Source organism: Mytilus trossulus, chromosome 2 (genome assembly GCF_036588685.1).
Source record: "Mytilus trossulus isolate FHL-02 chromosome 2, PNRI_Mtr1.1.1.hap1, whole genome shotgun sequence".
NCBI lineage: Eukaryota > Metazoa > Mollusca > Bivalvia > Mytilida > Mytilidae > Mytilus > Mytilus trossulus.
The window spans coordinates 71,347,441-71,398,767 of NC_086374.1; the positions used below are offsets into that span (position 1 = coordinate 71,347,441).

A 51,327-nucleotide genomic window follows, 5' to 3' on the forward strand; every position below is an offset into this window, starting at 1 on the left:
ATACAAAATAACCAAAAAAGAAAAATGCGTAAGGGTTCGGCGGAACCCAGTGACTCTTGTGCAAGCTGGACAAAAAAGTGAAAAAAAATATTCAAAATTTACCTATAAATACTGTCTTTTGATTGTAAGACACTTTTGTTCAATTTTGGTAAAAATCCAGGATGGTTTATTATGAATGTAATAAATGTTTTAAAAAATTTAACAGGTCGAGACCACTACCTTATATGGAAATGCATGAATTAGCATACTTATGTCCTCGCACATGTTATTGTTTATTTACGTGTGAAGCAATTTATTTTTACCTGAGTTTTTGACCAATCCACTAAATGAATAACAATGCATGGTGGACTACTACGTGCATGTTTACTAGTCTATCAACCAAACACGCGTGTTATTTACTGTAATACAACACTTTTTTTTTGCAATGCGGGCTTAACAATTTCGGTTAGTTTTTAATTTTTTGTATCCACATTTATAGTTCGTAATATAAAGTATTCGTTCCATGCTCAGATTAACTTAGAGTTGTTTCTAAGCGAAAAAATAAGTGTTTGAATTACCCGATATACAGCCATTAATATATTTGATGAAGACACGGAGATTTCAGAAATTCGTCCACTAGACTGCAGCGAAACAACAGTGGAAAACACAAAGACCCACCAAACAAACTGGTTTAGAGAAAGTCGTCGATAATAGCCGGTGCTAATATTCATGAGTGCAGCAACTTTTGAATACTGGTAGCTAGTTAAAGAAAAATATATGATCCTTGAATTTTGTGTTCGTTAAAAGGCGAAAACTTACAGTTAGTCAAATATCTGATTAGATCACTAAACTTTCTCAAAAATTGAAAACAACACATTTAATAATTTCTTGCGTCCGAAGCGCTTTTCTGGATTGACCTTCACCTTCACTCAAAGCAAAACATTTGAAATACGAAGATGTATAAGTACCGAAAACGTTGAAGAGCTTTCAACGCCGATCGCTGGTGAAAATGTTCCGCTTTGAAATGTATGTTTACATACATTGCATTCAGTCATATTTGCTTATGTGATCTTATTGGGTAGAACTTTGACTGAGGATCCTTTAAACAAATCAACTATAAGCAGCTCTTACATCTATTTTCTAATTAATTAGCATATTTAAAAGTTGGATAACAGCAATCCACGTATTAAAGCAATTGAACTCCGATATTAAGGAGTCATCAAATGATGTTTGTCATCAAACATATTTTAAGATCTTGTTTATCTGACCTTTTTTGCAGTGGACAGATTCTACCTATCTATTATAGTTCGTAAAAACAAATTGCAAAAAACAGGATTTATACAAAATTCGTCGTTTTAAGGGATTACTCCTTACGGAATCGTCTTCGTATCCATTAGCATGCTAGTGGCTCTTAACGTATTGTTTATTTACTGATTTATAGTTTATTCTTATCTCAGACTATATAGTCTTCGAGATTCAAAAATTTGCCAGAAATAGTTATTTCGAGATAATTGAAAAAAAAATAATATTTTGTTTCAAATCTCTCGAAAACAATATTTGATATATAGAAACTTCACACCGTTAAATAGATCATCGATACAAAATCTATATAAAAAACAGGGTCCTAAATAACGATTTCTGGCAAATTTTGAATCTCGAAGACTATATAGTAAGGAGTAATCCCTTAAAACGACGAATTTTGTATAATTCCTGTTTTTTGCAATTTGTTTTGACAAACTATAATAGATAGGTAGAATCTGTCCACTGCAAAAAAGGTCAGATAAACAAGATCTTAAAATATATTTGTTGAAAAACACCATTTGATGACTCCTTAATATCGGAGTTCGATTGCTTTAATATGTTGATTGCTGTTATCCAACTTTTAAATATGCCAATGATCGTCATTTAGCAGTTCAAGGTGGCTTCCCGTTATTTCAGCAATAAGAAATTTTTGTAGATGTTGCTTTCTTTATTTACATGTAAAATTTCTATTCATCTTAAATCATTTGTGAGATCAATGGCAAAATCAGAAAAAAATAATAAAACCTCGTCATGCAGGGCTAACTACTCCTATAAGGAGGCGTTCTATAATTGTTATTGAAAAAAGAAAGCAAAAAGATCTTCAAATTCTGATATACAATATGAGTACCAATGAGACAAACCTCAATCTAAATAACATTTTTTTTTAAGTTAACCCTTATAGGTCAAAGTACGGCCTTCATCTCGGGGTTTGACTCACACACAAAAGCATGTAATAAAGGGCACAGATTTTGAGGATATTTTTCAAAAACGATTTTTAATATCTATCATAGAGTCAATTAATGCATATAAATGTAGAGTCAGTTAAAGCATTCTATTTGTATGTTCTCTTTTGAGTCAACGCAGCCATATGTGTTGCGTTACTGGAATGAAATCACAAACGTTATACTAGATACCATACGATTATTTTTTTTATGTAAACCATTATATCTAACACATCAGCTTTTTTGCAAAGCATGGTCACATCTAGAATGGTAAAAGATGGTATTGAAAATTAACAAATAACGCCTTACAACTGTTTTGTTCTATGACTTATTTACATGTTTATAATAACTTTAGGATATATTTGTATGTTTTTGTCGAGTGTTGTTTTATTTTTTCTTCTTCCGTAACTTGTTTCAACTATAGCGGAAGAGCAGTACTTAAATAAAGAAAACAACAGTCATACTTTTTTGCATGACGTGCCGGATACTTATACATCCAGGTACATTTAAGGAATTTCTGAACAAAGGAGAGTTGTTTTGATGGCAGTTATTTTTCTTGATCTTTACATACACATTTATTTAAAGGTAAAAATCGTTTGTTATCTTTTATATTTACAAATCGATGCGTAAGCATAATGTCTTTTATTTAGGGCGAAGGCAGATCTGGTTAATTCTATACTGGGTAATATTGACACCGTAAAATACACATATATTGGTTTATTCGATTTTATGTGCAAATCTATATATGCGAGGGTTTATTTTACATTATTATTCATATTGTTTTACAGCGTTCAAACACAATTGGGATGGACTATCCACATTGTTCATTGAGTACATAATTTAAGAAGAAACACGGAATGTAAATGTTACTTTAAACACCCGAGTATATGTATTGACCTTGTGAAAAAAGGAGGATTGCTCTGATATCATTTAGTTGTCGTGTTATGTTGACATACATATTTAAAGGTAAAAATTGCTTATTATCTTTTATGTTTGGAAATTGATGTGTACGCATGACAAATTTTATTGGTTTCAATGCATTGTTACTGCTAAGGAAACACCTTGGAATATAAATGTATTAAGTTATAAATAGATTTTGTTTGCATACATATAACACATAAAGATGAAGTTTCTTTCATTTACATATATTTTGTATTATTATATGTAGTGATACAACATACCTATGCAGTTGGAAGTAAGCTTTCCTCGAAGGTTCATTGGGTACATTTTAAACATAAACACGGAATTATAATACATAAAACTAGAATTCAACAAAGTTATTTACTTTGGAAATCAATGTAAATAAACTCATCCTAGATACCAGGATTAAATGTTTTAGCACAGACGCGCGTTTCGTCTACAAAAGACTCATACATTGCAACCAACATAAAAAATATATGTTATCATTAATGACATTCTTTCATGTTGAATATGATCGTTTATTTAAATCGTCACAAAACTATATAAGGTTTATTGATCACGCTCCTGTACCGCGATGGATATTGTAATGGTCTCAATTCCTATGTCTGACCATCTGTCCAAAACACATCAAAAACCCAGAGACCGTTTGACAGAAGGTTGCATACTTGGTAGAATCAATTGTCATCATATCTTTCAACAATATTTTATCGTAATTTTGATTGTCCATTTCGTTTAAATAAAATAATTTTTAAATGAATTCTTGTATACATAATAAATGCAACTTCTCAAAACGATATCTTACGTTTGTTTGTCATCCTGTGTAGTTGACAATGTTGTATCACTATTCTTATCTTACCACTTTTACAGGAGTTATAAACTTTGACAAATTTGGAATACACAGGTATGATGACAGCTCGTAAAAGCAACTCAGCAGACTCCCTTTGACAGAGAGCTCTCATAATTGTCAAAATTGTTTGCTGCATTGAGTGATTTACCATATTATACTGTCTTTTTAATATGATCATTTCTACAATTGTTATTGGACCTTTTCTATAATAACATTTTGTGCAGGCAACTTCCCAGAGGTCATTCAGCAAAATCGTTTGCCCCAATAAGTTATTGACCATATATGACGCCAAATTGGTCTGACAAACTTTTATGGGAATATTGAAACTTACAGTAAGGTTTCTACAACACCTTCTGCTAACCATGTGATAATTGGTTTTATAGTTTGCAATTTGTAATGAATCAAAGAGGGTGTGTTCTGATTTATCTTATATAGATATAAATGCAGTACCCAAGTATAGCCAATGATAAAATTGAACTGCACAGGCGACTAAGACTTGTTCTTTTTATATATACATTTTGGTGTCACGATATCACAGTAGCATGGGTTCGAATCCCGGCGAGGGAGGAACCAAAAATTTGCGAAAGCAAATTTACAGATCTAACATTGTTGGGTTGATGTTTAGACGATTAAAGCAAATTTACAGATCTAACATTGTTGTGTTGATGTTTAGACGAGTTGTACATTTATATATATATATATGTAGTACGCCGCTAGATTAAAACTGACGTGGAAAGGTAACATATGGCCACCGAAAGCTCTTTTGTTGAGAGCCCAGGTGGTCGTGTGGTCTAGCGGGACGGCTGCAGTGCAGGCGATTTGGTGTCACGATATCACAGTAGCATGGGTTCGAATCCCGGCCAGGGAAGAACCAAAAATTTGCGAAAGCAAATTTACAGATCTAACATTGTTAGGTTGATGTTTAGACGAGTTGTATATATATATATATATATATGAGAGGCTTGCAGCTAAAAGATGGTTTCGAAATACTAAAGACTGTCTTCCCCAGGACTAGATTATCGCATCTTTTCTTGATAACATCGACAATTATGCTCAGGTTGTGTTCCATCAGTCGAAGTCCCCGTCCCGGCCTCTCGATTTACTGTCATCGTTCATAAAAAAATAATAGCCTATAGCTCTTTTTAAATTCAATATGACATACTTATAAATATTATTACAGATAAGAATGACTTCAGCCAGTGGACCATTATGTGATGTATGTGAAACCCAGGATGTGGTTATAAACGCCATTTGCTGGTGCCCTGAATGCGATGAAGGTCTATGCACATCATGCGAAAAGTACCATCGGGCTTCTAAATCCTCAAAAAATCACGAAGTAACTTCAGTGGGTGATTATCAACAATTACCGTCATCCATAGCAAATATCAAACAATACTGTTCTGACCATGAGGAAAAATATCAGCACTACTGTTCCCAACATGAGACCCTTTGTTGTCCGCTTTGTCTCACGTCAAATCACAGGAAATGTGATTTTTTAGCGATTGGTGAAATCATCAAAACGTCAAAGACCTCCGCACTTTTCGACATTATGGAACAAAATATCAAGGATATGAAAAGCAATCTAGAAAAAATAACAGACGATCGCAGGAAAAATTTGGAAGATATTCATCAACAACGACAGCAGTTCCTGACAGATATAAAAGAGATACGAGAAAAAATGAACAAACATCTAGATAAACTTGAACAAGAAGTGGAACAGAATATCCAAACTGCGGAACAAAAAGCCAAATCACAAATAGAAACACTTCTTTCAAACATCTCCGGCCATTGTAAAACAATAGATAAGCTACAGCAGAATATATCTGCGACTAAACATCTTGCCACTGATCTTCAGACATTTTTGGGCGGAAAAATGTTTGAAGCTGAGATTCAAAAGGAAGAGAAGGTCATGCAGTCTTTAATAGAAAAGGGAGATTTGCAACAAATAAACCTACAATGCAAAATTGATGATAAGTTGTCCAAAATACTGTCCTTGGCAAATATGGCAGAGATATCTATTATAACAAATCAACCCAGTATTACAATGACGACGGTTGGATATAAACAAGCTCAACAAATTGTACCGAAGATTTCAAAAACAATCAAAGACATCAATCCTACTTTACTAGCGAGATTTGAAATACCTAAACAGGGGAAAGCACCTGCAATCACAGGCTGCACTATCATGCCTACACAAAAAATTATCTTTGTAGATCAAGCCAATGATCGTCTTGTAATCCACAATGAAAATAATTCATTTCATAGTGAAATACCTGTATCACATTGGCCCATAGATGTAACTTGTATTGATAAAAATACCGTCGCTGTCACTCATAATGCAGAGCCTTATCATATAGAAATCATCAACATCGCCGATAGAAAGATTGTTAAAAGGATTAAAACGTCCAATATGTGCTACGGCATTTCACATATACAAGGTAGACTGATATATTATGAAACAGGAAGTGGTATTATAACAGCAGATATCACTGATGAAAGTACTGTCACCACAGTAGTTAAAGTCGATGGCGAGCAAACCTGGAACTATATTACAACATCAAAAGACAAGATATACCGTACAAACCAAATCAGAAAATCCGTCACATGCTACACAATCACAGGGAAGAAGCTTTGGAAATACAAAGACAAATCAATTCTTAAAGGGATTCATGACTTAACTGTTGATAATGATTCTAACGTGTATGTGGCATCCAAAGAGAATAGCAGTGTCGTCGTACTTTCACCAGATGGAAAGCACACTCGTCGATTTTTAGTAAAAGTAAATGGGATTAAAGACCCACTTGCAATATATTTTGACACAAGGAGAAATATTCTACTTGTTACTAACCTTAGAGGACCAGCATTTTTATACAAAATTAAATGACATATTTTTCTGTTTTTGTTGGTTGGAATATCAACAAAAACACTTAGTATTCTAAACGTGAGAAGGTGACATTACTTGAGAATTTGAAACGCACCGTGTTTACTCTGTTATTGTCGGTTTTGACGGTAGTATACTCTAACCAATAGCATGAATTGAATTTTGACTTGTTAACGACTTCATGCATGACTTTCTGTATATTTGATGTTGCATAAATTTTAACAAGTATGACATAACTTTGAACAGCGGTATACAACTGTTGCCTTTATGGGATCATTAAATATTCTCATTTAGACAACTTGTTTATACTTGAAGTAAATAAAAATGAAATCCAACAAATCTATACTAAAAAAAAAACTCGCCAAACTGTCAAATGTTTGTCTTTTCTTTTTCTATTGTCTGATTTAGAAGTACGGTCATGTCAGCATTATCATAATTGCACTTCGTTTATTTTTCTATTTTGATTAGCTGTTCGTTGATATCCAGTAAGCCAAAAAAGAAAAATTTGTAAGGGTTCCGCGGAACCCAATGTCTCGCCTATTTTTGCTGTAAATCGCAGGCTCAACAACAATGAGGAAAAAAATCAATAAAAATATTCCTCTTGTTACTATTTTATGATTGTAAGAAAATATAAGTCCATTTAAAGGTAAATTACAGAAAAAAACGGAGTAATCTTTTTACAAACTTTACTTCTGAATACAATCTTATGATCAAAAATAAGCTTCTGTCCAAGTTTGGTACAAACCCAGGATAGTTTAAGAAAGTTATAAAAATTTTAAAAACTTTAACCACAGAGTGAATGTAATGGTTCCATGAAGAAAAACTAAGTCCATTTAAAAGTAAAATATGGAAAAAATGGATTTATTTATTTACAAAATTTACTTCTGGATACTATCTTATGATCACAAACAAGCTTCTGTCATAGTTTGGTACAAACCCAGGATAGTTTAAGAAAGTTATTAAAATTCTAAAAACTTTAACCACAGAGTGAATGTTTTGTTTCCCCGCAGAAAAAACTAAGTCCATTTATAGTAAAATACGGAAAAAATAGAATTTAATTTTTACAAAATTTACTTCTGGATACTATCTTATGATCATAAACAAGCTTCTGTCAAAGTTTGGTAGAAATACAGTATAGTTTAAGAAAGTTATTAAAATTTCAAAAACTTTAACCACAGAGTGAATATTTGTTGACGCGGCCGACGACGACGGAATGTAGGATTGCTTAGTCTCGCTTTTTCGACTAAAGTCGAAGGCTCAACAAAAATCACAACAATACTAAACTCAGAGGAAAATCTAATCGGAAAGTCCATAAGCACATAGCAAAATCAAATGACAAAACACATGAAAAACGAATGGACAAAAACTGTCATACTCCTGACTAGGTACAGGCATTTTTAAATGTAGAAAATTGTGGATTAAACCTGGTTTTATAGTAAATGGAACCGTAAGTTGGCAGGAATTTTCCCATTATCTTAATCACAGCGCTTATATGTGGTTAGAAGCTATTTAGAAGTAAACACAAGTAAAAATTCAAACCAAACAAACCAAAACTGTTGTATATAGTTATCAAAAGTACCAGGATTATAATTTTATACGCCAGACGCGCGTTTCGTCTACATAAGACTCATCAGTGACGCTCAGATCAAAATTTGTATGTCATTCTTGCCATAGACGTAATTTATTCTTCCGCAAACAATATATGTCTCCAACAAAACATATTTAACCAAACATAAAATCTCCTAATACTTTTGAGTGAAATCATACATTACATCTAAATTTGAGAAAAGCCATATACAAGAGATTAATACTTTTGAGTGAAATCATACATTACATCTAAATTTGAGAAAAGCCATATACAAGAGATTGATTAGTCACTTGAAAGTTTTTTCTATGTGCGGTGGACTGTTAAATTGGGGGTCAAACCTCTTATTTCATAATAGAATAAGAAAGATCATAATATCATAAGGAACATGTGAACAAAATACCAAATTCCAATCCTTGTGTCTACTATGAATTTATTCGCTTACAGTACTTGAAAAACAGACAAAAACACAATAATCTGTTAACACAAAGATATGTCTCTCCTTTTTGTAATTTTGATAATGCAAATGTTGAAACTAAAATAGAAAAACTTTTAACATGTAAGTTATGCAAATATTCAAAGTCAATGAAACACCACTGAAAGTACATGGCTGAACAAACTCAATGGAAATGAAATGTGCCAATGCGAATACAACTGCATACCAAATACAATTTACTTATCTTAAGTTATTCCCTTTAAACAAACCTAAACAAAAACATTAACTTGTTATTTATGTAAAAGTTTCAAGGTCAATGAAAAATGATGAGGGTGTGTGGCTTCATAATCTCCATGGGAATACTAAAATTGAGAATGGAAATGGGGAATGTGTCAAAGCGACGACAACAACCCGACCATGGAACGTACAACAGCAGAAGGTAACCATGTGGCTTAAATGTAGCAAGAAACTCCCGCACCCGGAGGCGTCCTTTAGCAGGCCCCTTAAAATATATGGGAATAAGACTTGCAAAGGCCAATAAATTAGCATACCAAATATAATTCACTTAACATAAGCAGTTCATCTTAAACTGATTTTATCACATACTAATACATAGAAACTCAGCAAAATGTTTCAAAGTCAATAGCCATTGACTGAGAGGGTGTGGCCAAATTATCTCCATGGAAATGAGATATGCTAATGGTTATACAACTGCATACCAATTAACATTGCCCTTACACTTATGGTTCTCCTTGAACTGACATAATGACAAACTTAAAACATATAAACTTAGCAAAATTTTCAATTCAATAGACCATGACTAAGGGGATGGAGTCAAATAATCTCCATGGAAATAAGATATTCCAATGCTAAATTTCTTTATACACTAAATATAGATATGCAATCTGTTTCTCTAATGAATCTACTATTGAAATCAAATAAGCAACATCATTTATTTTTAAAAAACCTCCTGATTCTTGTAAATACTTCTAAACAACTAGAAAAAAGTTCTCATATTTTCATCAGCTACATAAACTGTAATTTTTTCCTTCATACGGAACACCTCAACATGACTTTTATCAAGTTATGAAATTAAATATTAGAATTTAATATAATTCTGATTAACTGATCATGATATGTTTTTGTTGTAGCTATAGTTGTTTATTGTCTTGTCGGATTGCTCTGTAGAGTAAAAGATTCTACTGTTTCAACCATCATCCCAGTTTTATTTCTAAAAAAAATTAAAAATAAAATGAATAACTAAAGAACTTTATCCATATCCATTTATTATGATCATACACATGGATTTAATGTTATTACAAGAATATCAATCTTATTAATATTTTAAACAATATGAAAAACTGTGTCCTAGCTTGCCCAACATGGAGAAGTATAGCAGGATCAAGTTTGTCTGTTTAAATCCCTTTCATTTTAAAGTCCTCCTCTGCTCTTAAATCATAGAAAGAAACTGAAATTATCAAGGATATCGCCAACCAATTAGTCAGAAATTCTGTGTTGAAATGAATCTACACAGATTTTGTCATAATTTAAAATTTAATGTAATACAAAAGTTTTTTTCTAAACGCTAAGGATTTTCTATCCCAGGAATAGGTTAGTTTAGCTGTATTTGACAAAAATCTTTATTGGTTGCTCTACAACTTAATATTCAATTTTGCAATTTTAACTTTTCAGAATCACCAATGAGACGAAATGCATGGCTGTCGTAAAAACTTTTATTCAAAATGGCATTAGAATGGCACCTGTAAATGCACATGCAATGAAATAAAAGACTTTACATAGACATAGACATTAAGATAAGCATCTACATCTAAAGCCTGTTCAGGATGAAAATATTGGTTGGTCACAGTGACCTACAATCATTTTATTGCAAGCCCCCCCACTACAATGATGTAAATGTCAATCAACATGATCTACACAGAGCATATGTTCATGGACAGCTGGGGTAAAGCAAAATGGTAAACTGGACAACTTCTTTAACAATAACATTAATGGCTACTCAGAATCCAGTGGCAAATATTAAATGCATATTCAGATATCGACAATTAAATGAAAATGAACAAATTAATAATTAATTTTGAAATACATTACATACAAACCTTCATTTGAATCATATATTAGGTTTAAACTACTGTAGCTGGTCAATGTTGTAACAATCAACATGCTGGAGATCCAAAACTGTGAAATCTTGAAAGAATACATCCAAAGTATGGCGATACTTTTCTCTGCGCCTTAACCGCACAAGAAACTTTTTTCCTGAAACAAAACAATCATTTCTGCATTTTTCAAATAGAATGTGCCATTAAAATTTTTTTTCCTTCCTAAGAGCTTGCAGTAAACTATGAACACTTGAGGAAGTTTTCATTATCGAAGTGAACTTGTTAGGTTCTGTGTCATTGTGGTCTCTTGTGGTAAGTTGTCTCATTGGCAATTATACCACATCTTCATGAGTGCAACAAAAAGCAATAAGTATTTTAAAATTACTCTTTCTTTCTACCACAATTGGAAAATTAATGCTGATATTTAAGTAAGAAAGTGCTAGGATAATAATAAGGTCACATATTGGTTCAGTCAAACCATGGCACAATTTATCATGTGATTAAAAAATGATTGTAAAAATGAAGGAACTATAAAAAAAATCTTATAATTAACTTAGGTGCTCTGAAAGGGGAAGAAATTACCGATCCACTATTTGCACTTGCCTTGTTGGCATGAAAAATAAAAATCTGGTTATATATTAAACTTGGATCATGTCTTTCTATGTAAGATTTTTTTTCTGTAGGTATTTTCACTTACCTTTCAATGTCTGTATTTTCTTTATAATCAAGACTAGCATGATACTGCTGTACAAGGTCTTTTCTGAAATGTCCTCTACTCTACAATTCTACTGGTATACTGCAAGTTCCATACAGTCTGTAATGAAACATTTAACATACTATAAATGTTTTAAATATAGCTTGTTATAGGTCGGACTCAGAAAATACATTTTTATTCTTTTTTTTATATTTCAAATTATAAATAGAGATTTTTTAAAGGGGAAAGTGTCATGAGTATTGTAACACATATAAAACTATAAAAAAAATGTATATTTAAGGCAGTATGTCCATGGCTTTTAATTCCCCCCTCTCCAAAACTGCTCAGTTCTTAGTGTGATTTTGTACTGGTGTGCAAATGGAACAATGATGTATTAAAACATTTGTTTTATCATTCATATCCTTGTAATGAGTATCTATGTATTTGAGATTATAAGATTTCTGAAGTAGCTACTAAAATAAATAACAATATGTATTGATGGATAAACAATGTTTCAATCTGACAAAAGGTAGATTTTTATGATAAGGTTTTAGTAATGGGTATATTGACAGACTTATAAAAACACTTTTCTTAGAAATTAAGGACCAATAAAAAAGCAAACTTATGTCCTTATAAGTTATGTTGCACAGTCTCAGCCTAGTCCTATATGACATTTTGGTCAATCAGAACATTAAAACCACCTTCCCACAATGCAACACAACTTCTAAATCAGTAAGTTTCAACATTTCAGAAGTAGTAATACTTCATAAATCTAACACATGCTGACATTTGTAAGATATATGTTCTATAATATAAAAATAACATTTACTAAATTATAGTAAACACATACCAACCAGGTTCTTTTTCTTGTAAACTGTTTTCTTTTTTACTCTAGAAATGGTATTTCATACATTAAATGATCATAAAAATGATACTTCCAGGATTTTCCAAATATCTTTGAAATCTCATCAAAACAAAACTGTTCTTTGAAACTGTTCTCTTTAACTGCCTACAATTTACATCTTTTCTGATGACTGGTTCAGTTGTCCTTTTTCTGTTCTGTTAGCTATTCAGATGACAAGGGAGAAAACTTTACCAAAATAATTGGTTACAGCTTTTACACTCTGGATGTTTTTTCTTTGTTCAATATCTTGTCAATCTGTTTTTCTGCTTTCTTTCAGGTCTTGATGAGGTCATAATATCAATGAATTTCTTTCTTAAATCTTATTAATAAACAAATTATCCTTCCCCAGCAACCATTAGCTGGATGAGGCAAATGAGAACTAAACAAGCTAAAGCTTTCAATACCAAATTTTATTCTGCTATTTGGCCATTTTTTCACACATGCTAAAATTTGTCTATATTGAGTTGCAGTTCAATAACAAAAAACTCACTGAATGTCCAAACATATTATTTGATGACAATGCTATCAAAAAAGTATTACAGATGATGGAGCATATAAAATCATTTGGAAAATAGAAGACATAGAAATTTCAACAAGAACAAGAACCAAGAGTATCAATATTTTTTATTAATGTTTTTTTCTATGAACTTTGTGATTGGTATTCTTTTTGGTATCTCTAAGGCTAGCAATCAAGGTATCTTAATTACATGGTTCAGAACACATTCAAAACACCACTGGATTTTGCTTCTGAAAATCCTGACAAATAAGAGATTATGCAAGATAGTTAATAAAATACCTATCTTATTGTCTTGTTGCAATAAATATATGATAGAATTGAGAATTGAAATGGAGATTGTGTCAAAGAGACAATAACCTGAACCACCAAAGAGCAGAAAAGAGTCCCAAGTTTGCTTCATGAGTAATCTCAGTAGAGTTATAATCTGTCTCCAGAAACTATAATCATTACAGCTAAGAAACAATGAATAATGAAATAACAGGCTTTGATTTTCGAATAAAAACACATGCGACACAGCCAAAAGGCCATTGCTTTTTGAAAGCATAATTATATTGTTTATAAGAAATTGTCTAGATCTTTTTGCCATACCTTTTGATGAAAGCATTCACTATAATAGAGCTGAGTATGGCTTCATTTACTGTCCTCTCTGTCACAAGAACAATCTTTCAATCTGGCAAAATTGATCATCAAAAGTCAACAAGATTTTATACATCATTTAAGAAATATTAAACAAATTTGAAGATATTTGTTCACAAACACACTGAACAGTGTCAGTTAAATTAAGGATGAAATACCATAACACCAGCAGAAGAATCCTTCTTTGATCTTGATATAATCAAACACCTGATTGTGTATTCAGAAATATTGGTAGTTTACACAATCCTTAAAAACTTCATTTACAAGATGAGCATGATCCTTAGTATTCCCAAAACTAAACTGAAATTATTTCCAAAATTATAAATGGCTGATGATACAGGTTTCAACTAACTCAGACAAATTTGACCCTAGTATTTTGCTTTTATTTTTATGTCCCTTTTGGTAATACGGCTCTTCAACTGATTTGTTGGTTCTTATTCATCCTTGGCTTTCAAATATTCAGCTTTTAGCGTTCCTGATGACCATAAATCTAGAATAGCATTTAGCCTTTGGAGGCATGAAATTGATAAAGTGTTGCTTTGATATTTTTTTTTATCTAGTTATACTAAGTTATACTAATACTTATTTTCTATGCAAACAAATATGCAATTTGACTATCACAAGAAATGACCAATAGATTGATTGAAGACTGCATAGCATCCAGCATTGAGCAGTAAATATTACATGCCTATTCAGGAAAACAATTTAGTAGAGAGACAATTTAACCCTTCTTTTTACTAGACCTACACATTCAGTCTCAGATTAAACTCCTAGTTACAATGTACCGTATAGCGGGTTATTTTCGCGGGTGTAAAATTTCGCGATTTTCATTGAACAAGGTATACGAAATATTTTGGCGGTTATTATTTTGGCGGATTAAAAACTTGTATTCATACCTTTGTATGCACACCTTTAATTTGGCGGAACTTATTTTGGCGATTTTGTTGTATCCGCGAAAATAAGCGAAAATTTGCACCCCGCGAAAATAACCCGCTATACGGTATATACTAGGTCAATAGGTGTCAGCCCTGGTCATTTAGAAGCAACTATCAATTCTAAAGTATATGATTTGATCCATATTGGGATAAACATGCTACCATGAGATCAAAGAGAGTTTTCTAGAGAATGAAATATACATTATTAAACATTTAAAGTGTTATAAAATAAACTGATATATTTTGTGAATGGAACTGTTGCATCATTACAGTGTAAAAGCCATTTTCTTTACAAAGTCTGATATTTTCTGCTTACAAGCAGCAATTAATTATGATCAATAACAAATCATAATATATCAAAAACATTGATATGAGACTAAATCGTTGTATTCACACACACACACACAGGAGGTTTAATATGGTACTTTTACATCTTTCAAAGATGGTTGAGTGCTGGAAAACTTCCATTGAAATTCCAATCTCCATCTTGTTCTGCCATCAGTCATGTCAGTTGAAATTACATCACAAAAGTCTAACAACTACCGAAGAAATATTTTCCTGCATTTTTTAGAGAACATACCATTATGTTGTTGTCTGTTGTAAATCTTATATTATTCAACAAATCTGTATTCACAGATTGGAAATATGTATCTATTTAAATGTTAATGATCATAGAATAAAATTGTTTTCACACATTATCAGATTAAAGGTATATTCCTCAATCTTTTGATGCAACATATATTTTGCTATACATTAAAAGTTAGATGTAATTATTTTTTTCTTTATTCAGTCACTAAAATGCATAACTCTAGGAAAGAAATCCAGTCAATTATGAAAAATAAGAAATCTGGTGTCATCACCCCTCACTACTTCTTTCTTAATAGATAATAGAAAAGTATTAAATAGTATTTTCTAGAGAACTAACTGAAATTTTTAATGTTAAAAAAAGATTTCAGGTACCATATACACATGATACACAAATGACACAGACCAACAATATGTCTGTTACGATCTGAATTTCATGGAGAAGAAAAAATATAAGTGACCCAACACCTTGTGTGGTGATTGTGTGGTAGGGTAAAAACGAGTTGATACCGCTAGGTATTCACAGTCATCTTGAAAAAAATTAATATGTCGACAATAAAGACAACAACACTCATGTTTTTTACCGCATAGTGTCTGTTTATTGGGTCTACATGTTACGCCTAGTAGATAGGCATCATCAGGACAATTTTACAAAGAAATATGACAGTGAAGTATGAATTTTGCCGTTTAGCCGTTTAACCGGAAGTGTAAGTTTCATAATAGTAGTTATGGCGACTGAATTTCATGGTTTGAAAGAGTTCTCTGCCAGAATTCTCTACAGAACTTATCACAACACATCAAAGTTGAAAGAAAAAAACTAGAAAGTAAAACCACTTCGCATCATAAAGGTCAAGCATCACAAACAGATACTGTTACTTCTTGCATTTTCAGATTTGAAATCTGAAAGTAATTAGAAATTTTTTTGGCTGAAAAAATACAACAATGAGGAATTATTTGACGATGCTTAAATCCAGTTTTCCTAATATTTTATTCTTTTAATGAGAAAACTAAGCCCATGAGTATTAAGATCTTCTCTTAAATTACATAGCGCAGTCTCAGCCTTCTCATATTTTCTTAAATAGTGTCTACACCAATCAAAATGGGACTTTCTCACACTTGAAAATAATTTCTGACGTGGCACTTAATACTGACAGATCATCTCTTCTTCCTTGAATTTTCTGAATATTCACAGTCTGGTTTAATCTTCACAGCTTAAAATATGTACATAACTCATTGTCTCATTTAATCCTTTAAGGATAACCTCCAATTCTTTAATATCCCTAAGAAATCCATGTAAAACACTATATAAATGGTTTCAGAATATTTCTGTTTCTTTCTTCCAAAGGTGCAAGTTTAAATCCTCTCACTTTTTGTTGATTCAACCACCTTGATATGTACAAAGTTATTTTCCTGATTCAAAATTCCAACTGCGCTGCAATTGGACTAGTGGAGTTGCAAGTTGCAATTAGGAATTACCGCAAACTACATAAATCTTTTGTATTTCCATATAAAATATAAATTGAGTATAAGTAATTTACTATTCAGATTGACAGTTTTCATATATTCTTTTTTAAACAAAAGTTTTTCTACAAAATTAGGTGCAATTAGAAAATAAGGCTAACATACATGTGTCAGAATGAGGTTGACACCAGAGTTTTAGTGAATGAGATTGACATCAAAGTGTCAGAGAATGAGGTTGACACAAGTGTCAGAGAATGAAGTTGACACCAGTGTGTAAGAGAAGGAGTTTAAAAACGTCTTGTTAGAGAATGAGTTTCACACACCAAAATGACAGAATGAGTTTGATACCATTTTTATCAGAGAATGACATTGACACCAGCATGTAATAAAATGATGTTGACACCAGAGCGCAAAAGAATGAAGTTGACACCAGTGTGTCAAAGAATGAGGTTGACACCCAAGTGTCAGAGAATGAGGTTGACACCAAAGTGTCAGAGAATGATGTGGACACCAAAAATTCAGAGAATAAGGTTAAAACCAAAGTGTCCGAGAATGAGTTTGATACCATGTGTCTCAGAGAATGAGGTTGACACCAGCATTTATGAGGATGGTGTTGACACCAGAGTGTCAGAGAATGAGGTTGACACCAGAGTGTCAGAGAATGAGGTTGACACCAGCATTTATGAGGATGGTGTTGACACCAGAGTGTCAGAGAATGAGGTTGACACCAGCATTTATGAGGATGGTGTTGACACCAGAGTGTCAGAGAATGAGGTTGACACCAGCATTTAGGAGGATGGTGTTGACACCAGAGTGTCAGAGAATGAGGTTGACACCAGCATTTATGAGGATGGTGTTGACACCAGAGTGTCAGAGAATGAGGTTGACACCAGCATTTATGAGGATGGTGTTGACACCAGAGTGTCAGAGAATGAAGTTGTCACCATAGTGTCTGATGAGTTTGATAGCTTTGTGTCAGAGATCTATTTTTCATTTTAAAGGTAGATAAATAATGAAAATATTTTCTTGTTTGTAGTATAAGATAACTATTTTTATTAAATGCAACAAGCAAAACACATTTAAACAAGCAAGCATAAGAAAATAGGTAAATTCAAAGGGCATGTTCAAGGTACAATGATTTTGAAAGGTTGGAATACACCTTGTAAAAATGGAGTATATTGGTCGTTAGTGTAAATTTAAATAAACAAACTTGTCAAATTTTTATCATGAATGATTGATCTTTAGAGGATGAAAGTCTTCCAACCCTTCAAATCTTAACATTTTGTTTTGAAACAAAAACCTTCAGGTGGGTGATACAATGGTTAAAGTAAATTCTGAATTTAATAATTTTAAACAGATTTCATAGGAATAACAACACATAATAAATACAAATACATAAAACTTGAACATATATGTAATATATTTGTAGACATATAAGTAAATTTTGCACCATGATAATACATCAATCATAAAGCATGAGTCTTCTATTGCATTCTTCTTTAAATTTCAAAACTAAAGAGGGAATTTCAAATAACTTAAGCTCCATAAAAATTCATTCTCTATGAAAAATTATTGAAAATATTGTGCTAAAAGAAAAGCCCTTTTACAAAAATAAAAAACAAAAATTAACATAGAAAAATCTACTGGCCTCATTTTGAAATCTAAAAAAGCTACAGTTAATCCTTTAAGGGGGATCTCATTGGGGGTTCTGATCCTAGATCCCGCTTACTGTTTTGTCAGATTCCTGTATCCCCATTATACTATGTACGTAAGCAAATCTCAATTTTTTGTAATTTCCTGTTTTCACGGCACAATAATTTGACTATCCCGTTTCACGCTTATAAAAAATTGACAATCCTGCGTCAGACTTAGAACCCAATGAGACTCACTTTAAGCACATTAACACTTTCACTACTGATTTATAATATATATTTACTAAAAGTTGATCTCTGACATGAAAATCTGATAGTGAAACATAATGTTGTATTCTATTTTGAAAATGAAATATCTATTGCTGTATGAAAAACTTTATTCATATTGATAAAAAAAACTAAAAAAAACTCAGTCTCTTGCAAAAGACTTCTAATAATTCAAACGAACATAATCAGTTTAAAAATAAGCAAAAGGAGACATTTCCATATAACATGAAACTTTTTTTCTTCAGCAAAATTATAATGAAAGAGAGCAACAAGAAAAGTTTAAACAAACATTCTCTAAAAGCTTACTGATGTCTGAAGCATAGTACATTTTGTAATAGCAAGAGAAAAGTCTACAAAATATTTCTAATCAACACGAAGATATTCTATATTTGTAAAATATGCATTATACCCAATTTAGTTTTCATGTAGTTTTATGTAAACTTTTCATTTATAAAGGGGTTTGATATAAAATATATGTACCGGTATGCATGAAGCTAATAGCAATGAATGATTTTTTTTTTATCATTTTCCTGATGTCCAAAGTGAAGATAATGAATGATCATATTTACCACAATTACAAACTAATAAATACCTATTGAATTGTATTTCAGGGAAAAGTTATATTCATGAAGAAAAAAAGTTTACTACACAGAATCATATAACAAAACAATCAATGGCATCCTATTCATGTAATAAAGCTGATAAAATAAAAATAAATAATAAACTTGGCCTTCAGCCTCAGTAAATACAAGGATTTGTATAGTCTAACTATACAAATCCTTGGTAAAAATCACATCATGAAATTTTAAGACATGTATTTCAAATTATAAGACATTAATTAAAAAGAGTGATATGTGACTTGTATGTCTAAATACTTTATGTAAGATATTTAACAACCATAGGGCTTACATTTTTGGGCCAAAAAATTTACTTCCATTCAAGGTTTCAATGAAAGAAATTCCAACAAAAAAAATTAATCTGTGTCCTGAAAAATCGGAGATTCAAATACCACTGGAAACAAATACATCATCACTATACAAAATCTATGCACATCAACTGAAATATATGAATGCCAATGGATGTTGAATTTTAACATAAAATGTCTTCATATAGCGTATGAGTTCTGGATTTCTTCTGAAGCTTGAAGACTGGAAAGATTTTTCCTGGATAAAAGCTCTGTTACAGTTCCTTCTCTTGCAAAAAAGTAAGAAAAAAATTAACACATCTAAAAAAGTATGATTTTTCCATGAGTGATTCTTATTCATTCTAACACAAGATTTAAATTGATAATAAAATATTTTTCTTGTTATAGATTCATTTGACAAGAAAATATCATGATTGTAATGTTTCAGCACAATTTTTTTAGATATCTGGGAATCTGCCTTGTTTCCATCAAATTTCTTTTTCCTTCACAGTTTCAATCATTGTTTCCAGCAAATAATATTCAATCATTTATTATATCCAAAACTCTTTCCATCTTTGTGTCCACCAAAATAACCTTTGCCATCTGACATTGATTCCATTAAAGACTTTTTCCATCAGGATTTCTGTCAAATACCTGTTTCCACCAAATAATCTTTTCCATCACTGCTTTCTTTAAAATAAATTTTTCCGTTAATGTTTCTATCAAATGGCTTTTTCCATCTCTATTTCCACCAAATTATCTTTTTTCAATCACGACTTCCGTTAATTAACCTCTTCCATCAATGAATTATTTCCATTTAATTATTTTTTTTAAACATTGTTTCCAATAAAATAACCTTTTCCATCATGGTCTCAATCATATTTACTTTTTCCAACACTGTTTCCATCAAATAACTTTTTCAATTCCTCCTTCCATCAAATAATTTCTCCGAAGTGGTTTCCACCAAATCACTTTTCAGCTGCTTTTTTCCATCGTGCTTTCCAACTAGTACATTTTCCAACACTGTTTCCATCAAATAACTTTTTCAATCCCTCTTTCCATCAAATAATTTCTTCAAAGCGGTTTCCACCAAATCACTTTTCGGCTGCTTTTTCCATCATGGTTTCCAACTAGTACATTTTCCATCACTGTTACCATCAAAATTTTTTTTTTAAGATGTTTCTACCAAATTGCTCTTTCCCCTTGCTTTTTCTATCAAACAATTTTTCAATCATTGTTTACATCAAAAAAAAAATTCAATAAATAATTATTTCCATCAAATGAATTTTTACATGATGGTTTCCACCAAATTACTTATTCCTTTGCTTTTTCCATCAGTTTTTCAAAAAAATATCATTTCATCATTGTTTTCATCTTTATATTACTTTTTCCACTCACTCTTGTCATGAAATTTTTTTTTTCCCTCAATAGTTGTTTCCATCAAATAACTTTTTCAATCCCAGTGTTTAACAAATTACTTTTTTCAATCCCAGTGTTTCCATCAAATAATTTCTCCAATATGGTTCCCACCAAATCACTTTTCTGTTCCCTTTTTCATCATTGTTACCATCAATTATTTTTTCCATTACCTGTTTCCACCAAAATAACTTTTTCCATCTCAGATCCAAAATTAGTTTTCCCTTGTTACTTTGATCAAACAATTTTTCCATCATGGTTTCCACCAAATTACTTTTTCTTTCAAACTATTTTTTGCATCTCTGTTTTCATTTAATTAATTTTGACCATCACTCTTTCCATCTAATGACTTTTCCCATCATTGTTTCCACCAAATAACTTATTCCATCACTATGAAATATGTCCAATTCTGGTAAACTATCCAATTCCTGTATGTTCTATAAAGTAATCAAAACCACATCTAGAAGAAATTCTACAACTTCTTCGACAGATTCATTTTCAAGTTAAAGTTAAATTATTTGATATGCTGACAAAGCCTAAATTCTTCATTTGAATTGATGTGTCCGATGGTTGTAGCTTGTTATTATTAGATGAACTATTTGAAAATTACCTTTCGGACTCCAATCTTATATCACGCCTTCAAATTGCATGCCAAACTGTATGTTACATCAAGTAGCAGAACATCTATAGCACTTTGCAGCTTCTTTTTCTATATCATGGTTGGAGGCGGAAATTGATGTAAGAATACAAATTGACCCCAAAATAATGTCAGTGCCAATAATCCAACGGTTGTTTTTTTTAATCTACTGCCACCAGTTCGTCATTTTTGTATCCTAAACTTTGGCACTTTAAATGTGGAAGATTTGTTTTGACCCATCAATTACTAAAATCACAAGGCAAATTGACAAAATTTCGGAAGCTTGATATAAAACTCAAATTGTATACGGTATATCAAATAATGAACCACTCTAAATTATTTCCCTCTAAAAAACTAAGAGTTAGTTATATATGTAAGTGTCTTCTTCAAACTACTATAATTGGATCCAGTTTTCTTGAATTACATGCCACCATTCTATGAAATGCATGTGTTTGAATCTGCATTACTGTAAATATTTGTAGATTCTGATGTCATGTTGACTGTCTGATTCTGGAGGAAAGGCTCTTCTATAAAAAGTTACAAAAGTACTTCTTTTTTCAGTTCATTGTTATGAGTTCCTAGATCAAACCCTTCTTCATGAATATTTTGCTTTTTTGCTTTCTGGTTTTGACTCTAAATTCCCCAAAAAATCTTTAAAAGCGTCATTTTTATAAACAGTAATCAACAACATGGGGTATCTGCCAGTTTGATGACTGTCATTCTGTAATCTTTAGATATATCTGTTATCAAATACTGGTGCTTCAACTGTTCGCTATAATAGCAAGTCTGTGTTCATTCCAACTTCCATTCCTACAGTCTGCCATCTTGGAATATAGCTTCTAATATAATAACATCCAAACAAAAAAGTATCTTTCTATTGCACTATTGCTGATGAAGTTCATTTCATATATATATATTCTTTATAGACTTCTGGCATGTTTTTATTCTTTATAGACTTCTTGCATGTTTTTATTCTTTATAGACTTCTGGCATGTTTTTATTCTTTATAGACTTCTGGCATGTTTTTATTCTTTATAGACTTCTGGCATGTTTTTATTCTTTATAGACTTCTGGCATGTTTTTATTTTTTATAGACTTCTGGCATGTTTTTTTCACTTGTTCAAATATATTAATGTGTTATAGCATACTCTGGTTCAGTTGAATCAAAGACAATCAGGTAGAAACAGCTATGCAAATTTTCTACTAGGATTTCTGACTTTAAATTTACACCTTATTTCAAATTTAGTGTATATTAAGCTTTATATATCTTTGCTTCTATTTCTGGTCTATCTAAGGAAAACATTTGAAAATGTACATAAAGGTGAAAAAATTCTAGTCTAGTGTCCAATGAGACAGCCATGTTTTACATCTTCATTAGAAATTCTGGTTTGGTCATCATTATTTTGTTCCTCTGGACAGTTCTGTTCAATGTGTTCCTCCAACCATCCACAATAGTTCCACATGGATTTAATCCATCAAGCAATTTGTCCATTCGATACTTGGTCTTGTTTTTTTCTCTCTTGCAGAGGTGGGAATGAATAAATGGTGTTAGTAACTTCTGTCGAGTGTTGACCCCAGTAATGGTATGGTTGATCTGTTTCAGCAGACGATGGAGACTGTCCTGCATTTCGGCGTAACTTTTCTCAAACCTGAGTGTGTATGTCTTTCGAAGCTTTTTATTGTTAGCATTATAATCTTTAAGACTCATGGTTGCAACCGTACCAAAAACCACATGACAATTATGAATTTTTAATGCCGCCTCTGTCTGTCTCATCTGGCTATAGAATGTATCGAACAGATTTCGATCTTCAAATATAGTTTCCTCGTAACCAGGTGATGTGAGAGTTGTCAGAAGGTCAGGTATACCTGTAATGAAGTAAACGGTCTTGTGACCTGGGATTTCTGAAGCTCTTTGACATGCTTCATTGGTCAATTGGGAAAGAATGGCGCCAGGAACCAGATGAAATTCATCACAATCAAGTCCAACGTGTAAATCTCTTCCTCCGATGCAGGCATAGATCAAAGTTGTATCTTTAAACATCTAAAATAACAAGCATTTTTTTCTTAGGATCTTATACATAGTACTGTGGATTTATTAGATACCAATTCTCAAGGATTTACAAATTTTCTATAGGCTTCAATACAAACTTTGACAAAACCAAGAAACCAAATAGCCATAAAATTTGATTTTTACCTTAATTTACAAAGAATTGGTTCCCATGTAATAATTGAATCAACAGCATATTAAAGTTTATAAAACTTCTCATATTACCATGTATTACTACAAATTATTTAAATTTCTGAAAATATATATATTAAGCATTTGTCAAATAAAGCTGCATGCATATAAGCATGTCATTCATAAAACAGATAATAAAGAGGAAATGCTCCTATTTTCCCCTGTTGAGCAATATATGTACATTGGCTCCTGCCAAAGATAAAAGAAAACTTATACATGGCATTTGTATATTTTCTATTCTAAGCATCTTCTGGAAGTAACATTTCAAACAAGTGTTAGTGTCTTATTTAGGAATAGTCAGTTTTTTATTTCCCCATCTTATAGCAAACAAACCCATATAAAATAAACGAAAGATGTGGTATGATTGCTGATGAGACATATGTCCACCAAAAAGATGTATGTTTCAAAAAATTTGCATAAAATAATGAGAGAATAACTCACACCTAAGGCTGGTGATTTTTTTAAAATAACTTTTATTTTTCATTTATTTGTTTTTAATGTTAATAAACCTGTTTAAATAAAATTCAAATTACTTAATGCACAATGAAATATGAAAGTTATATAACAAATTCCACATGCAAATTTAATATAAAAGACCAGTCCAAAAACTACAGTAGTTCATTATAAAACAGATTTGGATTAATAGTACTGCATAACAAACAGAAACACCAAACAAGATAGAAAGCAAGTGTGAATAATTATTATCTATAAAATTCAGTTATTTCATTTATGTAAAAGTTTGATAGATTGGTCCTATTTATGTAAATTTTTTTACATAACACTTTAACATGATAATCATAAATTATTCAATTAAAGAAAGGGAAAGCTATACCTATATATCAAATGATAGGATTTCCTTGAACTTTCACTATCAATTTTAAACTATCTGAGTTATATCAAAAGCTTCCATCTTTTTCTTTTTCCCAACAAACTTGAAATTAATCCTATTTTTTGTGTCCCTTTTGTAATTTAAAGGGAAGGTTTGATTTTTCTTATGAGTGTATGCTATATCTTTAATAAGATAAGAAAAGAACACTATTCCATATTTAATTTTCATGCTCAGTGAACCATAAAATCTGGGTCAAATCTAGAATTTTGCATATGCACTTTAAACAATTATTTCATATTGAACTTATGTATAAAAGTTGATGTGAACCAAGAATACCTGATACAAAAAAAATATCCTATTGGGAGGACTATTGAAGACAGAAGAATGTACAAAAGCACAGTTTAGAAAACATCTTGCACCATTTATAGTTTGCTGTGCATAAAACTCACTGTGATACATATGACATACCACATGTGTTAATATGATAAAAGGTCTCCCCAATGTTGAAGGATATACCGTATAGCGGGTTATTTTCGCGGGGTGTAAATTTTCGCTTATTTTCGCGGATAGAACAAAATCGCCAAAATAAATTCCGCCAATTTAAAAGTGTAAATGCAAAGGTAATGTTAAAAATGTTGAATCCGCCAAAATAATAACCGCCAAAATTTTTCGTATACCAATTCAATGAAAATCGCGAAATTTTACACCCGCGAAAATAACCCGCTATACGGTATGATCTTCTCTTATTTTATTGGATTATTCCTGGCATACCATTTCCTTTATACATTCCATTACCGTACTCACTTTCTATACAAACCTGCATTATATCTCTTCACAGACCAGGATTTCCCTCTTGACCAATACTCACGGTTAAATGTGTTTAGTACTCACCAGTTTATCTCTGTTGAATTGAGCATCTGACGGTGTGCACCGTAGCCACTGTGGAATTTCCTCTTCTAAATCATCGTAATATTCATTAAAGTCAGTATCTAGACCACTGTCTTCATCATCACGATGGGATTTCTGTGAGACCTTACCACTATCTTTTGTCTTTAATTTCTTCCTATCTGGGCTGTCAGGGTAAAAATTGGTTTGAAGAATATTTCATCAATGTAACAACGGTATGCATGTAAATTGTTTGGAAATTTAAAACTGACTAGAATAATGTTGTAACACTGAAATTTTAACAAAATAAATTAAACAATAATTCATTTGCCTTTTCAAAGCTCTGAAATAAATTCATTCTTTGTACACATAATGGGATTCAGGAACACTCCTTTTTTTTAATTCAAACTTGCAAATCTCATTATACCCTCAGAATACCATGAGTAAGACTATTAGATCTATCTGAATACAAGATCTTTTATTTGCAATTGAACAATTGCTGAAAAATTGAAATAATCCATAAATAATGGAACATAAGCCATCCTTTCCTGGGTCACATGTTATGCAGATTCTACTAAATGTGTAACAGTTAATATTTGAGCTAAGGGGAAAAAATCATAATAATAATTCAAAAAAATATGTAATTATCTCCCCTTTATTAAAAAACCCCAGATACATGTATATGCAAATATCAGATGAGATGAGAGTTGAGTATAAGATTACTGTGTATGGCTTATTTAAAACACTATGAAATCACAAAAAAAACTAAATGCATGGCTGGGCAAATTCAACATGTATTAGAATTACAATAAAAGTGTCAACACTTATTTCATGTATTTCTATATAAAATAAAGGAGAAGGAGTAAATTTTTAATGAAAACCAGTGAAGAATTTTTTTTTTATTTGATTTATAATGGCATTCACAAAATTATAATTGGCAATACAAAATCCTGGACTGGCACCTAAATACAGATATCTGAGCTTGCTGCTCAATGAAATGCAATAATGTTTTAAATTTGATAACACAACTAATGCATGGAATATTTTTATTTATAAGGCTCTGTAGTATCAATTTTACAGAGTTGTACTATACTGTCAAGGCCACTTTAAACAAACTAAAGGGGAATAAGATTTGTCTTAAAAATATAATATTTTTTGTATCATAAAACTCAAACCTGTTGGTATGACGTTTGTCTCTGCTTGACTTGTTGTCTATATTATGTGTGTCTCTGGATCTGTCATCATCTCTCCTCCTTTTATCATTATTGTCATAATCTGTTCTGTTGGCTTTTCTGGAATCATCCAGTAATCTGTCTCGATTATCTCCCTTGGATTTTGAAGAATCATTTCTTCTTGTCCTGTTGTGTTAACGAACAATTTAGAATTTAAAGAAATACCTAATACCTCAAAAAATGCATATACAGTGTATATACTTTAATCTATGAGCAAACATATAAGTTGCTATCCAAATAAAAACTGTTTCGTTAATCTTTTACTGTGGATTCATTTATTTTTCGTGGGTATCAATTTTCGAGGATTGAGGAAAATTGGTGTATTTTCGTGGATATTTAATAATAATTTCTTGGTTTAGGCAATTTCAGCATACAAATAATATAGAAAATTTTAATTCATTGAAATTCAGGGTTCACCTGTATCCACGAAATCCACGATAATTGATATCCAACGAATAATAATGAATTCACAGTATGTGATATTGTTATTTTGAGATGAAATTTACCATATATAACATCCTTGCTAATTAAAAAACATAAATGTACCAAAAAGTACTCACTTAGTCTGAAGGGTTGAATTCGAGATTAATTGTTAAAACATTCACCATTTTTAAAGTGGCCAGCATATGGGAAAAGTCATTATATCTCTTACAGTTTTTCTATTTAAGCATACAAAACAGAACTTCGATCATCTTGCATGCTATATTTGCTTGAATGTTTACAACCCAAAGGTAGACAGAGTTTCAATCTGTTTAATATATAATGGGATTCAATTGGACAATTCAAATTGACATACAATGTGGAACATTACATTGAAATGAAGTTAATGTTTATTGTCCAATCAAATTCCAGTATACAGTAAACATATTGAAACATACAACCTACCTGTTTTTTTATAAACATCCTAACAAATATAGAAAGGAAGTTTATCAAAGGTTTCCTTTGCATGCTTTTATAGAAGAGCTGTAATGGAAAATAGGAAAAAATATTTAAGGTTTATGACCCCTTCTGTAGCCATTTTTTTACGATCTTTTCAAACTTCAATTGTATCAAAACTACAAATATAATGAATAACAGAGATGGGCCATTTAGTACATATATACCAAGGGGAAACTTGATGGAAAGCATAAGTAATTACTGTTTCATTGCATTTACTAGAAAAAGAGTTCTTGGTGGCAAATAAACCAAGATTTTTATATTTTTTATTTTTATAGAAAATCCACAGCCTTTAAAACAGAGATTTTCGTTATAAAATTTGAAACATAGATTACTCACTTGATTTTCTATGATGTGCTAAGTGTTCAATTTCTACAAAATGTTCTAACCAACCTATTAATTCCAAAATACCTCGTGCTGAGTCACTAAGTCGAGTGCACCCTAAAAGGTGTACTTGATTTGGTCCATATTTTTATTTGTTTTAACAAATAACTACATTAATAAACTTGTTTTTAGGAAATCAATGCTAGCACTGCATGCACTAATCCTATATCTACAAAATGTACATGATCTATCAGTCATCAAATTGCCAAATATGAGAGAACAAGGATAAAGGCTGTGGATTTTCTATAAAATTTCCATGTTTCACATTGAATCAACAGAAGGTTTATACATATATATATAATCCTTAATGATATAACACACACACATTAGAAATTTATGAAATTTATATTGAATTTTGACACTTTATAGTAAACCTAAACTTTAATATTACAAACCAATTGTCTTCTCTCCAGGTTGTTTCTTTTCTTTCATCTCTTCTGTCTCTCTCGTCCAGTTGATTAACTCTCCTTCTATCACCAGTATCAGTATGTCTGTCTTGCTGTTGAGTATTTTTACTGTCAATTTGTTGATTTCCTAATCTTTCATCATGTTTTTTAAAGTCATATCTCTCAACTTGTCGATCATTCCTCCTGTATGCCTGTTTTTTGACATCATAACTTCCAATTTGACGATAGTCTTTTTTGTCATCCTGATTTCTGACGTCGTACCTCTCAATTTGTCTGTCTTCTTTTCTGATGTCATATCTTTCAATTTGTCTGTCATCTTTTCTATCATCAAATTTTCTGATATCACTTCTGTCAATATGACGATCATCCCTATAATCATCGTGTTTCCTGGCATCATTTCTATCAATTTGATGATCATCCCTCCTGTCATCACGTTTTCTTGTGTCGTATCTCTCAACGTGCCGACTGTTATCTTTGTTGTCCATATGATCAACTTTTCTAAAATCTCTGGAATCACCGACCTCATCTCTATGTTCGTATCGGCTAACATTTTTGTTGTCCATGTGATCACCTACATTCAAGTCTCTATAATCGTTGACATTATCATAATGACATTGATTTTTGTTGTCCCTATGATCAATTTTTCGATTATTTCTTTTAATGTCTCTATCATCATAATAATCATCTCTTTGATCAGTGTTTCTCTTGTCTTTCACTTCTTTAGAATAACTCCTCCTGTCTCTAGTATCATGATAATCATCCCATCTTTCATCTCTTCTTTCTTCTTTTCTTTCTACAGAATAGTTTCTTTGGTCTCTAGAATCATGATAATCATTCCTTTCATCATTAATTCTGTAATCTTTCTTTTCGTTCAAATAATTTTTCTGGTCTCTAGTACTATGGTGGTTGTCTCTCCTTTCATTGCTAACAAAATCTTTTCTCTCTTCTGAATAATTTTTCCTGTCTTTACCATCACTTCTTGATCTATCATATGACCTATCCTGTTTATTGGCTGTTAAATGGTCATGTGATTTAGAACTGGATGTTCTTTTACTAGCATCTTGTGACTGGTAATCTTGAGTTTGATTGGATATTCTGGAATATCTTTGATTGGTACCCAACTTTGGTGACAACTGTCCACTTCCTCCTAAACCAGTTTGTCTTTGAGTAAACTGTTCATTTACAGCTGCTTTGCTAAGTATATTAGCATTTGAATAAGTACCCTGCAGATAAAATAAAGATGGTAATCCTTCAAGTATATTATAAAGTATGACATGTACATATATACATCTAAATTTTCAGCAATTGTAAGCATGGTAAGCACCAAGTCCTAAAAACTTGTCACACAAGAAAGAATTGTGTCTGTTTATATACACATATAAAATTGAGAATGGAAATGGGAAATATGTCAAAGAGACATCAACACTACCATAGAACTTTCACATATTTTTACAGCAACTGCTCTAGTCACTAAGTTCTATGACAATTACTTAATAAAATAGCTTTATTGGCAATCATACACCATCTTATTTTTTATATTAGCTCCCAAGTACGTTGAAGTAATGTTTTACTGACAAACTCCATAATAATTATTTATTTCAATATTTTTTAACTCTGTACATAAGAAACAAATAAGGAAATTTGTGGCAATTTGTTCTGATAAAAAGAGTCATATTTTTTTCTATTAAGTTCATACATATCCTGTATAAATTCTATGACTTCTATTTGTACATGTATTATACTCGGTGAAATGTGCCTCAGTCAGATTAGTGACTTATAATTAGTGTCCATGTTCATATGATCACAACCTTTTAAAGGAACAGTGTGTACACAAAATTAAAAGAAAACTCAAAAGGCATGTACATTATAAATGAAATATATTTTTACCTGAGTTCCGAGACCTGTTGTTGCCATTACACCTGGCTGCAGGAATTGCTGACTTGGATAGAATCCTGCAGTGCTAACAGATTGAAGATAAGGGTTGGCATAGCTTACTACACCTGCTGGGGGAAGACTTGGCTGCAGGGGAGGGGGATGAATAGAATGTTGTTGTCCAGTCATACCAGTGGTCCAGGGAACAGCACCTGTTGCAGGAGCCAGTTGTGAATCCAATGCATGCTGGGCCTGGGCTATAACTCCTTGGATATGGACTTTACCAGATGCTGATGATGAGAATGATGGCTGAAAGGTAGAGGTAGCTGCAGCATTATCCTGAAATCTGTTTGGTCTGACTGGTTGTGGCAGATGATTATATGAGGTTGTTGATGATAATCCTATATTCTTTAATGTTGGCTGATACTGAAAAATAATAAGACAACTGAACTAGTCTATATCTTACTTGATTTTTTTCTTCAAAATACTGTAAATTCAGAAATTATTGCACTGTATTAATGCAAATAATGTGACAGGCTTATTTTTGCAATAATACAAACTTGCATGAATTAAGTCATAAGATATCTGATCTATTTACACACATCCTTACGCAAATTTTAATGAAATCGCTATAATTAATAGAGCAATTTGTACCATTCTACAGAAATTGCAAAAATAAATGCATGCATTCTGAATTCACAGTATTCTGTTGAACATGGTTTCGACACAATTTCCATGTATAATCCTATCCAATTGGTATATATGGATATATTCTTACATTTTTACATTCAATATTCCTTTACACTACAAAAAACATACATGTTGTTGAGGGTTTGGTGTTTTGAAATGATACTAGAACAGCTGATACAGCCATTTAACTGATTTCAGATTAGGTGGAGTCTACTATGCTACTGCACCCATTTTTTGTCTTAGGAACGAATATCATGTTCAGCAAATTAAACAATTATTTATGTCTGTGTCTGTACGTAGATGCCAAATAATTGCAAATTAATTTATTTCATCGTGGTTACTTTTTTATTGGTGAAAGAAGCTGGAGTGCCTGGGGAACCACCAACCTTTGGTAGGAAAACTGACAAGCCCATGTAGCCAAATGCAATTTGGCATACATATATTGTACTAGAGCACACCCGTGATATCGCGGGTCCGTGACTGAATTAAAGCATATAATACTTAGTATAAGTATTGTCATCTGATAAAGTCATGCCGATTATAAGATACACAGTTTTCTCTGCTTTCAAATCTTTGTTTGAACCCGTCGAACTGGAACTTATCAATTATTGGTAATATTAGTTATTTGGAAAACAAAAGGTCCTGGAATGGAGTATTTTTTATCAACAGCACTGTCCTATATTAGTTATAGATAAAGTTGAATTCTTTGATTAGCTGTTTTACGTCATGTCCGCTAACAAACTGAAAACTGTACCTATACGTCTTATTTTTAGTCCAGATTTTTAGTATTCGTATTGTTATCTTAGAAAGTCTTACTGATTGAAATACTACAATAGGTAACAATTTGATAATTTAGTAGTGTCAACCCTGTGAATATGACCCGTGTATATAGCATATTAATCCTGAATACACCATTTAGTGGTGCGCCAGTCAGATGCGGAACGTACAGATAAGGTAATAGGTAACTGTAACAGGTGAATATACCATTGCTATCGGTCTCGGACTCGACCCGGAACTTCTTAATTATTGGCAATATTAATTACGTGGAAAACAAAAGGGCCTGGAGGGGTGTAATTTTTAATATACACATTTGTAATATATCAGTTATATAAAAAGTTGAATTCTTTGATTCGTCGTTTTTACGTGATGACGGCTGACAAATTGGACCTCGTAATTTTAGTATTATAGATGAACTTTTATATAGCCCTGATAGAGTATACATGTACATATTTGACATATAGTCCAATGAAAAGACTTTTAACTCATATTTAGCCCTGACAGGTATTTAACATATAACAGGCTATTATTTGAACTTGGAATTATTTTTAATTATGGAATTTGCTTGATTTCTTGTTATTGAATTTTTTTATAAATTCCATGTTTATTCTGTACTGAAATGTTCTGTGCTGCGCACAATACTTTCTATTACAAAGAAAATATTATATTTTCAATAGAATGTACTGTGCCACGCACAACACTATCTAACCAAAATACAATGTAAGGAAAATGTTATGAACTGCTCAAATGATCATCATACCAAATAAACGTGGAATTTATTAAAAATTTTAAACACAAGAAATTATGCAAATTCCATAATGAACCAGATGCTCCGCAGGGCGCAGCTTTATACGACCGCAGAGGTTGAACCCTGAACAATTAGGGCAAGTATGGACACAACATTCAAGCTGGATTCAGCTCTAAATTTGGATTGTGATTAAATAGTTGACACAGCATAGGTTTCCGACACAGAATGAATGTGGTCTAATGAACTTAAAATTTTTTTTTGCCTTTGAGCAATTCACTATGCTGCTGAATATTAATCCTCTCAAAAAAATGTTTGAAGAAATTTTCTTTTTATTTATGAAATCTGAAATGAGAAAAATTGACCCCCCCCCCCAAATTTTTTTTTCACATCCCCCTTTCCCTTATTCCAAAACTTTCTAATGGAGTTTGCAACAATAACTGCTCATTTAAATATATATCATAAAATATAAAGTGCTTGTTATCACTGAATGGTAAAGATGGTTTTAATTTATCAGTTGGTATAGACTTGCTACAATTCCCTTTCTATTATTTTTCTCTCTATTTATATGTTTACTGATAAGTGCTAGCCTACTGATTGCCCTTGGAGAAAGGGGCCTTCCTCCTGCAGATGTCAGTATAATTGTAATCTCCTAGTTATAGCAGTAAAATTATTAAAGGGGCAAAATTGAAAAAAAGAAGAAAAAACATTAGGAAGGGACATGTAGCAAGTCTACAGTTGGTAGTAAAAGTGAAAATACATTGTATATTGTATAAGACAATGATTTAAGTTGATTCAACTATTATTCTGGACAAAGAAAGATAACTTTAATTGAATGAAAATTTCTTGCTATTGCACAATATTGTGCAATTAGATATTTCTTGCTATTGCGCAATACTGTGCAATTGAAAATACTTGCTATTGCACAATACTGTGAATTTATTGTCTAAAAGAAATGCACTACGAAATAACTGTGTTCTCGGTCCTAAGAGATGGATTACTGAAATCTAGATTCTGTACTTTGGCAACTTTCTTGAATGATTTGCTGGTTTCAATTTGTCAAACTCAACCAAAGTAAAGGGTTTACAAAAATTCTGTTAAAATGTGCCATTTTGGCATTCTACGGCTATAATAAGCATTTTAAAGAAGTTTACATTTTATGCCTAAGAGGCATGCTGGCTTTCTATCTGACAGTTTTTCTGTTCCTGTTATTTGTGTTTCTATGCTAAAATCAAATTTAATTAATCATTTGGGAACTCTGAATATAGAGAAAAGTAGATTATCACAGAAAAAAATGCAGCATATTTTGTATTCATGGCCCTAAGTTAAACGGTCTAATTGATGTATGTAAAATGTGAAGAGCCTTGTACATCAAATCTGTAGTCCATCACAAATATTTCATTAAATCTGTAAAAGAAGCACTTTACTATATTCAGTACACCTTACTCCTTTATAGGCTACCATTTTTTTTTTCTCTCTCTATAATAGTGAGCGGTCCAAATGTATGCCTATGGAGACTAAAACTAAATGCTAGTTTTCCATTGAAAAGTGAAAAAACTGGCCATCAGACCATATTGTCTTTCAAAAAATTTAAATGTAAGAGTCCTTTTGCTGTTATACTTCTTGTATCATAACACCTTAGCATGGAAATGAGCAAAAAGTAACAATTTTTTATCTCTGATAGCTTCTGTGTGCATTTTTATATGTCAATATGGGCTACTGCCTAAATCGACTCTAAATAATTCTCAGTACTACATGGCCCAAGACCATTTTATACTCATGTGGTATGCTTTTTGTATTTTTTCTATACATTTAAAGTACATTTAATATACATGAAAGAATAATCTGGGCTTAAAAAACTTTAAAAACTTCAAATTGGCTGAGAAAAATGCATATTTACATAAGGCTTCCCTGAAAGGGAAAATCTCTATTTTCAGGCATAGGCTAATATAATAGTTATCAAAGGTACCAGGATTATAATTTGATACGCCAGACGCGCGTTTCGTCTACATAAGACTCATCAGTGACGCTCAGATCAAAACAGTTAAAAAGCCAAACAAATACAAAGTTGAAGAGCATTGAGGACCCAAAAATTCCCAAAAGTTGTGCCAAATACGGCTAAGGTTATCTACTCCTGGGCGTAAGAAAATCCTTAGTTTTTCAAAAATTCAAAGTTTTGTAAACAGAAAATTTATAAAAATGACCATATAATTGATATTCATGTCAACACCGAAGTGCTGACTACTGGGCTGGTGATACCCTCGGGGACGAAACGTCCACCAGCAGTGGCATCCACCCAGTGGTGTAAATAGTTATCAAAGGTACCAGGATTATAATTTGATACGCCAGATAAATTTGACTTTGGAATAATTACAATACATCTGATAAATAAAATGAGTGTTCAGATGCTTTTAATACTTGATATATGATATTCAAGAGCATTTAAAAAGCAAATTTTTGCAAAAATTTCAAATTTTTAAGCCAAAATCTTGACAGTTGAAGATATTTAATTTATATGCCAAAAATAAACATCCAAATTTCAATACTAAAATGAGCCTAGATTCTCTAATATATGCCATATGGCCATGAAACTTGGCAAACTTTCTCCTAATTGACTAAGCTTAGGTGATGCAAAGTTTTATAAAGATTGGTCAAGTCTTTCTGTGCTATTAGGTCCAAGAACACAGTTATCGTCCTTTGGTTTTCGTTGTACGAATACAACCTTTCCTTTGTAGTCATAAACCTTGTGTCAAAATTTGATACTTTTCTATTGCCTTAAACTAAAGTTATAGTGCGAAAAAAAAGAAAATGCCAAATTGAGACCTTTTTGGCCACTAATTCCTATACTGTTGGGACCAAAACTTCCAAAAAGTCATATAAAAATCAAAAAATTTGAACCAACCATTTTTATCAGAAAAGTTATACAGGTTGTATAGCAGTTTGACAAACACTGATTTTGATCATTGTAAAGCTTTATATTGCCTTCACAAGGTAACGTAATTAAAATGTTTAATTGATATTATAGAGTTATCTCCCTGTAGTGTAAGGTACCACCTTAACAAAAAATTCTTTAAGTTTAATTAGTGAGGCTCATTGAAATATGTATCGACAGGATGATTCCTTAACAGAAACAATTGTTATTGTATAGAAAACATTGATTCTACATATAGACAAGGTTAAAATCAGAGAAAAATCACACTATAATATAAATAGCAAATATTTTGTCATTTTACAGATGGCCCGAGAACACAGTTATTTCGTAGTGCATTTCTTTTAGACAATAAATTCATATTAAAAAAATCGCACCTGTTCTTTCTCAAAAAGATTTTTACAGTGTAGTGTACTAACAGTGAGACAAATAATATCAAAATTATAGAAACTTCTACCAGCTCTAACTCAAATTATTGACAATTCTGTGTTAAGGGGGTGTAAAATTCAGTTGGACAGCTTCAGACGTGATAAAATTTGACCTTTTTGAACTGGACCAAATCACTACTTCACATAAAGATTCAGCACCCATATTTTTGAAATGTAATTACATCCCTCTACTTATTTCATGCATTTAATATCAAGAAATAAATTGGGAAAGTGTATCAAATTAAACATGCAAGTTATACACTGTTTACACTAGGGACTATATTCGTAGACAACAAAAACCAAAGGACGATAACTGTGTCCTTGGACCAGATGAGATGAGAAACAAAATATATCCAGATTCTTCAAAGAAAATATTTCTGTATTATATACTATCTAGAAACATTATTAACATCTGTTAGTATAATAGTCCCAGTTAACATACACCATTTTTCTCTATTAGAAGATTTAAATCCTGTAAATGTCTTTATGACAAAAAATTATTTTGAACTTTTATAATTTGGGTCAGTTATTTTCTATGTCATTTAAATATTTACTGATTAATTACTAGAATCAGGTATAGGAATGTCCTTAATAACTTCCTAATTGGTCAACATTGACAAAATGGTGAAAGCGAACTAAATTATTGTCATAACAACATAAACAGGTATTTGGTTATATTATTAGTTATTTTTTAATGACTTGTAGGTATTAACTGCAGAGTAATATGTAACCAATGTGTATCCTTAAAAACACAGTGTTTTATTCAATTTATTATCAACTATAGAATAATGTCAATGTGATTGAGAATTATATATTCAAATTAATTTAGTTGAATGTAATCAACTAGAAGAACATCTAGTGGCTGCAGGCCAATATAACAGGGTATATGCATGGGGCGTATTGCATTTCCGCTAATTATTCAAAGTCCCAATACTACGTTTCCGCAAATTTAAAGTATACGTTTCCGCAATTTGCATTTATTACTTTTCCGCAAATTTACCTGGTAAATTATAAAGATTTGAATGTACATATGTGATAATTTTTTTATTTTTTTTATTTTTAATAAAACAAATGTTCTGATCTCAGTATAGCTACAATTTTCTAGATATAACTAGTTGACTCGGGTAAGGATGAGTTAAACTTCATTGAGAAATCTTTGGTTTGGCTTACTTGTTGCCTTTATTTACTTGCCAACTGACATGATTAAAGAATGCTTTGTTGAATACATTTTAATGATGTTTTTTACTTACTTGTTATGATGACCTTTAACTTAATGCATATTTATTTTTTATTATAGCTTTGCTTTCGATCAATAGGTATTCCTTAGTTATTTGCAGAAAAGTAATAATTTATTTTTTCCGGAATAGTTACTTTTTTTCCGGAAAAGTAAGATATTTATTTGCGGACACGTAAACTTTTTTTCCGGAAACGTTATCTTTTTTTCGCGGAAAAGTAATGCCAATTTGCGGAAACGTAAAACGCCGTATGCATGATAAACAAATATAATATACAGAAACAAAAGAAACCCATTGAAGAATCTATATGTGCCTGTCCAGGGCCTGTATTTCAGTTAGTGGTTGTAGTTTGTTGTATATCATATTTGTTAAATACCTTCATTGTTATGTTCAAAAATCAGGATGTTTATTTCTCCATTGAAGTTTTTCATTTCGGGCCAAATATCACCATCCATTCTCCTTTAAGGTGGCTTGGGGCCTATTCAAAGTTTCTATCAGAAGTGCCTTATTTTTTGTTATTTCATTCTTTAAAGAAATTGAATCAAATTGGTCGAAAAAAATAGGGGGTCACGGACCATTTAAGCTCAACATTTTACTTTTAAACAGGTATGTAAAAGGGACCATTTTTCAATGAAATGATAGGGAAAATAGAGGTGTTGACATATTTTTATCGGATTATCAAAAAAACGTTCTATGACAATTGGTCCAGAATTGTAATATAAAAAGCTGAAATAAAGCTTTGAAGAATGAGCAAATAAAATAAATAGGTCACCGATTAAGGAAAAAAACATATTTTGGCTTAAAACCCAAATTTTGGCGGGTAAATTTTGAAAATGGGTGAAATGTCATTTTGACCCTTAAACAAATACGGATTATAACGAAAATATTCTATTGTTCACATAACTACAATGATTTAACATTTCTAATCAATCAAAATATTTCAAAAAATTATATCGAATTTACATCAAATACTTTTGTCATTCATGCGTGAAATTGTGCGCAGTCGAATAGTCCAGAGGCTAGCCACCTTAACTATTTGGACATTGACAAGAATGCAAATATAACTTTTATGGTTATGGACTTTCTGAATTAATTTTCCTTTAAGTTCATTATTTTTGTGATTTTATTTTTTATCTTGAATTTTCAGATCATGGCATCCAGTAAACCTATTCGATGTGGACCTTGTAAAGAAGGAAAAGTAAACACTAAAGCTGATATCTGGTGTTACAACTGTGATGAAGGATTATGCTCAACATGTTCTGGTCATCACAGAAGATCCAAAGGAACACGTGATCATAAGACTATTGGTATCAAAAGTTATAAACCATCTGTCCAAGCTATCAAAACAGAATGTGACAAACATGGTCAGCAACTCAACCTGTACTGCCCCAGTCATTTAATGCCTTGCTGTGATGAATGTATATCCAATAGTCATTCAAAGTGTATGGGAATAAAAAGTTTAGCTAGCGTTGTGGAGAAAACCAAGATTGAAAAATCTAAAGAATCTGTAGAGAAAGAAATTAACTCCATCTTGCAACTCTTAGGTAAAATTGTAAATGATAATTCACAAAACATTAAAAGAGGAGAACAAGAATATGAAAGCATAAAGGAATTCATTGTGAAAATACGCAATGAAATAGATAAACATTTATCCCACCTAGAAAAGAAGATCTACCAAGAAGCAGAAACCATTTTGAATCAGGAAAAATCAAAAGCCAAAGATTTAATAACTGAAATTGAAGAAAAACAGAAAAACTTAAAGAAAATGCAAGACCAGCTACATTGTACATACAGTCATACCACATGCCTCAAAACTCCAATCATTTCTAGGAGTACATCAGATTGAACAACAAGTACATCAATGTCAACGATACATAGATGATCTGGAAAAGGACGACAGGGCAAAAGGATTTAACATCAGAATGGAGAAAAACAATGAAGTAGAAAAGACAATAAAAAACTTAGGATCCTTAGGAGAATTAACCGTTGTTAAAACAGATATGGATTTGAAGAAAGAGACAGGTGTGAGAAGGGAAGCACAAGTAAAATCACAAGAACAATCAAACATAAACCACATGACAATGAACATTGAGATAGAGATAGAGATCAACATGGATAGGTCGGTGAGTGACATGATTTGTCTGAGTGATGGAAGACTTATAATAGTGGAAAGGTATTTTGCAGTTAACCTACTTTCTCATGATGGCAGACTACTGAAACATTTACCTATACCTGGCCATGGTAAACCTTTCGGTGTTACACAGATCAATCAGAACACTATTGCCATAACTTATCCCTATGAGAATGCAATTAAGATCTTCAATATAGAGAATGAAACAGTAACCAAAGTTATCACATTAGATAGAGAATGCAGTGGATTATCCTCATCAGATGATTCTCTTGTTGTAGGTTTGAATAATGATGAAATCCGTATTATAAACTTGGAAGGAAATACACTGAAGTCAATACAAGTTGCGTGTGCATCAGACCTGGATTTCCTTGTTTACTGTAATGATAGAGTAATCTATAGTGGCTATAATGCAGTTTACTGTGTTGATCAATCAGGTAAACAGATCTGGCAATATATACAGGATTTAACAGGACCAAAGGGACTTTGTACAGATACTTATGGTAACATTATAGTAGCAGACCGTAACTCTCATAGAATAATAGTTATATCAAAAGATGGAAAGGAAAGTAAAGTACTGATCAGTGATGGACTGGAGTATCCTACATGTCCTAAATGTATTTGTTTGAAACAAAATGAGTCTTCAGGTTTTATTTGTCATATGAATGGCACATACTTGGCAAAATTCAATTTATCTTCTGAATGAACAATATACTTGATAGTCCAATGATACATGTACATATACTATAACTAACAACTTGTTATTTATATTTATTTAATATCATACAGAATCAGTAAACTAAGTTGAGTCTGCCATCACTTATTTAGGAACATATCCTGAGTTAAGATCTTACCATTATCTCGGAAATCTATACTACTACTCTAAAATAATGAGGTTCAATGTGTTAGTCATCACGATTTAAATTCAGTTAATCAAAGAATTCAACTTTATCTATAACTAATATAGGACAATGGCTTCCATTAAAGTTACACCACTCCAGCCCTTTTGTTTTCCACAGTTTTCTGTTCTACCCCAGCCAGGTATATGGAAAATTAAAGGGGGTTCAATTTCCATAAAATACCAGGTCAAATCAGTTGCCAAGACCAATAGTATTTAACACATGTATGTAGCTTCCTGTTGAAGTAAGAAAACCAGTAACAATAACAGTTTGAATGCAGAGAAAACTGTGAACCCCATCAGCATGACATTTATCAGACGACAATACAAATACTAAAAATCCAGGCTAAAATTGATCTTGTGAGTTCATCAAGAGCAAAAAATTTAATTTCATCAACAGAATTATCATATTATAAACCCTGATGTTTTTTTGTACTTTTGGTCCTAGACATTTAAACAAGTTTGCACATACTGAAATGTATTATAACATCTATAAAATAGATAGATGAGGTATGATTGCCAATCAGACAACAATTAGTCAAAGTTGCCTGTTTGTTCTTAAATTATCTTTAAATAATAATGAGGGAGTAAAGGTCAAATGTATCCTGCCATACAGACATGTTCACCTTACAAATATTTCATTCAATAAATATAGATGACCCATTGCTTAATGTACCTGATAAACTGATGAAAAATTAACATGCAAAAATGATATTTGACCATGAAAATGAGGCCAAGGTCATATGAACCCTGCCATACAGACATAATACACCTTACAATTCCTGTATACACAAAAATGAAAGATATGGTTGACTTACTGCTTATAATATTTGATTAACAGACAAAGCTATGAAAACTGAAAATTGACCAATGATGCATGAAAATGAGGTCAAGGTCAGATGAACCCTGCCTGATAGACAAATACACCAAATAAAGATGACCAATTTCTTTTAAAATGAACCTGATAAACTGGGATAACATAAAACCAGATGCTCCGCAGGGCGTAGCTTTATACGACCGCAGAGGTTGAACCCTGAACAGTTGGGGCAAGTATGGACACAACATTCAAGCTGGATTCCGCTCTAAATTTGGATTGTGATTAAATAGTTGACACAGCATAGGTTTCTGACACAGAATGAATGTATTCAAATAAACTTAAAATTTTTGTTTTCTCTTAGAGCAATTCACTATGCTGTTGAATATTAATCCTCTCAAAAAAATGTTTGAAGAAATTTTCTTTATATTTATGAAATTTCAAATGAGAAAAATTGAACCCAATTTTTTAATCACATCCCCCTTTCCCTTATTCCAAAACTAATTTCAATTAAAATATTCTAATGGAGTTTGCAACAATTACTACACATTTAAATACATCATAAAATATTAAGATGTAAAAAAACTGCTTGTTATCACTGAATGGTAAAGATTATTTAAATTTATCAGTTGGTAGTAAAAAGTGAATATACATTGTATATTGTATATAACAAAGATTTAAGTTGATTCTGGACAAAGAAAGATAACTCCAATTAAAAAAAATTCTTGCAGATATTTCTTGCTGACTATACTGGACAAAGAAAGATAACTCTTAATTAATTTTTTTTTAGCTATTTCACAATATTGTGAAATTAGATATTTCTTGCCATTGCACAATACTGTGCAATTGAAAAGACTTGCTATTGCACAATACTTAATATAATAATTTTAGATCCTGATTTGGACCAACTTGAAAACTGGGCCCATAATCAAAAATCTAAGTACATGTTTAGATTCAGCATATCAAAGAGGCCAAAAATTAAGAATCTACATACACAGTTAGATTCGGCATATTACAGAACCCCAATTATTCAATTTTGATGAAATCAAACAAAATTTAATTTTGGACCCTTTGGGCCCCTTTTTCCTTAACTGTTGGGACCAAAACTCCCAAAATCAATACCAACCTTCCTTTAATAGTCATAAACCTTGTGTTTAAATTTCATAGATTTCTATTTACTCATACTAACGCTATGGTGCGAAAACCAAGAAAAATGCTTATTTGGGTCCCTTTTTGGCCCCTAATTCCTAAACTGTTGGGACAGAAACTCCCAAAATCAATACCAACCTTCCTTTTGTGGTCATAAACATTGTGTTTAAATTTCATTGATTTCTATTTACTTTAACTAAAGTTATTGTGCGAAAACCAAGAATAATGCTTATTTGGGCCCTTTTTTGGCCCCTAATTCCTAAACTGTTGAAACCAAAACTCCCAAAATCAATCCCAACCTTTTTTTTTGTGGTCATAAACCTTGTGTCAAAATTTCATAGATTTCTATTAACTTAAACTAAAGTTATAGTGCGAAAACCAAGAAAATGCTTATTTGGGCCCTTTTTGGCCCCTAATTCCTAAAATGTTGGGACCAAAACTCCCAAAATCAATACCAGCCTTCCTTTTATGGTCATAAACCTTGTGTTAAAATTTCATAGATTTCTATTAACTTTTACTAAAGTTAGAGTGCGAAAACTAAAAGTATTCGGACGACGACGACGACGACGACGACGACGACGACGACGACGACGACAACGACGACGACGACGACGACGACGACGACGACGCCAACGTGATAGCAATATACGACGAAAATTTTTTCAAAATTTGCGGTCGTATAAAAAGTAACATTAACCACTGAACCATACAGATGGGTCAAGGTCATATGAAACCTGCCAATGAGATAGACATGTACACCTTACAATCAATCGATTGCTTATAGTAAACCATAATAAAAAGACCAAACCACAAAAACTAAACTTATTTAATGAACCATAAAATAAAGGTTAAGGTAAGATGAAACATGTGTGTCCAACATTTTACATATTACAATCCTTCTTTACGAAAAATTTATTAAACCTATTGCTCATAGTTTCTGGGATACAGACTTGACCACCAAACTTTAACCTTCATCACTTATCTATGAATTGAGGATAAGGTTCAGGTGAACCATGTCTGATAGATATATAGAAGTTGCAAGGATACCATACCAAATATAATACTCATAATAAGTTAGAAATTCACATAAAAAAAATCTCTCAACAATGAAAAAGATGTCAAGGGCAATGGAAGCATGACAGACATGAACTTTGTAACATAAGGTATCTGCATATGAGATATGAAGCATCTATGTCTTCTACCATCTGAAATATAAAGCGTTATACAAAAAGTTGATGATGTCACTGCTGACCCTGGATTTCTATATATCCCTTTGTCTCACAGTCACAGTCAAGACAAAAATGGCTACCAATCAGTAGCTTTTATATAGACGTTGGTGCACTATAAATTCAGAAATTAATGCGAGGTTTTTATTACTGCAAAAAATGAGACAGAGTTGTAAAAGCAAATCAGATGCTCCCCAGGGCGCAGCTTTATACGACAGCAGAGGTTGAACCCTGAAGGGTTGGGGCAAGTATGGACACAACATTCAAGCTAGATTCAGCTCTAAATTTGGATTGTGATTAAATAGTTGACACAGCATAGGTTTCTGACACAGAATGAATGTGGTCTAATGAACTTAAAAATTTTGTTTTGCCTTTGAGCAATTCACTATGCTGTTGAATATTAATCCTCTCAAAAAAATGTTTGAAAAAAAATTTCTTTTTATTTATGAAATTTCAAATGAGAATTATTGACCCCCCCCCCCCCCTCCCCAATTTTTTTTTCACATCCCCCTAACCTTTATTCCAAAACCGATCTCAATTCAAATTTCTAATGGAGTTTGCAACAATAATCACTCATTTAAATACATCATAAAATATCAAAATGTAAAAAAAGTGATTGTTATCAACGAATGGTAAAGATTGTTTTAATTTATCAGTTGGTAGTAAAAGTGAATATACATTGTATATTGTATAAAACATTGATTTAAGTTGATTCAACTACTATTCAGGACAAAGAAAGATAACTCCAATTGAAATTTATTGCTATTGCACAATATTGTGCAATTAGATATTTCTTGCTATTGCGCAATACTGTGCAATTGAAAATACTTGCTATTGCACAATATTGTGCAATTGAAGATTTCTTGCTATTGTGCAATACTGTGCAATTGAAAATTTCTTGCTATTGCACAATACTGTGCAATTGAAGATTTCTTGTTATTGCTGAGTACTGTGCAATTGAAAATTTCTTGCTATTGCACAATACTTAATATAATAATTTAAGATCCTGAGTTGGACCAACTTGAAAACTGGGCCCATAATCAAAAATCTAAGTACATGTTTGGATTCAGCATATCAAAGAACCCAACCGATTCAATTTTTGTCAAAATCAAACTAAGTTTAATTTTGGACCCTTTGGACTTTAATGTAGACCAATTTGAAAACAGGACCAAAAATGAAGAATCTACATACACAGTTAGATTTGGCATATCAAAGAACCCCATTTATTCAATTTTTGATGAAATCAAACAAAGTTTAATTTTGGACCCCGATTTGGACCAACTTGAAAACTGGGCCAATATTCAAAAATCTATGTACATTTTTAAATTCAGCATATCAAAGAACCCAACCGATTCAATTTTTGTCAAAATCAAACTAAGTTTAATTTTGGACCCTTTGGACTTTAATGTAGACCAATTTGAAAACAGGACCAAAAATGAAGAATCTACATACACAGTTAGATTTGGCATATCAAAGAACCCCATTTATTCAATTTTTGATGAAATCAAACAAAGTTTAATTTTGGACCCCGATTTGGACCAACTTGAAAACTGGGCCAATATTCAAAAATCTATGTACATTTTTAAATTCAGCATATCAAAGAACCCAACCGATTCAATTTTTGTCAAAATCAAACTAAGTTAAATTTTGGACCCTTTGGACTTTAATGTAGACCAATTTGAAAACAGGACCAAAAATGAAGAATCTACATACACAGTTAGATTCGGCATATCAAAGAACCCCAATTATTCAATTTTTGATGAAATCAAACAAAGTTTAATTTTGGACCCTTTGGGCCCCTTATTCCTCAACTGTTGGGACCAAAACTCCCAAAATCAATACCAACCTTCCTTTTATGGTCATAAACCTTGTGTTTAAATTTCATAGATTTCTATTTACTTATTCTAAAGTTATGGTGCAAAAACCAAGAAAAATGCTTATTTGGGTCCCTTTTTGGCCCCATATTCCTGAACTGTTGGGACATCAACTCCCAAAATCAATACCAGCCATCCTTTTGTGGTCATAAACATTGTGTTTAAATTTCATTGATTTCTATTCACTTAAACTAAAGTAAGTGTGCGAAAAACCAAGAATAATGCTTATTTGGGCCCTTTTTTGGCCCCTCATTCCTAAACTGTTGGAATCAAAACTCCCAAAATCAATCCCAACCTTTCTTTTGTGGTCATAAACCTTGTGTCAAAATTTCATAGATTTCTATTAACTTAAACTAAAGTTATAGTGCGAAAACCAAGAAAATGCTTATTTGGGCCCTTTTTGGCCCCTAATTCCTGAAAATGTTGGGACCAAAACTCCAAAAATCAATCCCAACCATTTTTTAGTGGTCATAAACCTTGTGTTAAAATTTCATAGATTTCTAATCACTTTTACTAAAGTTAGAGTGCGAAAACTAAAAGTATTCGGACGTCGACAACGACGACGCCAACGTGATAGCAATATATATGACGAAATTTTTTTCAAATTTTGCGGTCATATAAAAATAATTCCAAGTTCAAATAGTAGCCTGTTAATTATGTTACAACGTATTTTGACTATTGAATTTTATTATACCCTTAGATTCTATCTAGTAATTTTTATAATTATAAAACTGACAACCACAAAAAAAAATAAACCTACTATTATGAGGTCCACTTTACCATCATATACAGGTCCCCATGTGACTTGATATGGTGTGTTTGATATGCACAAGCTTTTAACATCATCTTCATGGCTCCCGCTTGATAAACGTTGATGAAATTTCCATTTCTGAACATGAGTCTGCAGCTGTCTTAAACGGAAACATCTGTACCCACAGAGAGAACAATAAAACGGCACTGTATGAATAGGAGCGTGTTCTTTGACCACATGATATATAGCTTCACCTTTAACCCCATCAAAGTTACATCCTTTTTTGACACACTTGAATCTTGCTGTTTCTTCATTCATTTTATATCTAAAATAAAAACATAAAAAGTTCAGGCAGGATTATCTTGCTGGGTTGAAGACCCATTGGTCATAGTTTGTGATGGTTTTCTGTTCGTTGGTCTGGTTGTTGTCACATTCCCTGTTTCCTTTCTCTACTCTTAAGCTTAAATTGCATAAAATAAATACTGTAACTTGTACATACTTTGTATTTCGCAAACCTGTAGATGATTTAATAGGTAACGGAAAAAAAGTCACAGGAAAAAACACAATACATAAAATTGAGAAAGGAAATGGGGAATGTACATCATTTAGTGTACATTGTATGTTTGAGTAAAAATTATTTTTCAGAAGAATGTTTGGATGCACATGAAACAGTTGCTACATTGTATGTACATGTATGCATCTAATAATTAAACTGGAGTATTTGAATGCATAGAAAAAAGTCATAATAAACTTATATCAGACCAATTACCTTAAGTGTAAGGGGTAAATTTCCAAAACCAATAGAGAGACAATTTAACTCATTACATGTGACATAATGTATAAACTAATAAAAGTGTAATACAATATAATTATGTGGTCATGCCATATACTGAGTTTCTAACTTTGACTAAAATTAGAGAAAATTGTTGCTGTTTAACTCACATCTCCTTCACGTGCTTCATAAGAGATATTTAACAAAATTAATTACAAAAAAATGTACATGTATCACTAGTACAACAGCATGTATTTGTAATGCATATCTCAATTTCCAAAGCTAAAGAGTATAAAACTGTATTAAAATATGTTCATTTCCATATAAAATATATATATTGGGAATTTTTTTCCAAAAATATGTTTATATAAATATATGAGGTCATATGACCATTTCATCAAATAAATACATGTATGTGCAGACCATAATGACTGTTTAATACAAAATATAAATTGTAACTTTTTTTTTTGTGACTGCTTTTCTTGTGACTTTTTTTTCTACATTCCTTTAATTGTGTTTTTGTTTTTTAAAATATTCTAATGGAGTTTGCAACAATTACTACACATTTAAATACATCATAAAATATTAAGATGTAAAAAAACTGCTTGTTATCACTGAATGGTAAAGATTATTTAAATTTATCAGTTGGTAGTAAAAAGTGAATATACATTGTATATTGTATATAACAAAGATTTAAGTTGATTCTGGACAAAGAAAGATAACTCCAATTAAAAAAAATTCTTGCAGATATTTCTTGCTGACTATACTGGACAAAGAAAGATAACTCTTAATTAATTTTTTTTTAGCTATTTCACAATATTGTGAAATTAGATATTTCTTGCCATTGCACAATACTGTGCAATTGAAAAGACTTGCTATTGCACAATACTTAATATAATAATTTTAGATCCTGATTTGGACCAACTTGAAAACTGGGCCCATAATCAAAAATCTAAGTACATGTTTAGATTCAGCATATCAAAGAGGCCAAAAATTAAGAATCTACATACACAGTTAGATTCGGCATATTACAGAACCCCAATTATTCAATTTTGATGAAATCAAACAAAATTTAATTTTGGACCCTTTGGGCCCCTTTTTCCTTAACTGTTGGGACCAAAACTCCCAAAATCAATACCAACCTTCCTTTAATAGTCATAAACCTTGTGTTTAAATTTCATAGATTTCTATTTACTCATACTAACGCTATGGTGCGAAAACCAAGAAAAATGCTTATTTGGGTCCCTTTTTGGCCCCTAATTCCTAAACTGTTGGGACAGAAACTCCCAAAATCAATACCAACCTTCCTTTTGTGGTCATAAACATTGTGTTTAAATTTCATTGATTTCTATTTACTTTAACTAAAGTTATTGTGCGAAAACCAAGAATAATGCTTATTTGGGCCCTTTTTTGGCCCCTAATTCCTAAACTGTTGAAACCAAAACTCCCAAAATCAATCCCAACCTTTTTTTTTGTGGTCATAAACCTTGTGTCAAAATTTCATAGATTTCTATTAACTTAAACTAAAGTTATAGTGCGAAAACCAAGAAAATGCTTATTTGGGCCCTTTTTGGCCCCTAATTCCTAAAATGTTGGGACCAAAACTCCCAAAATCAATACCAGCCTTCCTTTTATGGTCATAAACCTTGTGTTAAAATTTCATAGATTTCTATTAACTTTTACTAAAGTTAGAGTGCGAAAACTAAAAGTATTCGGACGACGACGACGACGACGACGACGACGACGACGACGACGACGACGACGACGACGACGACGACGACGCCAACGTGATAGCAATATACGACGAAAATTTTTTCAAAATTTGCGGTCGTATAAAAAGTAACATTAACCACTGAACCATACAGATGGGTCAAGGTCATATGAAACCTGCCAATGAGATAGACATGTACACCTTACAATCAATCGATTGCTTATAGTAAACCATAATAAAAAGACCAAACCACAAAAACTAAACTTATTTAATGAACCATAAAATAAAGGTTAAGGTAAGATGAAACATGTGTGTCCAACATTTTACATATTACAATCCTTCTTTACGAAAAATTTATTAAACCTATTGCTCATAGTTTCTGGGATACAGACTTGACCACCAAACTTTAACCTTCATCACTTATCTATGAATTGAGGATAAGGTTCAGGTGAACCATGTCTGATAGATATATAGAAGTTGCAAGGATACCATACCAAATATAATACTCATAATAAGTTAGAAATTCACATAAAAAAAATCTCTCAACAATGAAAAAGATGTCAAGGGCAATGGAAGCATGACAGACATGAACTTTGTAACATAAGGTATCTGCATATGAGATATGAAGCATCTATGTCTTCTACCATCTGAAATATAAAGCGTTATACAAAAAGTTGATGATGTCACTGCTGACCCTGGATTTCTATATATCCCTTTGTCTCACAGTCACAGTCAAGACAAAAATGGCTACCAATCAGTAGCTTTTATATAGACGTTGGTGCACTATAAATTCAGAAATTAATGCGAGGTTTTTATTACTGCAAAAAATGAGACAGAGTTGTAAAAGCAAATCAGATGCTCCCCAGGGCGCAGCTTTATACGACAGCAGAGGTTGAACCCTGAAGGGTTGGGGCAAGTATGGACACAACATTCAAGCTAGATTCAGCTCTAAATTTGGATTGTGATTAAATAGTTGACACAGCATAGGTTTCTGACACAGAATGAATGTGGTCTAATGAACTTAAAAATTTTGTTTTGCCTTTGAGCAATTCACTATGCTGTTGAATATTAATCCTCTCAAAAAAATGTTTGAAAAAAAATTTCTTTTTATTTATGAAATTTCAAATGAGAATTATTGACCCCCCCCCCCCCCTCCCCAATTTTTTTTTCACATCCCCCTAACCTTTATTCCAAAACCGATCTCAATTCAAATTTCTAATGGAGTTTGCAACAATAATCACTCATTTAAATACATCATAAAATATCAAAATGTAAAAAAAGTGATTGTTATCAACGAATGGTAAAGATTGTTTTAATTTATCAGTTGGTAGTAAAAGTGAATATACATTGTATATTGTATAAAACATTGATTTAAGTTGATTCAACTACTATTCAGGACAAAGAAAGATAACTCCAATTGAAATTTATTGCTATTGCACAATATTGTGCAATTAGATATTTCTTGCTATTGCGCAATACTGTGCAATTGAAAATACTTGCTATTGCACAATATTGTGCAATTGAAGATTTCTTGCTATTGTGCAATACTGTGCAATTGAAAATTTCTTGCTATTGCACAATACTGTGCAATTGAAGATTTCTTGTTATTGCTGAGTACTGTGCAATTGAAAATTTCTTGCTATTGCACAATACTTAATATAATAATTTAAGATCCTGAGTTGGACCAACTTGAAAACTGGGCCCATAATCAAAAATCTAAGTACATGTTTGGATTCAGCATATCAAAGAACCCAACCGATTCAATTTTTGTCAAAATCAAACTAAGTTTAATTTTGGACCCTTTGGACTTTAATGTAGACCAATTTGAAAACAGGACCAAAAATGAAGAATCTACATACACAGTTAGATTTGGCATATCAAAGAACCCCATTTATTCAATTTTTGATGAAATCAAACAAAGTTTAATTTTGGACCCCGATTTGGACCAACTTGAAAACTGGGCCAATATTCAAAAATCTATGTACATTTTTAAATTCAGCATATCAAAGAACCCAACCGATTCAATTTTTGTCAAAATCAAACTAAGTTTAATTTTGGACCCTTTGGACTTTAATGTAGACCAATTTGAAAACAGGACCAAAAATGAAGAATCTACATACACAGTTAGATTTGGCATATCAAAGAACCCCATTTATTCAATTTTTGATGAAATCAAACAAAGTTTAATTTTGGACCCCGATTTGGACCAACTTGAAAACTGGGCCAATATTCAAAAATCTATGTACATTTTTAAATTCAGCATATCAAAGAACCCAACCGATTCAATTTTTGTCAAAATCAAACTAAGTTAAATTTTGGACCCTTTGGACTTTAATGTAGACCAATTTGAAAACAGGACCAAAAATGAAGAATCTACATACACAGTTAGATTCGGCATATCAAAGAACCCCAATTATTCAATTTTTGATGAAATCAAACAAAGTTTAATTTTGGACCCTTTGGGCCCCTTATTCCTCAACTGTTGGGACCAAAACTCCCAAAATCAATACCAACCTTCCTTTTATGGTCATAAACCTTGTGTTTAAATTTCATAGATTTCTATTTACTTATTCTAAAGTTATGGTGCAAAAACCAAGAAAAATGCTTATTTGGGTCCCTTTTTGGCCCCATATTCCTGAACTGTTGGGACATCAACTCCCAAAATCAATACCAGCCATCCTTTTGTGGTCATAAACATTGTGTTTAAATTTCATTGATTTCTATTCACTTAAACTAAAGTAAGTGTGCGAAAAACCAAGAATAATGCTTATTTGGGCCCTTTTTTGGCCCCTCATTCCT

At 31.8% G+C, this 51,327-nt stretch overlaps 2 protein-coding genes across 3 annotated transcripts; one reads left to right on the top strand and one right to left on the bottom strand.

Annotated features, from left to right (window-relative positions):
- The first annotated feature begins 2,721 nt into the window (after nucleotides 1-2,721).
- On the top strand, nucleotides 2,722-7,171 carry LOC134707917 (uncharacterized). The gene is made up of 2 exons (XM_063568080.1): nucleotides 2,722-2,807; nucleotides 5,171-7,171. Exons 1-2 carry the CDS (start codon nucleotides 2,763-2,765, stop codon nucleotides 6,872-6,874), a joined length of 1,749 nt encoding a protein of 582 aa, XP_063424150.1. The 5' UTR covers nucleotides 2,722-2,762; the 3' UTR covers nucleotides 6,875-7,171.
- Nucleotides 7,172-11,009: 3,838 nt separating this feature from the next.
- LOC134707918 (uncharacterized) lies at nucleotides 11,010-46,372 on the bottom strand. Of its 2 annotated transcripts, XR_010105785.1 has the most exons (7): nucleotides 46,055-46,372; nucleotides 30,417-30,827; nucleotides 28,518-29,752; nucleotides 26,746-26,928; nucleotides 25,577-25,757; nucleotides 11,707-11,823; nucleotides 11,010-11,166 (listed from the first exon to the last, which is right to left on the bottom strand). XR_010105785.1 is itself a non-coding variant. In XM_063568081.1 (6 exons), exons 1-6 carry the CDS (start codon nucleotides 46,361-46,363, stop codon nucleotides 22,981-22,983), a joined length of 2,997 nt encoding a protein of 998 aa, XP_063424151.1. In that variant the 5' UTR covers nucleotides 46,364-46,372; the 3' UTR covers nucleotides 16,378-22,980. The 2 variants fall into 2 exon arrangements, 1 of the variants encoding a protein (XP_063424151.1); XM_063568081.1 differs by lacking the exons at nucleotides 11,010-11,166; nucleotides 11,707-11,823 and adding an exon at nucleotides 16,378-23,658.
- Between the last annotated feature and the right edge of the window lie 4,955 nt (nucleotides 46,373-51,327).

What these genes read in the sequence shown, in the direction of transcription:
- LOC134707918 (XM_063568081.1), bottom strand. Translation starts at nt 46,363, where the DNA reads ATGAATGAAGAAACAGCAAGATTCAAGTGTGTCAAAAAAGGATGTAAC. An exon ending in GTAAAGTGGACCTCATAATA is followed by an intron (nt 30,828 to 46,054) that starts GTAGGTTTATTT and finishes ATTATTTTTCAG; the next exon opens with TATCAGCCAACATTAAAGAA. An exon ending in AATTCAACAGAGATAAACTG is followed by an intron (nt 23,659 to 25,576) that starts GTGAGTACTAAA and finishes TTGTTATTTTAG; the next exon opens with ATGTTTAAAGATACAACTTT.
- LOC134707917 (XM_063568080.1), top strand. Translation starts at nt 2,763, where the DNA reads ATGGCAGTTATTTTTCTTGATCTTTACATACACATTTATTTAAAG. An exon ending in ACATACACATTTATTTAAAG is followed by an intron (nt 2,808 to 5,170) that starts GTAAAAATCGTT and finishes ATATTATTACAG; the next exon opens with ATAAGAATGACTTCAGCCAG.